Consider the following 72,089-nt stretch of genomic DNA (forward strand, 5'->3'; position numbering starts at 1 on the left):
TCCCTTAATGGACACAATGACAACAAGCCTCGGTGACTTGAGAGCATGCTAGGTAACAGACCTAGAAATGGCCCCTGAGTGCTTACTTTCTTAATAGAATGGGGTCAATGTGATGGAAAGGAAAAATAGATAGAATACACTTACTGTAGATAGTATTTGGCAGGAATGAAGTACAATCAATATTGCACATCTAGTTTAATCCTTACTGCTACATATAAAAATATCATACCAAAATTTTTTAGCAGCAAAGAAACATATTAAAATCAATATTAAGCACAAGCATGTGCTGTTCCAAAGAAAATGTCAGATGAAAATTCACTGCAGATCGATATTGGGGACAAAAAATCCCCCACAAAACATATGTGTTGTCTGGTGTTGCTTTTACTGCCTTGCTCACTGAGGACATGAGCACCAGGGAAACAGAAAACCCGCATGAAATATCTACTTGTTAGGAAAAAAACCTAGGAAATAAAATTATGCAATGAAACAGATATATCTCAGTCCCTCCTCCCATTCCTTGAATACTTCTATACATTTGGGCTTCTGGGTATTATTACTGTAGAGTAGATTGAATCATGATACTTTGTTGTATCACCAATAAGTCTTAAAATTTCCTAGTATCCTGGGTTTTCTGAAGTACAGTAAGAGAGCTGGCCTTAGAATCAGGTGGGTTTGAGTCCTCTGACGCATGCTTGTTGTATCCCCCCAAGTATATCACTTAACCTCTCTGTTGCTCAAGCAACTCTCTAAGATTAAAAATTGCAAAAGCAGGCAGTGTCATGAGATAAAGTTATTTATTCATGAAATCACAAGTCTGGTATTATGGGAAAAAAGGTCCCTGACATTTGTATATTTCTTTATCTTACCTTATCACTTTAGGCCCCCTCAAAGTGATGTGAAATGGATATGACAGGTATCACAACTCCCATTTTAGAGATGAGAAAATTGAACCTTTGAGAGACTTACCCCTGGCTGGTCACAGAGTGAAGTATGTCTTCGAGGTGGAATTTAAATCTAGACATTGCTGAACTCCAGATTCAAAGCCCTTTTCATTATATGATAGCGTGTTTTATCTTACTCATTCTCCTTTGTCAGGTTTTGAGCAGGACACTAGAGGGTGAATGGTAATATTAGGAGATGATTAAAACTGGGGTGAAAAGACGAGAAAGGGTGTGTGTGTGTGTGTGTGTGTGTGTGTGTGTGTGTGTGTGTGTGTGTATGTGTGTGTGTGTGCGCATACACGCGCTAGAGAGCTTCCTGGTATATCGCTGATCAGGGAAAATCTATTCCACTATATTTAGGTTTGGAGCCAAATGTACTTTCACTTCTTAAACAATATTTAGAAGCATCATCCATTATCGAAAATGACTTGTTCATTAGTGAAGGGAAGCTACTGTCTCCTAGATGTTATTGTTCTGTTGTGTCTGTCTCTTTGAGTCCCTGTGGCTTTATATCAAACCAGTACTGTCCAGGGGTTTTCTTGGCAAAGATACTGGATAAGTTTACCATTTCCTTTTCCAATGGCTTAAGGCAAATAGAGGTTAAGTAACTTGCCTAGGGTCACAAAGCCAGTAAATGGATTTGAGCTCAGATCTTCCTGACTCCAGATCCAGTGCTCTAGCCACTGAGCCACCTAGTTACTTCCATCCTCTATCTCCTATCTAAAGATAGTCAAATGTGACATTAACCAAAACTCTTATGTAATCAATCCAATTTAATTATTTGAGGGAATCTGCCTCAAGGCTGCATTGTAGAATGTGGACTGTGGTATTAAAATGCCTCATTCCTGGATATCCAGGGTTGGACAGATCAACACAGTTCCAAAGTTGTCTCTAAGCAGTCATGTTTTTGATCCTGTGAACATTCTCAAAGAACAGATGCTCAGTAAGACACACAGTCACCCATGTTGAATCCACAGGGCATTTTTTTTTTTAGGTTAATAGTCACCTGGGTGACAATGACCCTCCCTGTATTGGTACCAATTATTAAAGGAAGCACAAAGCTAATGTATCACCGAAAAACGATGTAGTAATGGGGTGCAGCAGATTAAAATGAGATCTGGAACATGAGGACCAGTCTTGCCTCAGCCACCAAGCAGTTGTGACCCTGAGAAGCCTATCTGAACTTCAATTTCCTCATGTACAAAATTTGGATACAAAAACCATTGTCATAAGGACCAAATGACTGGGGTGGAATATCAGGACAGTGCAGAGGAGAGATTAGTGGAAGTAATCTCAGAGAATCCTGATTTAAATCCCCTTTGTTGGCCGTGTGACTTTGGGCAACCTCCATGATCCTCAGATGTCTTACCTGTAAAATGAGAGGGTTGTACTTGGCTTCTGAAGCCCCTTTTGATTTGTGATCTTATGAAAGAATATGTAGTTTCATGTGTTGTAAAACAGACTGAGGATTGGAATCAGGACATCTGAGTTTGAATCTTGGCTTGAATGTCTTATGTTATCCTTGTTCAGTCATTTCAGTTGTGTCTGATTCTTCATGACCCCATTTGGGGTTTTCTTGGCAAAGATACTGGAGTGTTTTGCCATTTTCTTCTCCAACTCATTATACAGATGAAGAAAGTGAGGCAAACAGGGTTAAGTGACTTGCTTGAACTTACATAACTAATAGGCATTTGAGGTTGGATTTGAATTTAAGTCTCCCTGGCTCCAGACCCAGTGTGTTTTGGACAAATTACTTAACTCCTCTAGACCTCAATTTCTTCCCTTGTAAAATGAGATTTTACCATAGGATATGAGTTTGCAATTTGGAGTCTAAGTTAAATATTTTATAATGTACTATATACATGGGAAACATTTTTAATAAAAATAATGATGACATATTGATTGTCATAATCCCATTCTGGCATTACCATCATCTCTGGCAGAGAGAGGTACATATTTGGTGAAAAGGTCCTGGCCATATCAGACACTTATAAAACAGTGTTCAACAGAAGCTAACGTCTATTAAGGTCAAGACAATTTCATACCAATGCCACAGTCATCTTGTTTGCTTATTATTTCCTATCAGATTTTTACCTCCTGGGCATGAGAAGTGTCCTTGTTACTGAACTGCTAGAGTGCATCTCCCTGGTCTTTTGTCTATCAGACGTATTTGATGAACTAACGCAGAATTACCACTTCTAATCTACCAAGAGATGAATGTAATAGAATTTAAATATGCAATATTAAAAAAATTCCTTGTTAAATGCATTTTAAAATCTTGTTGAAAGAGATTCATAATTTGACAAGGATGTGTGAATCTAGGTTCTGATGTTCAGAAGTATAAATAAAGTAATTTGCAGCCCACATTGTGAAAGCTGGAGCTTCACATTCCCCATTAGAAAACTGTCCTTTGTCTTTTCCCATCACCATAATTAACTAGTTCCTATTCATTAAACAATGAAACAGACAATTAAATAGTAATAATAGTGCTTTAATTATGAATGTATTGTTATCTGCATAGAGTGTAGAAAGGGAGATCACTTTAGTTGTATTGCTAAAACATTTGGATGTCTGCTTTTAAAATATGCAATACAGTATTCACAATGTCAGAGTCACTAACAAGGAAAAAAATAAGGATTGAATCTGTACTGTGAGATGGCCACTTCTGATCAAAAGGATTCTCATGTTATTAACAGCATAAGCATTGATTAAGGCATGTGATTTCTTAAGAAGCATCTTCAGTATTTTTTTTTCTTTCAAGAGGCATCTCCAACACTCCTAAGAACCATCAGCAAGTATTTTTAGATCCAAGGATGAGTGATTGCGGTCAAATCTTGGGTAAAACTGTGTTTTTCATGCACAGTAACAGGGCGTTAAATTCCACTTAAATTATATTCTCTCTCTCTCTCCCCTTCCCCCACTTCTCTCTCTGTCTCGGTCTCTCTCATATTTTTCCTACTATGCTGAGTGTTATTCAGAAGCAATATTATCTTTTTTTCATAGGAATAGGGACTGAACCTATGATTTCATTGGTAAGCTATCAAATAAATTGCTACATAAACTCTTTAAATAACAATAACTGTGCAAATCCCCTAAATTGTTTTCAACTCTGATGTTTTAGCTTTTCTCCTGTCTTTAGGGTTTTCTTTCCCAGGAAAGGACTTGAGAGATGAGGGTTGATCTCATTCTTCCTAGGTGAAAAAGCTCACTCAAGGACATAATAAGGTTTGGTGATCATAAAGAAACTGCTTTCTTTTTCCTCTTTGGTTAATGTTTTCTGTGTTTGTGGTTAAAAATCACATTTCCCACCAGTCCCTGATTTTGATTTCCTAAGTCCCTTGAAATAATGAACCATCACATTTCACAATTGTGGGAGCAGGATCCTATATTTGGATACAACTTACCTCTTCATACTCAGGAGCTTGTCAGTGACACAGAGAGAGAGAGAGAGAGAGAGAGAGAGAGAGAGAGAGAGAGAGAGAGAGAGAGAGACAGACAGACAGAGAGAGAGAGACAGAGAGAGAGAGAGACAGAGACAGAGAGAGAGAGACAGATACAGAGACAGAGACAGAGAGAGACAGAGACAGATACAGAGACAGAGAATGATGACCTGAATGGATGGAATGGTCAAACGAAAATTTGTTAAAGATGGGGAAGACTTGAGCATGTTTGTATAAGAAGCAGAAAATGAGACAGTATACAGGGAGAGATTAAAGATGATTAAAGGACAAAATCTGGAAGGAGATCAAAGGGAAACGGGGTCAGCAGCACAAGTGGAATGTTTGACTGGAGAAGGGTCACTGCTTTCTGTAAAAGATGGAGAGTGGTTTTGTGGTGTGGAGTGGGGAAAATGAAGAAGCTTATGACACATAGCTGTAATTTTCCCAGTAAAATTGGAGGCAGGATCATCTTCTGAGAGGGAAAGATTGGGTGCTATTACGAGGGCTTGAAAAGAGAGAATTTGGAATAGTTATGGTAGGGAGTGAAAAAAAAAAGAGAATTTGTGATCTGCTAGGGTCTTAAACCTGGTATCCACAGCCCACTCATGAATAGTTTTCAGGTTGTCCATGAACTTGGGTGTGCAAAGTATGCATTTTTATTTTGACTGGTTTCCTCTGCAATTCCATACCATTGATTTTATACATTTAAAAACATCATTCTGAGAAGCGGTTCATAGACTTCACCAAACTGCCAAAGAATTCTAATACACACACAAAAAGGTTAAGAACCTTTGTCCTAAAGGAATTTGGAATTGCGTTACTCTTTGAGATATTTTAAGCCTAGGGTATCTTTCCCATTTCACACTAGTGTAATAAAACTGTTTTTTTGTTGGAAAGAGCACTACATAAGGGATTACTAAGAGGCCTCCTGATTATGACCTTTTCTTCCTTCAAGGCTGGGTTCAGGTACCATTTCCACAATGAAGCCTTCCCTGATTCCCCTGCCCTCCTTGCTTTTGCTCTCTCCAAGTCCCCTTATAATTACTTATTGGGATACATCTTTTATCTTCCTAATAGAATTTCTTCCTTTAGGGCAGAAGATGTTTTTATTTTTGTGTTTATATCCTCTTTACCTAGGACAGTGGCTGGCTCATACATAGTATGTGGGTAAAGAAACAGGCAATAATATTTATTAAGCGCCTACCATGTGTCACATACTGTGATGAGCACTTCATGAATATTATCACGTTAGATTCTCACAACAACCCTGTGACTGTGAGGTAGGTTTTATATTTATCCTCATTTTGTAATTGAGGATATTGATGTAGCTGGAAGTCATATGACTTGTCCAGGGTCAGGCAATCCATAAGTATCTGAGGTTAGATTGGAATTCGGGTCTTACTGACTCCAGATCCAGCACTTTATCTATCCCTTCTGCCCCCTACTTACTTCTAATAAATGTTGTTTAACATGTAGTGAATAGTCGAATTTCCCCTCATTGTAGAATATAGTACTTTCTTCCCGTATGCAAATTTTTCTACAGGCTACCCTCATTCATTCTTCATAGTTCCTCTACCTACTTATAAATTCTTACATGTATGAACCTTTGTCCTTTAGATCTCCAAATATTAAGGCTAATGTTAAATAATAACAAGTATATGATAATAATAGCAAGTTTTAATAAGAGTAAAAATGTTAATACAGTAGTAGTAGTAGTAGTAGTAGTAGTAGTAGTAGTAGTAGTAGTAGTGGTAGTGGTAGTAGTGGTAGTAATAGTAGTAATTTGCTTTTCACAAAGGGATATATATATATATATATAATGTCATTTGATCCTTCCAATACTCCAATAGTTAGGGCAAGTATTATTTTCTCCATTTTACAGATCAGCAAACTAGCTTAGAGAGGTTAATTGATATTCTCAGTGTCATCTTATTGATAAGTACCAGCTGAAATTTTCACACAGGTCTTCTAAATCCAATTCCACTATACGTATCTATCAGCTGGAGAAGATACTGAATGTTCGATAAAAGACAAAGTAATGCAAAAAAATCACTGTGAGGCATAAGAACGTAATTTTAAAACATTAACTTACAGAAAAATACAAATATGCAATTGAATGTGTAATCATGGTTCAAGATTTCTCCCCATATTTTTTTGCATTTGTTGTGCATTAAATAGTTTCTCTAGCTCCTTTAGAGTTAGCTATATAATTTTCTATTCTTTTACTTTATAAAAACTGGTCTTTTAATAGATTTTCTTTGTGATCTAATTTCAATTTCTCTCTACCTCTCTCCTTCAAGGAGTCCCTTCACTAAAGACTTACCATGGTGCCTCCGTGTAACATGGAAGAAAGTCCTCAAAGGTTATCTCAACTTTATTGCAAGTTCCAGTGGGTGCTATGATGTTGGAAAATGTACTTTAAACATAGATCCAGTGATGGACCATGTGTCTGTCATGGAGATCAGCTCAGTGAAATTTAGCGGGGTTCAGTTTGACCACAGCTGATATACTTTTTAGTCACAAGAACTCTTAGGAAAAACATACATACATATGTGTATTCATACACCCATATATAAATGTGCATGTGGTATGTGTATATGTACATGCACATATAGCATGATATTGAAGCATATGTGTATTTATATATACATATATGTGCGTATGCATATTGTTAGTCATAGACAAGTTGCATTCTGCATTGAAATTGCACATTCTTGAATTCTCTAAATAAAATACAAATGTTCCTGTCTTGAGAGCATGCCCTTGGTTTTGTTACCAAACTAATGAGATACATGCGGGAGGCCAGGACACATGTCCTCTCTTTTCTCAGCAAAGTTGGAGGCAAATTCATCTGCCAAGATGTTTTGCTTTTTTGCTTTGGTTTTGTGAAAGGATGCCCCCATGCAGAAAGGGCTCTAATTGCGTTCTCATTTAGAGCAAAAGGTCATCTAGATATCTAAAGGTGCCACACAGTCCCTGAAAACTCAGCTGCTATTCACTTGTGCAAGCTGTGTCCTGTTGCCTTCTTCTACTGAAGAATATTTTCCTCAGTTTAATAATCAAAATCTTACCAAGGTCATTATGGTGTAACTTCCCCCCTTTTAGAGTACATTTCATTAATATGCAGTCTATTCCCTCCTCTGGCTCATTAGTGATGATGTTAAATAAGAATGAATTAGTATGCTCACCTTATATCTAACCACATTTCTGGGCAATTATCATTTTCAAGCATTTCTACCTATCATCATTCAGCTTTGTCAATGTCCACATAGTGACAATGTCCATACAGTGGCAATGACTTGAATCACCTGTGATTAGTGTTTTTATTAAGTTTAGATCAAATTTCAAGTCTAAGTGATTCAAGGCCTCTGTTTTTATTTATTTATTATTTGTGACATGATTTTTGAATTTTTGAGGGCTTGCTCTTTGTTTATTCTGTGAGCCTTTATTCCTTTTTCACATAATCCAGTGGTTTGATGATCTCATTGATACCACCTTCATTGGTGGATATTGCAGCCTATGAGTGCTTGGCTATTCTGTTTGGTTCTTGTCTATGTTCTTCCGTAAAGTACCCATGGGACACATAGACATTCCATTAGTCATGTCTAGTTTTTAAAGAGAGACCAACACGTCCCCATTTTTGCTTATCTACTTCCTTGAGGGCATCCTTTGTACTGATTCTCTTTTGCATTTCCTTGTCTGTAGTGAATTGCCATCCATTCATCATGATCGTCTCCCTTACCCTTTTGGTTAGACTTGATTTCAGCTCTATCACAATACAAGAAGAATATTAAAATTAAAAACACAGTTCTCTGTTTCTATGAGCCTTTAATTCTAAATAAACTTAGTTTACCACTTTCATTCTTTCTGCTTGTCCAAGAGTTTTTCTTCTGGACAAGAAAAATGTCCTGAGGTATATCTAACTTCGTTACCTCTATTGTCTTACTTCATTAAGCACATTTTTCCATTTTCCTCTACAGCTTTGTGAACAAGTCCAATCCCAGACTCAGGACTGTTTTCTGGGTCTCTGTCTACTGCGACAGTAATCTGGTCCTTCCATCAAGATAACCATGCTTATTATCCAGCTTAATTATCAGTAAAAAAGAATGAGAATTGCCACTGATGCTTACATAGCACTTAGGTTTTACATATGTCATTTTATTCCCACAACCCTGTGAGGTAAATACTATGAAGATTATAGTCTCATTTTACAGCTAAAGAGACTGAGCTCAGAAAGGTTAATCAATCCATCAATAAACATTTATTACATGTTTAACATGTACCAGGCACTGTGCTAATGTTTAATGACTTGCCCAAGGTCACACAGCTAGTAAGCACCATTGGCAGGATAAGAACTTAGATCATTGTTGTCTAGAACTCTATCTACTCTTCTACATTTCTTTTCAATAAATGAATGAATACCTGATATGTATATATATTTGATACATATACATATATACATATATATATTCACACATTCATATATAAATAACTCATTCTTTTTCATTTTTCATTTATTTTTAAATTTATCTTACTGGTTTAAAAACTATAATGTAGATAATAATATTATTTTTATCAGTCAGTTAGCATTTTTATGTGCCTACTATATGTTGGGCACTGTGATAAGATTCAAAGATGTAAAAAGAGACAGAAGACAGTCTTTGCCCTCAAGGAGCTCACAATCTAATGTATATTAACATATTATTTTTGATTCCTGTTAATCTCCTTATACAACCATATTGACTATTTGGTGTATATGCCAATTCCTTGCACCTAAGATTTTGTTTTACCTTCTTTCATACCAAGCATCAAAAATCTCTCTTTTTTTTTAAAGTATATCATTCCCCCCTTTCTTCTGCTTATTTTCTTCATGATTTTAAAATCATTTTACATTTCTTAGAGTGCTATTGGATTTAACTTGACTAAGTCTTTGGACCAACATTTTTGAAGAAGGATGCAAAACAGAAAATAAATTTAAGAAAAAAAATCCATAATTTTCCCAGAAACCCATAGGAATAGGGTGGGGAAAAGGAAGAAACTGATATCTACTCATAGCAGGATATCTAAGGAAAAGCCTTGGATTAGATAATTTACATTTTCTCTATTTTCTCAGTCTTTAGATTTTGTTTTAATACTTCTCATTGTTTCCCTAGGATCATTAATTTCTTGTGGGTTCATTCTGATTTTTAAGGAGTTTGTGGCTAGGGTAAAGTTTTGCACCTCCTCTATTCCTTTCCTTTTATCCCTATCTCTCTCCTCTGTCTTTCTCATTTCTTTTATATAAAATATTTTCAAACTCTTGCAGCATTTCTTTGAAGAATTCTAACTGTTCTTGAGGAAAGCGGTTTCTTTTATTTTAGGTTTTAATTGGGTTACTGAAATTATTCTCCTCTCCTGGATTTATGCCTTAGTCATGCCTTACATCATAAAGGCTTTTTTCTTGTTATTGTAGCTGTTACTCATTTTGGCTGATGAGGCCTCAGGAATTGAGTTCAAGATCTGGGGATCAGATCCAACTGAGGACCTTCCCTTTCCTAGGGAAGATAAAGGGGAGGTGTGTTTCTTTAGGCTGAAAAAGAGTAATCAGATGGCTTGGGTTCTATACTCTCCTAATATCCATAAGATCTTGAGCAAGTCACTGAACCTTCTGAGGTCTGTTTCTTCATCTCCAAAATAAAAGGGTATGAAACAGTGAAAGGGGGAGGGGGAAAGAGGATCAATCCAGATGATGCATCTTCTCTGATTCTGTGTCAAAGTTTCCTGATTCATCTCTAATATCTCATAGCCTTCCTTGATCCCTCCAATTTCTCAGAACACAACGCCCAAATAGACCTCTTCTTTACATATTCACAAGTTCTTTTCCCTATGTAGTTATAAGATATTTGAGAACAGAGTCTGTATTATCTTTTGCTTTGAATCCCCAGTTACCAGAACAGTGCCTTACATCACCACCACCACCATCATCATCACTAACATTTACATAGTGCTTATTATGTTCACAAATATTATCTCATCTGATCTCACAACCACCCTGGGAAGTAGGTGCTATTATTATCCCCATATTATAGATGAGGAAGCTGAGGAAAGCTGAAGTTAAATAACTTACACAGATTTATACTACCAGGGAATTCTGAGTTGGAATTTGAACTCAGGGTTTCCTTACTCCAGGTTCAGCTCTCCGTGCACTATAGCACCCAGTGCATTACAGCGCCCCTTTTATGTAGTAGCAGTCAATCCATGTTAACTAAATCCAGCTGGAATTCATGACTACTGGAAAACTCAGAAAGAATTCCCAAGGGCAGCAGCAGCTCTAAGAATAATGATAAGTGTGCAAAGTTTGTATATGGTGCCCTTTCTCACTTGCTAGGGTCCTAGTGCTCCTGGAACATCTCTCCTGTGACCCATTTTTAGCTGTGAAATAGGAGTTTGATCTCTTAGCCAGCTGCCTGCTGAGGTTGGAAATCAATCTACTAAACAAGCCTAGCTCACTTAGCTTAAAAGTCAAGGTCATTACCTTTTTTTCTTTCCCCCTGGGACATTTGTATTTGAATGGAGAATTTTTCAAGACCGCAGAAAAACTTTCAAGACCCAAAGGAATGCAGCTCTAATGGTAAAATTTCTTTGTGAGAGGCTGATGGCAGAGGCTTTTGGATAGTGTTGGGTTGTGGGTCCTCCCTTGTGCCTCTTAAATCACAGTGCATATAGGTGGCTGCCCAAGGGAGTCTCAGAAAATGAAACTCTAGAAATAAACAGCAGATACTAGGTGCCTAAACTAGTGACTGTCAGCAAAATCTCCTTCTCTGATATTTTCTCTCCTTGCCAATAGCTGACTAACAACATTTATTGTATTAGCCTCCAAGCCTACTCCTTGCCTAATTATCAGCTTCCTTGCTAGGTTCTCCTTCTCACTCTCACTTTCTCAGCAGCATGCAAACATTACAGTGTGAGATGAGACGGGATAGTGTGTGTATATGAGCCTGTGTAGGGTTGATAAGGGGTATGTAAAGGTCACAGGAGCCCTAAGGGCTGCTGCTAGTTAAAAATGCTTGAGAGTCAATGTTTTATATAAAGAGCCATTTGCAATGTCACTTCTTACTACACATTGAGTCTTAGGCTGTGACTTCTAGGTCAGGGACACAAATCTTCAGGGAACCATGTGGGGAAGAGAAAGTATATTTTTCTCTATTGCCTATATGCAGCATCAAGTTCAGGGGAGCTGTCTAAGTAACACCTACTTCAAATGGAACAGCCTTATGGAGGAGAGAAGTTGGAGCTTGGAGTAGGGCCAGGGCTGGGGTCACCTATGTATTCAACAAACACAATGACAGCAAATATTTTCACAGAATAAAAAGGATTCCCTTCCCCAGTAAAAGAACACTTGAAAGAGTTAATATGAAGCTATCTCTAAGTACTTATCTTACTATAGGGGACTTAGGCATGAGGGGAATAGATCCCATCATTTAATGGAATGTAAGATGACATGTTGTGCTAAATTATCAAAGTGGAATTCTTACATGCATAATTTATCTCTGTAATTAAAAAGACTAATTTTAAAAATAATACAGATGCAACACATAATGGTGTGATTTCTTGTCACAAAAACAAATTATTATCTTGATAATGCAACACTGTAATTTACATTGCTCCAAAGTATAGTACTTTCAAGGATTGCATGATAAATGTTGTCTAATTATTTTCACTCCTGATTCTTTCCCTATTCATTTGCATTGCTTGTTAGGGCAAAAGGAGCAGTTGTCTCCGGTGGTTAGCGATTCTTCTCCAAGGACCCTGTGAGCCTGAAGTAGGATTGTGGAAGCTACATAGCACTGAGCTCTGAGACAGAAAACCTGGCTTCATTGCCAGGTTCTGATACTTTTACTAGCTGTGTGATCCTGGGCAAGTAACTTTACTTTTCAGAGACTCAGTTCCTGGTTTGAAAGTGGGGATGGCAGTGTCTGATTGGGTTGTTGAGAGGACAGTATTTGTAATCTCTGAAGTGCTATAAAACGAGATCTATCGTTATTACTGATTTTGGTCCTATTCACTATATGATGTAAATCTACTCCTGTGCTTTATTTTATTTTTATTTTTTGGCATTGGTAGGGGTCCTATTGAATGCTTCCTGCAGGGCTTTGTTTTTTGTGTTTCATGTCAGATTCCTAAAGTATGCGGCAGGCATGAACTGAAGGTCTAATGTTATGGGGATACTTTCACCATAAATGACCATTATATTTCTGAGTAGCCCCTTCAATTCCCCATGCTTCTCTTGTGGTTTCAACGCCATAATTCTCTGCCAGGAAGGTAGTGTAAATAGCTATCCCACAGCTGATGCCACTTAGCAGACTGCAAATTGATGCGGATAGCTCCTTTGCTTTAGAGACCGTACATTTCACCTTCACAGTACACACAGCCTTCATTGGCCTGGGGCTTAGGAACCTGAGAGAAATCTTTAACTAGAGTAAGACACTTTGCAATGCAACATATTCTAGCTCAACTAGTGGCCTGCAATTCCAAATATCCCAGAAGCACACACCTTGTCACTCTCAGAGGGCAGCTGTTCTCAGGGATTCTGCGTTCTCCCAACTTTGCATGCTAAAACTAAAAACCAAGAGTCATCTTCCACTGGAGCAAAAGCGACAAAGGTCAAAAGAGTCAACTTATGCTGCCAAGCTTTGAGCGGGTGTTTCCCATTATTATGCTAATCATATGCATGGTATTTCTGCACTTACACATCCATTTTCACGGACAAAAAATACATCTGTATTTAAGCAATGCTAATATTGTAACAAAACAATGACAAATGACTGAAAATTCAAAGTTAAGACTGACACTGCGCCCTTAGCTTGTGACATTTAGAAGAAAGTCACAAAGATGGGGCCAAAAGTGTGGTTTTGCAATTCTCTTATTCTTTTGTAAATTTATTGGCTTTCATTTGCAGTGTTATGACCTTCTAAACTCCTTGCCTTTATTTATTTATTTTGCTATGCATTTTCTCATTTTTCTGGTGAAAGTTTGCAAAAAAAATATTTTAAGATGGATGTCTTTGCCAATTTCCCTATGAAACTCTCTTGGGAATGAGAGTATACTTGTTTTTGGTAGCAATATGGCTTTGTGAGTTTCCAAGCCAGTCATCTTTCCACTTGTTCCATCTTCTTTGGGGAATCAAAAGCAGTCTAGAAATATCCTACTAATAATCACATTTTAACTACATGAATCTGGTAAGCTAAGCCTGTGGCTGCCTGAAAATCCAGAGATATTAGGACTTTCAGAATGGAAAACATGTCAAGAGCATGGGACATCTGAGTTAAAGTCCCAGTTCTAACTTTTATTAGCTCTGACTTGAAATCAGGAGGAACTGAGCTCAAATTCAGCCTCAGATGCTTATTAGCTCTTTACCAACTCTGGACAAGTCTACCTGTTCCCTCAGTTGTAAAATGGGGATAATAATAACATCCAACTTGACAGGGTTGTTGTGAGGATCAAATGATATAATATTTGTAAGACATTTGTAAAACATTTTATAAACCATAAAGCACTATATAAATCTCATCTTCTTTTTTCTCTTCCTTTCTTCTTTCTTTGTCCTTTTCTTTCTGTTCCATTTCTTTCCATTCCATTTCTTTCCTTTCCTTTCCTTTCCTTCCCTTCCCTTCCCTTTCCTTTCCTTTCCTTCCCTTCCCTTCCCTTCCCTTCCTTTCCCTTCCCTTCCCTCCCTCCCTCTCTCTCTTTCTTTCTTTCATTCTTTCTTTTTTCTTTTCTTCCTTCCCTTCCTCCCTCTCTCCCTCCCTTCCTCTCTCTTTCTTTCTTTCCTCTTCATCACTTCACCTCCCAGAACTTTATCTGTAAAAGGGAGATGGTAAACATCCACCTCCTGCCTCACAAAGTTGTTAGGTGGATCAATCAAGTCAAGACTAGTCACCCAACATTAAGTACAATTATTTGACTGGCATTGTACTAAATGTTGGAAATTCAAAAAAAGACAAAAACAAAACAAAACAAAACAAAATAGTCCCTGCTGTCAAGAAGCTCATAGTCTAATGGAAGAGACAACATGAAAACATTTTTGTACAAACAAGATATTTAAAGGATAAATGGGAGATCAGCAAGAGGGAAAGCACTAAGATTAAGGAGGACTGGGAAAAGCTTATTGAAGAAACTTTAACTGAAATTTGAAGGAAGCCAAAGGGTAGAGCTAAAAAGGGAGCCCCCTCTATAAAAGCCCCAATAAGAGAGTAGCAGTGGTAAAAGGCAGTGACATGGTACAGAGGACAGAGCACTGAATCTCAAGTTGGTAAACATCTTTACTTAAATCCCATCTCAGCCACTTGCTAACTGTGGATATCAGACAAATCACTTAACATCTCTGAGGCTCAGTTTCCTACTCTATATAATGGGAATGATAATAACACCTACCTCAGAGAACTCTGTTAAGGATCAAATAAGATCATTTATGTAAAGCGCTTTGGAAATCTGAAAGTGCTATATATATATATATGGACAATTATTACTACTGTTGCCCTTAGGTGGATCCTGACACTTTCTGATGGTGTATATGGAGCCCAAATTTACATCATGATTTTTTTTTTACTCATTACTTCTATTTCTGCCCTCTGAGAAACCGAGCAAGACTGGTTTATATGTATATAGCACTTTGAAGTTTGCAAAATATTTTACATGCATTATTTCATTTAATACTTGCAATGAAAATTATCCAAGAGGATATGGTCATTCCCATTGTTCTTTCTTATGAGAATCTTCAAACAGTCGAAGGCAGTTATAGCCTCCCCACTAAGTCTTCACTTCTCCAATTTAAACATCTTCAGTTCCTTCAACTGATCATACATAATCTTGAGGTCCCCAAAGATTTTTATTATCCTCATGTGTATGCTTACCACTGGGCTATGCCTAGGAAGGTCATTACTTTCAGTGGCCTAGATGTTATGCCTGTCTTCAAGAAACCCAAGAATCTTTTGGCTGCTATTTCATACTGTTGACTCATATTGAGATTACAGTGTCGCTATGCCTCCTCCCTCTTGTGCTTATGAAATTGATTATTTGAACTCAAGTGAAGGATTTACATTTATTTCTATTGAATTCTAAGCTTATTAAATTTGGCTTTTTCATTTAAGCTTAACTGAGATCTTATGGCCTGAGTAACTCCCGTTAGGGCTTTACGTAAGGTATTATTAATACTAACCTTCTGAAAACAGAAAAAAACTTCTGAAGATAGAAAGTTACTAAGATATCCTTCAGCATTCTTTTTTCTACATAAAAAACATACCAACTACTTTAACTTTTTCTGGTAGTTTCTATTTTTCAACCCATAAACAACTTTGTCTTTTTTTCTCCAGTTTCTCTTTGCAAATAATATGGAATCTGGAACTTGAACCTTACTATCATCATTGTTCTCAATATGTCATCTCAGATTTGTGATAACATTTATTATAATACTAACTCTGGCATTTTATCACATCCTGCCTTTCTCATATTGTTATTTGATTCATTTGTATCTTTTCAGTTGAATTCAACAGATATATGTGAAATACCAAGCACTAGTCTAGGTGCAGAGCATACAAACTCAGTAATGAGATAGTGCCTGACCTGAAGGAGCTTTTATTCTAATATTATGCACATAGAAAAGAAAATACAAAAAAACTTCCGGGAAGGTAGGGCACAAACTACTGGGGTTATCTGGGTAGGCTTCTTTGTAGAAGGTGACAAGCTGAGGTTCGGAGAAAACTAGACTAAAAGCACATTGAGGGTAGCAAAGACCATAATTTATGTTCCTTCTGTATCACCCCCCCCACCCCAGTACACAACACAATTCTGAACAAACTTTTTTTCCTTCCTCTCTCCCTCCCTCCCTCCCTTCCTTCCTTCTTTCCTTCTTTCCTTCCTTCCTCCCCTCCTTCTTCCTTCCATTTTTGGAGGCAATTGGGGTTAAGTGACTTGCCCAGAGTCATACAACTAATAAGTGTCTGAGGCCAGATTTGAACTCACATTGTCCTGATTCTAGGGCTGCTGCTCTGTTTGTAAATACTAAATGGCTTAAATGAACTTTTCCAAGTATCTAACCACATAAACCAGCGAGTTATTAAAGTTCAACCTCAATAATTCAATAACAGTAATTAGCCCTTATATGGCACTTTGAGATTTGACAGGTATTTTATACCCATTATCTCTTTTGATCTGCACATGTACCCTAAAAGATAAATACTATAGATATATTTTCATGCCCACTTTAGAGATGAGGAGAATGAGACTGAAAGAGACTGTGATTTGCCCAATGCCATATAACTAATAAATATTTGTGGGATGATTCAAATTCAGGTATTCCTAATTCCAGGTTTAACACTCAGTCACTGCTGTACAGGCTGAAATCCTGTCTGCCCCAACCAAAGTTGTTTTTGAAGAATCTCTTGAGACTCCTTTCTGTACCAAATCCCTTTTCTCACACATCACAATCCTTTCCTAGCACCTGGCATTTCCAATTTTAAAGTGATTCCTTTAGGTGAAGCCATTTTCTCCCCAGAAAGTCATAGCTAAAATGGATAGCAGGCCAATTTATCTAAAACTAATTTGTCTAGCTTAATTCACTCAATAATCAATTCACCCAACACTATTAAGTATTTTTGTATAATTTTGAAGGTGGTTCTTCCTTCTTCCATTTCTTTTAACCTGATTTCCAGCAATTTAAGGATTTTTAACCAACTCACTGAAGAATACCTTCTTCTAAATCCCATACTTATAAGAAAAATGTTCTTTCCAATATAATAAAATGAAAATGAAATAGCAAAAAGTACAGCACTTCACAAAAGATGGTAGGATTTTAGTTTCCTTTTTCCTCTCTCTTTTCAGGGTTTTCTTTTTACCCACCTTTTAAAATTTGCTGATTTTTTTTATTGGAAAGAAGTCTGGAGTAATTCAAATAATAGTAGAGTTGAGGTAATATATCTGGGCTTTGTAAATAGTGAAATATTTTCTAAATGTTATTATTATTGATAAGTAATTATACTATTCTTTTATAGTGAGGGATAATAGCAAGAATAAGCCAATTGGTATGCACCAAAAGTCCATTTCTATGAATGATAGTTCCTTTTGTACAGACAGTACAGTAAAAGAAATACAGTGGGTACATTGGAAGCATATTGAACACTAGCCTATGTCTGAAACCCTCAAATAATACAAGATTGCAAAATACTAATCCGTAGACTTAGAGCTGGGAGGGTAACCTAGTATTATTCTTCACAGGTAACTTATTATTTTATATACAAAGAAACTCACTCAGAGAAGCAGTGACTTACGCAAGCTCATAAAAATCAATCAACAAGCATTTGTTAAGCCTTACTTACATGCTAGGCACTGTGCTAAGTGTTGGAGATACTAAGAAAAGACAAAAACAATTTTACCCTCAAGGAGCTTACATTCTAATGGGGAAAACAAGATGGGCAAATAAAGATACTGAATGAATGGAAGGTAGCCTTAAAGGGGAAAGATGTGGTCATATAGTGGTGCTGGAATTTGAACCCACAACCTTTGATTCCAAAATCAGTACTGACAATGAATATTAGTACTCAATCCTATGTGCAGGTATATACATGTAGTCATAAACATTTCCCTCGGTACTTAGTGACTTAATCAACCTTTCCCCCCCATTTTCTGCTTGATCTAGATATTTCTTTTGAGTGAAGTAGGGATGGCTACCCCATAAATGCCTTCTTACATATGCCACATGTGTTCTTCTACCTTCCTAGTCTTTCTGAGACTCTTTTTTCTCGTTGTGATACCCAGAAGCTTGGCAAAGATATCAATTGTTGGTATTTTCATTTCTACTTCATCTTTCCATATTAGATGCTGTTTGTTTTTGCACAAGAAGCACACCATCATAACAGTTCTTTGTGAACGTTTGATTTTGGGGAGGGGATTTGAGAGTGCCAAATGGTAGGAAGAGGCAAAGAAGGTGATGGTCTCAATGTCAAATCCATCTGCTCTTTAAGACAGACGGAGCACGGTCCTTTTGCTGAGGCGTTGATCCCCAGAGAATAATGAAAGAAACAACCAAAATTTTAAAGAATTAAATAACACAAGAAAAGATTAAGAACCCCTGTTTATAAAAACAAGAAACAACCAATCCTATAATTGGAGTAAATATCAGAGAAAGAAACAGAGGAAGCTTCTTTCTAAGCAAGAGTCATCATGAAATGTTTGAAAGATCACTGGAGTCAGTAGATTTAGATCTAAATTCCGGGACATGCTATTTACTACATAACTGTGGGGAAGATATTTATTTAACTTCTCTCAGATTTGTTTGCCCACCTATACAATGGGCACAATAAATCTCATATGACCTACCCCACAGGATGTTATGAGGGAAACATTTTATGAAATTAAAGCTTAATTTAGTGTGAGCTGTCGTGGGCAAATTCCTTAATCTCTGTGTAACTGACACTGGCAACAGTGGACAATTTGCTAGTTCAGTACAAGGACTTTCTCTACACGGTATTCCCCATATTAGTGAATTCACAGGATGGGACTAAAAATAAATTAATGTAAGTATGAGTTGTTAATTCAATCTGATAAGCATTCATTAAGTATGTGTGTGCCAGATACTGTGCTAGGTACTGGGAATACCTGGACCAAAAAGAAACAAAACAAAAACCTAGTCACTAGAACTTATATTCCATTTGGAAAAAGTTACATGTACATAGAAAATTAGATAAAAATGTAAATGAAAGAATTAGTAATTTCCATAGAGGAATGGTGGGGGTGGCTACTGAGGAGATTAAGATAAGTGATATAATTTCTATAATTTTGCTTCAGTTTATCCTATCCTATAACTTCCTTACAGAAGTGAAATACATGTTGTCAGTGAGTTTAGGTTAGAAACTCATTCTTGAAAGTTGAGTTGTTTCTTATTTTAAAGATAATCATAATAGAGGGGGGAAAGATCAGAGGACCACAGGTTTAGAACTAGAATAGACCTTAGAGGCTACCTAGTGCAAGTCCCTAATTTTACAAATGAGGAAACAAGCTAAATGATTTTCTTAAGGACATGTAATAAATAGTAGAGTTGGGATTTCCCTGAACAGCCCAGTCTCCTCTCTCAGTGTGTGAATATAAGTCCTTATTCTTTTGTTGGGTAAAATTATGCAAAACATTGGTGTGAGCTTGTTCTCCCCACATCCTTGAATTAAGTGCAGCTGCTCAAACATTAGAGGAATAATCTTTTAAAATTAACAAACATTTATTTTCTTTCAACTCTCCCTGCCCCCCTGCCATAAATAAAAATAGTACCTTTGTAACAAATACACATGGTTAAGCAAAACAAATTCCTATATTGGCCATATCTAAAAACACGTCTCATTCTGCACCCTGAGTCCAACTCCTGCGTCAGGAAGCAAGTGTCATTTTTCATCACTGGTCCTCTGGAATCTGGTTGCTTATTGTCTTGATCAGAGATAGAAATGTAGCAATGCTTACAAAATACTGTAATTTTCAAGCAAACCTGAGTGATACACCTCGAGCTTGTGGTCATCTTTGGGTCAAGAAATGAAGAATCTTTTTCTGTCTCTTGCTTTCCCTATAATCTTCCGGTATCCGAATGTCATGGTGGTGACCAAGTACAGCAGACCTAGCGCCTTATTTTAAATAACATCTTCTCTGCTGTTGTTTCAGAATGTACATAATAGAAATCTGGGCTGCAACAGCTTGAACAGGGCAAGATACCATGAAAAATATAACACATCCAGGAGCGTGACTAGTGCTGATCTCCGTGTCACCCAATAGTTATCATGAGGATATTCTGATTTCATGTGAGTAACACATATGAGATTGTTTCACCCTGGTGGCTCCCCAAGACATCTTCTTCCACTAGTGCTCAGTCTGCATTGAAAATAATATTGTCTTTCTGCCTCCAATATACTGTTTTGATTTTTTTCTACCACTAATCTGTTCTACTATACAAAATGAACTTCCAGGAGATTTGTGCTTTCTATTCTTGGTATGGATCAATTATAAAATCATAATGGTATACAGCAGAGCATTGGACCCCTAAGGATAGTGAGCTATGTGGCACAGTTGACAAAACACTGGGCCTGGAGTCAAGCAGACCTGAGTTCAGATCAACTTCAGACACTTACTAGCTATGTGACTTTAAATGAGTCAATTAACCTCTGTCTTCGTCAGTTTCCTCAACTGTAAAATGGGGATAATAATAGTACCTACCTCCCAGGGTTATTGTGTTTCAAACAAGAAAATATTTATAAAGTGCTTTTTACATTACTTGGCACATGATAGGTGCTATTTTTATTTTTATAATCTATTCATTTTATCATCATCATCGTTATTATTAAATAATGATACTCTGGGTCTAGTCAGTGTAGGCACCATGGTATTTTGGCAAATAACTCATATTCAGAAAATTGAGTGCTAATATTAGAGAAAGGGAAGAGATTTTTAAAGTTTCTATTATTACGTAGTAAATAATAGAAGGCATGGGTGCTTCATTTTAGGAGAATTGGCTCATAGGCAGTTTTTTTGGGGGGGATTTTTTGTGAATTGGTTTTAGTTGAGTTGTTCTCAACTAAAGAGTCATTAAATTGCACTTGTTACCAAGTATGGAGGGACCCATGGGACCCATGATAGCTACCTTCAAGCATCTGAAGAGCTTTCATGTAGAAAAGAGATTTCTCTTTGTCCCCAGAGAATAGGCCAGAAGCAATGAAGGCCAGAAGCTGCAGAGAACCAAATGTAGACTCCTTGTAAAGAAATATTTCCTGATGATTACAGCTGTATGAAAGCAAAGTGGGCTGCTTGTGCCAGGAATGAGCTTCCTTTCACTATCCACGTTCAGACATCAGCTAAATGACTGCTTTGGAAGTATGTTGTAGAGGGGATTTTTATTCAGGTTATTAGTTGGACCAATTGACCTCAGAAGTCTCTTCTGGCTCTAAGACCCTAGGAGTCTTCTTCTATTAACAGGATGGATTTGTTTATTAAATTAGCTAGCTAGCTATGATCAGAGAATAAAGGATCAAGGGCCTGAGGAAATGGTTAGTTTTAATGAAGATAGGGTGAGAAAAAATCTCATCACCTGTCCCATTGTATCCAGACAGCTCCGAGTACTTCTTAATTGGGGATGGGATATAGTGAAACAAGGGCTGGAGGGATTGACTTATATGTAGATAGCACTTTGAAGTTTGCAAAATGCTTTACATGCATCATCTCATTTAATACTTGCAATAAGTCCATAAGATAGGCACTTCAGTTATTATTATCTCCATTAACAGATGAAGTCAAGTGACTCACTTGTAATGACAGAGCTAGGAAGTTAGAGGTAGGATTGAACCTGGGTCTTCATGGCTTCAAGTTCAGCACTGCCTCCACTATGACAAGTGAGAGTAAACTTTGCACCCTTAATCATTTTACCTTGGATGGATTCTGATTAAAGCTTTAAAAATCCCTTTCCTTTCTCTAATACTAGCAGTCAATCTTGTATTTTTTTTCTCAAAGCTTACTCCCAAAGCTTGATAAAAATAATGCAGCATACCAAGGCCAAAAATGGACTCTTTAAGATACTATTCATTCATCCAGAGTCACTGACAGTTATTTCATAAGTAACCATGCTCTCCAGTGCCCTCCAATCAATTGTACATCCAGCTAGCAGGCCTGATCAGCCTTCTTATAATTTCTCCTGTTTGGGTTTCAGTCTCTTCATTTGCAAAACCAAGGGGTTGAACTACATGATTTCTGATTTGTCTTCTTGATCCAATATGCTATAAGTCTAAGAGTACTGCTTTTCTTCAACTTATAAAACTTATGACTTTGTCATGGGATTAAGTTTGCCATCATCCAGTGCAATCCAGCAGACATTTATTTTCAGTTGTTTTTGTCTTGTCTGACTCTTCATGACCCCATTTGGGGTTTTCTTGGCAAAGATACTGGCGTGGTTTGCCATTTCCTTCTCTTGCTCAGTTTATAGATAGGGAAACTGAGGCAAACAGGATTCAGTGGCTTGTCCAGGGTTGAACAGTTAAGTAAATGTTTGAGACCTAACTGAATTCGCAGAAATGAGTCTTTGTGACTCCAGGCCTGGAGCTATATCTACTGCGCTACCTTTTTTTCTATGTGGCATGTAGTATGGTAGGTGCTAAGGCTATAAAGACAAAAATGAAACAGTCATCAAGCCTCACTGAAATTAGTTAGCTTGGTACAATGGAAAACTGGTTTTTGATTCAGAGGACTTAGGTTTAAATCTCACCTCTGACATTTACCAGGTATGTTACTATGGGCAACTTCAGTATTTGTCTCATAGAAGGCCATTAATAAATATTTCTTGACTGACTGACTAACAGTCTGAGAGACAGTTCTCTTATCCATAAAATGAGGGGGTTGGACTAAGTCATGGATTCTTAACATGGAATTCTGTGAGCTTATTAAAAAATTGGTAGTTATATTTCAATATAATTGGTTTATTCTTACAATTCTATATTTTTTATTTCATGCAGTGAAAAACATTATTCTAAGGAGTCCATAGACTTCATCAGACTTCCAAAGGGATCTATGACACAAGAAAAAATCCTTGCTCCAGATGGTTTCTAAGGTCCTTTCCAGTCCTAAATCTGTGATCCTGTGACTTTTCTCTCCCATGATTCTTTTGTAGACAGAGAATTGGATTACATTCAATAAATCCCAAAACTGAAATTACTTAGGAAATATATATATATATACATAATATATATAGACAACAACTTTTTAAAAAATGACCAAAAGCCATTCCCCAATAAGTAAGTGGCCAAACACTATGAAAAAATAATCTTCCCACCAAAGGAATTGCAAACTCTTAACAATCATGTGAATGAATGTTCTAAATCACTAGTAATAAGAGAAATGAAAATTCAAACAACCCTGAAGTTTTACCTCCCAAGTCAGCAAACTGACACAGATGTCAAAAGATGAAAGCAGTCAATGTTGGAGGGTTTGTGGAAAGATGCATTATTGGCAGGCCTGTGAATTATTATGTACTGGAAAGCAATTCTGAATTATACAAATAAAATGAACCAGAAAGTGTACTTCTAAGCATGTACCCTGAGGAGTTCATTGTCCAAAAGAAAGGCTTCATATGTGCAAAAATATTTATAGCACCCCTTTTATGCGGCAAAGAACTGGAAACAAAGTAGATTCCCATCAACTGGGAAATGGCTAGACAAACTCTGGTACACGAGTATAATGGCCTATTACTGTGCCATGAAAAGTGACAGATGTGATAAATACAGAGAAGAATGGACTTATTTGAACTGATACACACTGAAGTAAGCAGAGCCAGGAAAAATAATATACACATTAACAACAACAATGTAAGTATAAAGAAGAATTGCCACAAAACAATTGAAAATGAATGTTAAAGAACAAACGTCCCCAGAGAAGAGTTCTAAGAATGCACTTCCCTCTAAACCTTTGTAGAGATGGCAAGTTCATAAGGTATTATGGCCCCCATTCCACTTTTTCCCTTTGTCCCAAATCAGGCATTTCTCATCTGTTCCATCTTTTCCCCTTCATCTTCACATTAGTTTAAATGATACTAAATTCGGGGATACTGCAATATTTTAATTATACTTTCATTATTAAGGCAGCAGGTGGCTTTTAATGAGATCATCTTAGAAGAGAAATGTTTCCTTTAGATTGGATCAAAATCTCAACTTACAGCATTAATAGAAAAACTGTAATTCCTTCCCATACTTTCTTTTTTTATTAATTCTTGAGAACTATGATCTTGGGAAGAAAAAGGGAATCTGTATATTTGTGGGGTGCAATTAGTGATGGGGTATGTTAATCTATGTATAGTTTAATTATATAATAATTAAAGATTAAAGACAGACATGATTTTCTACCCATGGCATCTGTTCAGTAGGTATCTCTGGATCAAGGATATCTGAGTGGCTTTTGATGTGTGTGTGTGTGTGTGTGTGTGTGTGTGTGTGTGTGTGTGTGAAAGAGAGAGAGAGAGAGAGAGAGAGAGAGAGAGAGAGAGAGAGGATATCGTACTGTTATTAAACTACAAATGACAAAGTCCAAATGAACAAAATACGAATACAACCAAGACCATAGAGAGTATTCTGTGACCTAGAGGTGCCATTTTGGGGGCTGCAAAGATGAAGGCAGGAATCAGATGCAGAAGTACAGTCACCACCTGTTATAGAATTCCTAGACTCAGTTGGTGCTACCCAGAAAGACCTCATTACTCATCGGCTATACGACTCCGAGATTTCTTTGACTTTTCCACCCTGACCTACAAAGCTTATTATTGAGAAAACCTCATCAGCTTTCAAGATCCCTATGGCCTTGACACGTCACCTCATCATTACCCTTTGCCTCTCTGACTGGATGATAGGCTATGACCTCCAAAAAAATCTATTTAAGAAAGGAACTCAGCTCAGACAACTCCTTATTTCTCACCTGGCTGTACTACTTTGAGAATTCTTTGACTTCTCCCCCATGTCTACTCTCCTCCATTTTATAGCTCCCCTTGGGGTGTTGTCTTCTCCTATTAGATTATAAACTCCTTGAGAGCGGAGACTGTCTTTTATTTTATTTTTTTTGTATTTATATCACAGTGCTTGGCACATAGTAGGTACTTTATAAATGCTTATTGACTCTTATTGACTATGTAGGCAATTGTGCTTGAGTTGAGCTTTAAACCAAACTAGGGCTTTTTGCATCAACTAAGCATGAAGTGGGATAAAGAAGAGGAGGGCAGCGGGGGGGAGGGGGGGGTTGAGATCCAAATGTTCTATAAGTCCACAGAGAGCTACCTTATATATGAATCATGAATTTAGAACTAGAAAGGACCTTATTGGTCATCCATTCCAATCCTTTTATTTGACAGATGAGAAAACTGAGGCCCAAAGACTTGCTGAAAATTACACAGGTACTTAAGTGGTAGAGCCAAGATTCTAACTCAAATCCAGTATTCTTTCCAGTATACCATGGTGCCCCAACATTTCTAGCCTGATTTTCTTTCTTCTTCATCCCTCACCTTCTTCCTCCTCCCCGTAACTCCCCATTCATTTCCCCCATGCTGTTTCCTTTGTATTCCTCTCATTTCCATTTCCTCCTTCATTTCTCTCTTCCTTTTCTGCACACCCCAAAGTGTCACCATCCTTCGTACTTCAGCCCCTAGAGCTGATACAGTCAGATGATAAGTACACTTTCCTCTGAAACTCTGAGGGTCTTCCTCTCTCATATTTATTATTTTATGAAGGCAAACTAGGTCATCTGTCACCTCAATTCTTACCTAGCCTTTAATAACTGAATGGGCATTATCTCAGACAAATTGAGACATGGGAAAGACCTTACCTTAAAAAGTCCAATGTCTCCCACTACATCTGGGACCGTTGCTAATCATCTTGACCTATGTCTTGCCACTGGACTCTGATGAATCTGGAGAAAAGAGTGGGGCTGATGGTTTTGCATAGCTCTGCCTCACTTAAATCTAATTCACTTGCAAGTTAAGATATCACCCTCCTGATGTCATTGATCCTTTATGAGAATGAAGGACAAAGAAGAAAAATAAGGAGAAGGAGAAAAAGGAAGAAGAAAAAATAAAAAAAGAAAGAAAGAAAAAAGAAGAAAGAAAAGAAACTAGACTAGGGATTCTAATAGAGTGAAGTGAGGTGGCAATGAATTCTCTAGATACAAGGGACAGCCCCATGGAGAGGGAATGTAGTGTATGTAAAATAGCTAGAAGACTAATTTGGTTGCAATGTGGAGTGCATGAAATGGAGAAATATGGTAAGACTAGAAAACTGGATTAGAGTCAAACTGTTAAGGGCTTTATATATCAAATAGAGAAGCCTATGTTTGATTCTAGAGGTAATAGAGAGCCACTGGAATTCAATGAGCAGATAATTGATGTTATCAGACTTATTTTAGGAATATCACTTTGGCATCTGCATAGAAGAAGAATTGGTGAGGGGAGAAACTTGAGGCAGGGAGATGGATCAAGAGGACAGAGGGCCTTAGCAACAAGTAGAGTAGTTCTGTGAGAAGACAAAAGGGGATGAATGTGAGAGATGCCAAGACTAAATTGACAAGACCTGGCAACTGAATAGATATGTGGGGTAAGGGAGACTGAGAGTCTAGGAAGACAATGACGTTGTAAACCTGGGAGACCACAAAAACGATCCTGTCGTTGTCAGCATTAAGGAAGTTCAGAAGTGCAGAGCATCTGGGGAGAAAGATAAAACATTATGATTTGGAAATATTGAGTTTAAAATACCTATTGGACATCAAGTTTGAAATATAGGACAGACAGTTATTCATATTAGAATTCAGGAAAGAGTCTAGGGCTGGATGTGATGATCCAGGGGCCATCTGCATAAAGGTGAAAATGAAACCCTTGCTACCATCACTGTATCTCATTGTGAATAAAGGATTGGAGAGGAGAATAAGACTGGGAGTTAGAGCTGAAGGCATCCTGGTGGCAGTGAGCATTTTGGGAGTGGGAGTGGAGTGACAGGCAAAGAGAGTTGTTGGTAATCCCTAAAAATTTAAAAGATTGGTTAATACTTTCTTCCTCCTATAAGATAATAGGGAAATGGAACACTAGGTTTCAGTTTTTCAGTTCAGTTTTTCAAGTTTTTTTTCTCCTTTAAGACAGTAAGAAAATGGGGCAGTAGGGCTCAATTCCAGCATAGTGATTTGTAAGCCTTAGATTATCACCATGTTCAAAGAAAACTACATCCTTACATATCTAATCCCAAATTCAGAATGTCTGGCTAAAATAATTTTTGCTTTAAAATGACCAAAAAGTAATATATTCTCTTTATTTTTTTTGGATGAAGGAGGAGGAAAACAAAAGAGATTTTCATTTTAGCCTTATACATTTAAAACAATTTTTTTTCATTTAACAAGTGTTTACTTTCTTTCTGTTCTTTCTTCCCTCACTATTGAAAAAGAAGAGAAAAGGAAAAGATAATTTTGGGACTGATGACAAAGAATAGCATGTGCTTTGTACAATTTTTAAAATCCAACTAAATTAGCTGATGTAATGTGCACAATAAATCCTAAAGCACAAATAATACACTATATATGAATTACATACATACACACATATACATGGGTGCATGTGAGTATATATACATATACATAGATATATATGCATGTATCCCTGAAATTAAACACCAGTATTCACCACAAAAGAAAATTCAAGCAAGAAACGTTTTAAATCCACTAAACAAGAGGCCACCATGATTACCTAAAGAGATTTGAGCATCACCTAATCCAACCCAGGTTGGTGCTACTTTTCATTTCAGATGGCATCTAGGAAACTTCAGTAAAGCTCACAATCAATGGTTTGGGAAAATTTGATTGCTGTTAAATCAACAGCACCCACTACCTCAAGGGAAATACTTGTTTGCATTTTAAACTACTGTTTTTCTTGAAGTTAATCATCAAGACCCCTAACATTTATCTTGGAAAAAAAACAGATGGGTCCTCATCACAAATACCAACAATAATCCTACTTTTTAGGGGTTGTGGGGAGGTAGTGATGGGGGTCTAGACCCCTGATTTCATCATTTTGGGGAACTGCTAACACTGAGATTCCCTCCAGTTCATTGTGCCTTCCTCCCCAGATTGCCTTCCATCCACTCTTCTTGTGTCTTCTATGTCCAGAGTTGTTTGCTTAGTGTCTTCAGCAGGAGCCAAGTCATCTCCTTGAAAGCACGTTTTATCTATTTGCCTTTCTTTGTACCTCAAGTTGCTTAGTACAGTGCATGATCCATAACATGGGTTTAATAAATGTGCATTGACTGACTGATTCATCTGCAACTTATAGTCATGGAAAGTTGCCTGAAGCATTGTGAGATTAAATGTCCTCTCTGTGCTTATATGCTTCATATGTGTCAGGAGCAGAACTTGAACCCAAGTCTCCCTGGATCCAAGGATAGTTCTCTTACCACTGGGCTACACAGTCAATTTTCCATTAGAAATAACCTTGTATTTTTGCTGTTTGGGCCTCTGGCATATCGGGTCTTAGCTTAAGACATTTCTTTTTTCATATCAGTATAACTTCCCTCCACCCCACACACTTTTTTTCTTTTTTTAGTCTAGGTCTCCCTATCTCAACCTGGCTGGAAGTGCAGTAGCTGGTGATCAGCCTGATCCCACTGCTAATCCACATGGAAATTTGGATGGGCTCTGTTTCCCACCTGGGCCAGTTACCACTCTTTAGGCAGCCTGGTATTCCCCCTGCTTCCAGAGGCTTACCATATTGGTTCTGGTTTTAGTGAGGATACCCCATCAGCTTTAGCCCCACTGCACCTCAGAACTCCTGAGCTCAAGTAATCCACCAGCACTAGTCTCCTTGGTAGCCAGGATTATAGATCTACATCACCACACTCAGCTTAAATATTTTCAAGAATAAGGAAAAATGATTACAATTTACAAGTGAAATAGCATTGTTTATAAGATTATAAACTATCTATATTTTTAGTGCTATATATTTTTTCTCTTACCCTACATGGTTTCTTCCTTGCACAGAGTGGGTACTCAATAAACGTTGTTTGATTTGACATTTTCAAAACATCACAGGTGAATGCCTGTTGGTTCTACCTACCATTCTTTGATTAGTCCCACAGAAGGTAAAGAAATTCTGAAGTCACATATTGCACATTTCTAGTTTTCAAGTAAGTTTAAAACAAAGTTTGAAATGAAAGGAGACTTAACCAAAGGCAGTCCCCAAACAAATGTTTGCCTTGTGTACACCCTGCCAGTTTAAAAAAAATAGAAAAGACTTAGAGAAGACCTTGGAAGCAGATCTAGTCCTAGTCTAATACTCCCATTTTGCAGATGAAGAAACTAAGACCCATAGAGAGAGGCAACTTGCCAAAGGTCACATTGCAATTGAGTAGCAGAACAAGAATTCAAACACAGCCCCTCTGTCTCAAAAACCAGTATTCTTTTCATTACATTATGGCTCCTGCTCTTTTAGCTTCTATGGTGACTGTGTCCACACATAACTCTGAGTAGAATTTCCCAAATTAATTTGGCCATGGAACACATTTGGGCTTTAACTAGATTGACAGAACCCATAAATGTTGGCCTGTGAAATTGGGGTTGGGGTGGTAACAAATGTAATAAGGATGGTTGGGGAAAATTTAGAGCCAAATAGAGGAAATTAAATCCATTTTCAAATAAAATGCTATGCATAATAAGTATTTTTATATGCACAGCATTTCATGTTTAATATTTTAGAGAGAAATTAGAACTAGCATAACATTTTCCTGCTGGAATCTTATCCATATCACATGGAGTCTTAGGGTCCCATGAAGTACAGTATAGTTAGTGCTGTATATCATATTTGTACTGGTTGCTTCCAAAACCAGAGTAAAAGGAACCTTTAATACTAGTGAAAATGTTGGTAAATGAACAGCTCTGATGAGTTTATGAAAACATTCCAAAGACTTTATCTATTCTTATATTTACTAACTGAAGATCCATTTTCATCTTTGAGGTTTACTGGAAAGATTATACAGCATCATCGCTGTTTTAAAATTATTTTATTTGCCATTGTACAAAAGCAACAAAACTTCTCTTCTTTCCCTTTGGCAAAAACAAGCTTTCACTGTTTTTTTGTTTTATTTTTTGGCATTATTATCGTTTTTGTTCTATATGTTTTTGACTTCTCCATTTTTCCTCTCTTACCTATCCCAACCCTGGTGATGAAGGAGTTGGTTTTGTTGGATGGGGACCTAGTAGACCTGAGCTTTAGAACCAACATCAGCAATCAAAGCTATTGTGAACCAGGACACCATGAAACTGGAGGCAGTTAGAGTCAACTTTGCCCAAAGTGGATTGACTTAAAACCAAGCTGTAGGTCATTTGAACAAGGTATATATAGGGACCTCTCTATGATTACAGTTGGGGGAATATGAGACTTCTATGGACTTCTGCATTAACTTGTTTTACTTCTTTGCAGTTTGTTATTACCTTTTGTTGGGCATTTTTATTGCCTTTGTAAGCTGTTAGAAGTCATTGACTAGTATTTTATTGAAGTAGTTGTTTTCTCTGAACCTTCAGAATCCAAGTAGTCCACTGAAGCAGAAGAGGGAGTCACTCTTTTGAAGAGCCAGGGTGGAGGTGAATAGTTGTCCTTCAGGGTTACAAGGGGACTGCTGGGACCCAGTGCCCAGGAAGGAGGTCTTGGCTCAAGGTAGGAGATAAGAAATTGTTTGGGAGGTGAAGGCTGAAGCTACATGCCACTGCACTCTAGTGTAAGAGCCAAATATATCAGCCAAATATCAGATATCAGTCAAAATGTCTAAGGGCTGGTGCAATAGACTTGTGTGAAAATGCGGGGATAAACGTAGAGCCAAATCATCAAAAAATGTTGCCCAGGATATTAGAAATAAAAGGTGAATTCAAATATAGTCACAAAAGATCAAGATATCAAATCAGCAAATTATGTCCATGTGGAAATCAGCAAGATTATAGTTAGTGAATAACATTAATCTTGTTCCTTATTACCATCCTTGGGCCTGTCTACAGAACATCTCATGTCATAGAAATTCTCTTAACAGTATTATGGACTTGAAGAATTCAGATTCACTCTCTTACATTTTCACCTTTAAGTATTCTGTGTTTGTCCTTTGCTTTTGAAGAATATCATGACATCAGAGAAATGATGACATGACTTGCACTTGACTTTGAGTAAGGGAGAGCTGTGCAACGTCAAAAACCTCACTTTCTCCTCCTGAGCCATCTTGGTCCAGTGACCAGATATTCATCAATACATCGGGATGACTGGAGATGGTCCAGGATGCAATGGGAGACCTTGGCCTTTTTAGGTTGACCTTTCCAGGTGTTCATTTAGAGGGAAGTAACACCCATATAGGGATGTAAATCGTTTGATCATATTAAATAACAAGTTTTCTTTTTTTTCCCTCTTACTGTTTATCTTTTTATGCCTCTCTTGAGTCTTTTATTTGAAAATGAAATTTTCTAATGAGCTTTGGCCTTTTCCTAAGGAAGGTCTGGAAATCCCTTATTTCATTGAATGTTCATCTCCTTGCCCAAGAGATTATGCACAATTTTACTTGGTAATTGATCCTTGCTTGTAGTCCAACCTCCTTTGCCTCATGAAATATCTTATTCTAACCCCTCCGATCTTATGCAGAATCTGCAAGGTCCTGTGTGATCCTGACTAGAGTCCCTTGATATTAATAGTTTCTTCCTGGCTGCTGGCAGTATTTTCTCCTTGACCTGATAATTCTGGAATTTGACAACCATGTTGCTTGGTGTTTTCAATTTGGAATCTCTTTAGGGAAGTGATAGCAGAGTCTTTCGATGACTATTTTGTCTTCTGAATCTAGGACCTCAGGGCAGTGTTCCTTGATGATATCTGGGAAGATACTATTCAGGCTCCTGTTTTCATCATGGCTTACTGGTAGACCAATAATTCTTAGATTTTCTTTCCTGGATCTACTTTGTAGGTCAGTTCTTTTGATAATGAGACACTTTGCTTTTTTTTCCATTTTTTCATTCTTTAGATTTTGACTGATTCTTGATGTCTTATAGAGTCATTACCTTCCACATTATATAATTGACCAATCCCCTGGATAGGGTACAAACACACACACACACACACACACACACACACACACACTCACACACACTCACACACACACCCCTCATGCATATCCTACTTTTGTCACCTAAGTCACCTAAATAGGGAGGATAGCTTATTTGTCATGGTTAAGGAAACATGTGATGCAATAAGGTTTCTTATAGACGATTTGTAAAATATGACTAACAATTCAAAGAAGATTTCATTTAAAATATTAGCTATGAACTCTAAAATTATTACTAATTATAATTATAATGTAATATAATTAGTATTATAACATAGTACTTATAATAATGAAGTAATACTAAAGCTTTACAAATACATCATTTTATAATGAAGTCATTTTGATAATGATATTAATTTTTAAGTTGTAACTTTTCTTTTAAATATGTATTTGTATTAACAAAAATGGTTATACTATATTTATATATTGCTTTACAGCTTATACTTGGATTTCTTCCTAGTAACTATGTGGTATTTAGAGTATTAGTATATCACTTTTACTAATGAGGGAAACTATGGGGCAGCCTGGTTAATTTACTTTTCCAGGGACCCACAGTTAGTAAGAAAGAGTTGTTTCATTTTAAAAATCTGATTTTAGTATATCCAGGATCCAATACATCTTTTAGGTAAGCCCATCACCAATTGTATAATGTAAATATATGGGAAAAATAGGATTAAGTTAACATAAATTTGTTTTATTACTAACTCACCTGTGATACATTTAAGTAAAGAATGTAATAATGTTTATCCAGAGTAAGGTTGATGTAATCTAATTTGTGTTAATAAAGAGAGGGAGAAGTAGGTTTTTATGTATCTCCTTACACATACAACAAAGGAATGATGTTACCTATTTAGGTGGTTCTGGGAACTTTTTCTCCCCCTCAATAGATGAGGCTAGTAACAGCCTAGGCTGATTTGAATAATCCCATCCAATCATCACAAAGATTCTTTGGGACTTGAAAGGTAATTATGGGAGAAATGCAGGTACTTTTAGGCTCCTAAAATCCTTATATTCAGCACTAAACTCTCTATTGAGTTCTATTTTCAAATCACCAAAAATCTCAAAACTCCAAAAGCATCTTATGTATCTTGTCCTGTAGATAGCTAAAATTCACCATGTTCAAAACAGATTCTTTATCTTCCTCTTTCCCCCAAAACAAAAATGTCTCTTTTACTAAACTTCTCCTACCATCCTCCCATCAGTTATACTCACAACCTCAGTGTTCTCCTAAACTCCTCACTAATTTCTGATATTTGATCTGTTGCTAAATCTTGTTATTTCTGCCTACAGAACAACTAGGAAATGCTTCCTACTCTCCACTCACACAGTTAGCAACCTTGTACAGACCCTCATCACCTTGGGGTGTATAGGGTACTCAGGGAGGACTGCACCTTTGGCATCCACCTGTCACCCAACTCTCACTTGTGGCTCCAAGAAGCTATAGCATGGACAGCCACACTCTAGTAAAACTACCTTGGCAGATGATCTTGCCCAGATTAAGGGTAATTGATGGGACTCAAATGCATCAGTGACTTAGAAGAATGTCTACCTCAATACTGTGAGGACTTCCCCTGGCAGAATGGGTTGATGAGAACAATTTGTCCTAATGGCCATGAAGGTGGCTAGAACAGGCTCTGTGGAGTGCTTATAGCTTGGTCAGACATCAAAGACACCAAGATCATTCATTGCATTCTAGGCCATCTCCAGTCACCCTGACTTGTCTTGTCATTGGGCTTTGATCACTCTGGAAAAGAGAGTGAGGCTGATGACTTTGTACAACTCTGCCTCACATAAATCCAATTTACTTGAGAGTCAAGACATAACCTTTGATGTCACTCATCCTCTTCGACAATGATGGACAAATAACAACCTGCCTCTTGGACGACTGAAATACTCCTGTGGTTGGTTTCCCTACCTCAGTCTCTCCCTTTGCCAGTTCACCCTCCCTGCAGTTGCAAAAGTGATTGTCCTAAAATATATTTGTCCATGTCACCCATCTACTAAATAAACCACAGTGGCTCCCTATTACATTCAGTATCAAATAGATAATCCACTGTTTCGTCAAGAGCTACAGGTGACTGAGGAAGAGCCACCATGCTTAATTCTACCTGCTGGAAACTTCCAGTATGGCAGTGGCAGCCATGACAAGAGCAATGTCATAAGTCACCTATTAGAAACCACTGTTATGTAGACTTGCAAGGAAGAGATACCTGCTGGACTATGAAATGAGCCGAGACACTATACAGGCTGAACAAGGTTTGCTCATTTGATGATTTCTCCGTTCTTCAGGAGTTTTGTTGCAAGGTCTACTCCTCCCTCCGCACATTTCAACAAAATAGTCTTTGCTAATTTTGCCAACTATGTGCTGAAAAAGCAAATCAGCTCAGGAAAATAGAGGGTTATAGTGATTGTTCTAAATTTTCTGGAAGGGAGGTCCCAGAACTTTCTCAAAATAAACCTGTATTCTTTCATTGTGATAGAAAATATTGAAAAATAAAAGACAAAGGCAAGAATATATATATGTATATATGTGTATGTATATACATATATATATATTTAAAAGTCTTTAAATTGTTCCATTTAAAGAAATTCTGAGTTCATCTCTCTCCCTCTCTTTGTTTTTAGTTAAAACAATGAGGATTGTTATAATAGTTAAGAATGAATCAAACCTTTAAAAATTGTGGTGCTCCCCCCACTCCTGCCCCATTTCTTTCCCAAATTACATTGTCTGTCATGGCAGCAAATTCTAGCTATACTGTTAGTCGCAATTATTTATGTCTGTTTATTTCTATCAACTAAATCGTCTTGACCATTCAATAAACATTTATTAAATGTCTATTATGTACCAGATACTTCATTACACATATTCTAGATAATAATACAAAAGTGAACTAGACCTTCTTTGTCCATCAGGATCTTACATTCTGTGTGGTGGGATTTCAAAATAGCATGTTTAAATATAGAATATGTATAAAATTAATGAGCAGCCAGGTGGCACAGTGGAATGCCAGGACTGAAGTCAAGAAGACTCATCTTCATGAGTTCAAATTTGACTTCAGATACTTATTAGCTATGTGACCCTGGGCAAGTCATTTAACCCTGTTTGTCTCAGTTTCCTCATCTGTTAAATGAGCTGGAGAAGGAAATGGCAAATCACTCCAGTTATCTTTGCCAAGAAAACCCCAAATGGGGTCATGAAGAGTCAGACACGACAGAAATATCTGAACAACAATAAAATAAATACAGATTGAATGTGGAGGGACACTAATAACTTGTGCAATGAGAAACGCCAGTTGAAGGAGCTGACATTTGAGCTTAGTTATTGTGTCATTGACCTTAATGTCAGCATCCAAGCCATATAATTTTATATTCCGTTATAGCTCAGGGTAATACATATTTCAATACATTTGTTAAATGAGTGGTATGCATTTGTCCCACGTTGAATCCTTCCAATTTTCTGTACAACAGTATGTATAGTGCTTTATGGATTGCAAAGCATTGTACATGTTATCTCATTTTATTCTGACAATAACCTAACTGATGGAAGGAGACATATTACTGTGCTCTGTCATCTTCTCCTTTTGTTCTCTACTCATCTCTTTCTCCCTTGACAATCTCTCCCCAAATCCACAACTCCCACAATATTCTTTGATTATGAGAAACACACTGTGCCTATTAGAGCCACAGTTATGGGGAAGCAAATTGGGCAGTCACCTAGGAGAGCACACACACAATAGACACGTCTGACTTAAAAAAACAAAGCAAATGAATACTTATTTCATTAGTGCCAGAAAATAGTAACAATCTACATAACACTTTAAGGTTAAATACTTTATAAATATTAGCCCATTTTGTCCTCACAACAATCCTGGGAAGTAGATTATCATTCCCATTTTAGAGATGTGGAAACCAATATTGATGAGGTTAAATGATATGTCCAGAGTTGCATAGCTAATAAGTGTCTGAGGCTGCATTTGAATGCAGATCTTTACTAATTCCAGGTCTAGTGCTCCATCCACAGATCATTCTCTTTGGAATGTGGGCATTTTCTTTTGGAATAAGCTGAGTTTTATCTATTACATTGTGAGGTGACAGCACAGTGTATTGAAAAGAGAAGTGGACTTGGAATCAGTAAAGACTTGGATTAAAATCCGACTTCTGCCTTTGTGATCATGGTCAAGTCAATTAGCTCCTCTGAGTCTCACTTTTCTCCTCTGTAAAACTGGTGCAATTTTGCCTGTATTATACACTTCAGAAGATTGTTGTGAAGATCAAATCAGGTGGTGCATATAAAGCATTCCAGAAACCTTAAAGCCTTAAAGTGATTTCACTCCTCACTCCCACACACATAGAGTATGTGTATATAAATATCAATCTATATATCTGCATATATGTTATACATAAAAATGTGTGTGCATACGTATTATACATTCATGCACACATGCATACATATATACATACATACATACAGCATTATTTCAGTGAAGGTTCAAAATCTCTAAGAAACATTTAACACACAGGACATGAGAATGGGTAGCTTTCACATTTTCCTAAGGGCACACAGTAGCTTGCCTCTAAGGTGGAATAGCTTCCCACTAGCCTGTTGATGCTTTGAATCCACATCACTGGAGTGGATGAATATGAACAATAAAACAAAGTCATGTTGACTTTATTCACTCTTCGGTGTCCACTATTAATACTCCAGAGATGTTTTTACCATATTGAATCCTCACCCTGAACCAACTGGTAGCAGAAAGTAGAACATGATCATAAAAACTGAATGCATCTACACCAGAAGTGAATCTGTGATTCGTTTACATTTTCTACCAAAAGAAGTATCCATTTTGGTATTTTAGCAAATTGAAACATGATACAATGACAAGGAAATGCAAAGGGCAACAGTGTTTTGATAAGGAATAAGTCCACTTTGGGATATCATTACATTGCCTTTTAGGAATTAAAGAGAAGGTATACTCATTCTGCAAAGCTCCTCAGGCAGCATCTGTGTTATGATTTGGAGATACTTCATGCAAAAATGTCAATAAAGTTTTAAAACCCTATAAATGCTTGCTTTCAGGATAGATACTAATGTTCTCTTCGGAGCCATTGTGGTCTGTCAGGTCAATAAGGTACATTTTCAAAGCAATTCAAATGTGTTTTTCTTCAATAGACCTTAAAGATCACGAAAGGGCCATTATGGCATATTGGGTCAATAATCTATGTTTTTAACAAATATTCCTAAATTCATTGTTTCATATCTGGGTCAATTCATTTAATTATTATTACTTAGGATAGTTTAATACTATGATCCATCTGAACTGTTGTTAGCCCTTATTCATCTTTCAGTTCTCACAACCCATTCTTTAAGCTACCAAGATAAAATTAGAATATAATGAAGAGGTGCCATCATTTGGAGATACCAAAGGGCATGCTTCTGCTCCTGAGAAAAGCTGAAGATTTAAGCAATAAATTTGGGGCAGTTTTGTGAAACAACTTAAATGGGTAAAAGTCAACCTTTTTCTCAAATAAGCTGGGTTATTACATATTATTTACAATAACTTTTTACGCCATCTGAATGGGGTATGTTCAATCTGAATTTAGGATGAAACTTAGGAATAGTCAAAAGGATCAAGGGAATGGTTCCATTTATAATTGCATTTGATAGATTAATGTATTTGTGAATATAGTCCTTTAGTATGTTGGGATGCGACTGGTTGAATCTCAAATTGCTTATATTTTTACAGGAACTGTGCCAGGGCTTTAAGGACTAAATTGTTAAATTGGTTCTGGAGAGGAACGTTGGCTGTTTAAAATACGATTACATTTATTTTTTAAACATCTTGTTTATATGTATGTATGCATGACTTAAAGTGTTGGTATTCTGTAATTTAACTGTATGATTTTATGCCTAGTGAACTTTAGGATGCTCATGAAAATGAGATGCCTGTTTTTCTTGTTTCCTTTCTGTACCAAATTTCAACAGATATTTTATTCTCCTTTTCTCTCAATCATGCGTTAGCAAAAAGTCATTTTCGGAGTAATTATTTCATCTTTATTTCATTTGGGGTATGATGAAATTGTAATTTTCTTTCTTATCTTTCTCGTTTGAATGTACATGTTTTCACTCTTTTTTGTGTGCCCATTTCTTCTTCTGCAGGTCATGAACCAGGACTGTAGATAGTAGTGGAACAAAGAATGATGGTAAAAAGTCATGAATGGGGGAGCCAAAACAAACATTGGAAAAAGGAGAATGAGCCTAGGTATAGGAGTGAGTTAAAGGGAAGAGAGGGATGCTTTGAAGCTATCAGTCCAGGCACAATTTTGATTCTGTCATTCTGAGCTGGAAAGTCAGAAACTAAGTGAGAAGAAACCAGCTAGGCAGTCAGGGCAGTCTATTCCCATAGCTTGAATCTTGGGGGGCCATCTCCAGTTGTCCTGATCTGTAACCAGCCCCTGAATACAGATGGCTCTGGAGGAGAAAATGAGGTTGGTGACTTTGCATAGCCCTCCCTCACTTAAATCCAATTCCATTGTAATTCATGTCATCATCTTCCTGATGTCACGGTCCTCTTCAAGAACCAAGGACAAACCACACAACCTATAGCCAGGATCCCACTAAGTATTTTTTTTTTCTGGAAAACTCTCTGACTCACTTTCTCATGGCCCTTGGTAAATTTCAGTGAATGATCCTACAATTCTTGAGCCAGGAGCAAGATTCCAAACAGGTAGAGCTTGAACTAGAGACTTAGGGCAGCAGAGAAAATTAGAAATTAAACCTGATACAATTTCTTTTTTTAAATAGGAGGCTATTTTATACACTTTCTATGTGATCAAAAGCCAGTCTTAGATCATGGTTCTATTAGGTGGGAACACACAAGTTATGTAGATAGGGTTAATTCAGCAAATATTTATTGAATGCCTCTTATGTACAGTATCTTGTATTATGGTAGTATATAAGGATGTATATGGCATATCTGCTATTCAGGAGTTCGTAGCATAGTTAAAAAGAAGGGAAATGGATTAATGGGATGAAAACAGAACTATGGGCTCTGTGATAAAAGACAAAACTTGATAGTACTTCCACTAATAGGAAGGAATGTTAACCTATCATGCCTCTGTCTATTGTGCTAAACAGAGTGTATGTAACTTTGTCCAGGGAAGAGTCATACTTCTCAGGGTCCTAAGAAAAGTCTCTTTTACCATAACCTTTCCAGGAAATCAAGCAGCTAATATTATTGACATGAATGTCAAATATGCATCCAAGATCTACCAGGTTAAGTACCTAAAAAATCACCTATGACAAAAGAGGTACCGTGTACCTAGTTTATATGTTAACCTGATAGGATTTAAGCAGCAAGATTTGTAATACAAGTGCTAATTTAAAAGAACCTGTATTTTCTGCTGGAGCATGGGTGAGGGGATCTGGTATTAGTAGCACAATTTGAGAAATAGTTGTTTAGTCGCATGGCATTCTATGGTTAACTACATTTTGTCAGTTATAGTAAAAGGGATGTCCTTTCCACTAATGGCAGTATACTTTCCCATTATAGTTCTTTTAAAGTCTTGTTCAATGACTCCACAAAGTGCTTTTTAGATTCTGTTATTCAAAGAAAGGCAGCATGGTAGAGGGAGAAGAACATTTGCTCTAAATTCAGAGAACCTAGGTTCAAACCTCTCCTCTGATACCTACTTCCCATGTGACCTTGAGCATGATATTTAACTTCATTGTACTTCAACTTCCTCATCCATAAAATGAGAGAGTAGAGGAGAAGACCTTTGAAGTCTTCCTCAGTTTCAAGTATATGAACCCATAATCCTTGGTACTATGGGCTGTTGACAAGGGCAGTAGAATGTATTGATATTCAAAATTCCAATAGATTTTAGTGTATCTGAAGGGAGAATTATGGTATACAAACATGGCTAGTTGCTAGAATCAGACCTAATCATCTTGTTGGTGCTTCAGAGAGCACCAGGGCCATTTCTTGAGGATCTAAGACTAGTTGGGATGCTTGGATTGGGAGAAGATACTGAGTAAATTTCAGGAGATACTGAATTTTACTATCTTAGTCACAGTTTCTAAAGATATTAGAATGACTATATCCCTATAAAGGCAAGTCTGTGCTTTTAAGAATCTCAGTGGTTGATGAGTAAGTGGTAGGAGCCTGCTCTCTCATTAAACCCCTTCCCCATCCTCATCATCTTCTTTGACCACAACATGGTGTCCAACAAACATTCCAGATTCCTTAGTCCCTTCTTCGTCTTGTGGGAACATGGTTCAGGAAGTTCCCTGGCCACATCCAAAGAACTCGGAACACATGAGATTTCATAGATGACCAGAGGCAGAAAACATCAGGAGTCTCAACATTTAAACTTTCATTCTCCCTATGTTCAATATGCTACTGTATGTTCACATGTTTTGAGTATCTGACATCTATGAAGGTGTTTGAATTATGACTGTAGAGAGGAGAGGGCAGATACAATGTATGTGCTCTAGAGACTGAGATTGTTGACATTTTGAGGAATGGTCCATGTGATGTTCTTGTTAAATTCTAAGCTGGTCAGCAAAGAAGTGATCATCATACCTGCTTGAAGCTGGATACTATGGTGGGAGTAAAGGGAGTGGGGCAACTAGGTGTTTTAAAACTGAACACTTCTCTGTGGGACAGAAGCCTTTAGTGGGCTATATCCCCCTCATGTATCAGGTACGAACTGTGGATGCCTCAAGTAGAAGGTGACCTGGTGGATGGATAATTAGCACAGTAACATGCTCTCATCCTATTTGCTTAAGGAAGGGAAAACACCAGTTGATTTGGACTGCTCATATTATAGCTTATACTATAGTTCCTGATGAGTCATGTATGGATTATAAATAGTGTCACAACATGCTTTGAATTAATGTATTTTTGTTCATGGGATAGCCCCCTTGGTAAAATATAGGCACTTTTGATATGTACTGTTTAATTTTTGTCTTTATTTGCTCAGGGCTAGAATAATGCCTAATGCATTTGTTTGTTTGTTTCAGTCACTTCCTTCCCCATTTAAAATTTTCTTGGCAAAGATAGTAACTAGAATGGCTTTACATTTCCTTCTCCACCTCATTTTACATATGAAGAAACTAAAGTATACGAGTGAAGTGACTTGCCCAGGGTCATACAGCTAGTAAGTGCCTGAGGCCAGATTTGAACTCAGGCCTTCCTGACTCCAGACTTGGTGCTCTCTCTACTGTTCCACTTAGCTGCTCATGGTAGGGGCATAATAAATATTTACTGTAATGAATGAATAGGTGATTATTCTGTATTTTGTGTAGTTTTCTGAGAGCAGAGGAAAGAGCCTGACAAAATATACTACTTAAACAAAAAATAAAGATCCTGAAGATTATTCGTGAAAATGTAGATTTTTAACAGAAGTATTACAATCCCAAGAGAACTTGACTAAGCATTCAAAATGTCTAAAGTGAATGTGAAGTATAGCCATCTATTAACCCCCTGCCCAAAGTTAAAATTACTATGTTTTCTATATCTGTTCAAATACATAGTAGAGTGGTTTTTGTTCTTTACCATGACTTGGCTGAGGTACAGAAAGTCTCTGAAGAGTCAAAACCTATCCCTAGCATTATTTTTGCTCACCAAAAATATCAAGGTGTCTGTGTCAAGGATGTGTTCAGTTAGATACATTTGAGATGTCTCTGGAGTAATGGCCCCTGATGATCAAGTTCAGGTTCCTAAGAGATTGTAAATCTCCTACAAGTAGGAGACTGGAAGAGGAGAAATGACATCCATTCCCTTCTTCCTGTATATGCAAGCTATGAACCACTTTACTCACATGTTTAAGAGAATATGCTGTGAGAGTAAGCCCAGGCATTCTTCCAGTATCACAATGATTCAGTCAATAAATCCATAAGCATCCATTAAGGGCTTACTATGTGACAGTGCTAAAGGCTGAGAACACAAGGAAAGGAGAAAAAAAAATGACCGTTTCTTCTCTCAAGGAGTTCTCAGTTTTAACCTCCCTCTCACATATTTTGTGTGTGGCTATTTTCAGAACAGTGTAGAAAGTCACAGAATCACTGAACACTCATCACCTGGATATAAGGGATCAATTCTTTCCTAATGCCACATAAAAATTTGGTAGGAGAAAGAGATGTGGGATTGGGAGAATGAGTGTTCAACAATCAATCAGTCAAGAAATGTGTAAGTGCTTTCTCTGTTAGGCACTATGTTGGACAAAAAGTAAAATGATCCCAACCCTGAAGAAGTTTTCACCTTAGTTTCCAGTGACAACATGTACATATACAGGAATATTCAAAGTAAATGCAAAGTGATTTAACAGAAGAATTAAGAAAGCTTCATATAGAAGGTGCCACTTGAGCTGACTGTTAAAGTGAACTATGGATTCAATCAATCAATATTTATGAAGTACCTGTTATGTGCCAGGCACTGTGCTAAGCATTGGGGTTACAAAAAAAAGACAAAAGATGGTCACAGACCTCAAGGAGCTGTAGTCTAATGGGGGCAACAACATGGAAACAAATGTATACAAAGCAAGTTATATGTAGGAAAAATAGAAAATAATTCAGACAGAAGGCATACACACACACACATATAAATACATATATATATGTATATATATAGGGAAGATAATGAGTTCAGTTTTGGATATATTGAGTCTAAGATATCTATTGGAAATCTAGTTTAAGACAGATGAAAGGCACTTGGACATGTGATTGGAGGTCAACAGAAATGGTGACTAAATCTATGAGAGCTGATGAGATGATCACATGAAAGGAAAAGAGAAGAGGACTCAAGGGCAGCACCCTGAGGGTCAATTAGAGGATGTGATTTGAAAGGGGATCCAGCAAAAGAAACAGAGAAGGAGCGTCACATAGGTAGGAGAAGATCCAGGAGACAGTGTTGTCCTGAAATCCTAGAGAGTATAAAGGAGGAGAAAATGATCAAGAGTATTAAAGGCTACAAAGAGGACAAGGAGAATGAACATTGAGAAAAGGCCATTGGATTTGGCAACTAAAAGATGATTAGTAATTTTAGAGAGAGTAGTTTCAGTAGAATGATAAGGGCACAAGATAGATTATAAGAGATTAAGAGGAGAGTGAGGGAGGATAAAATAGTGGTACTTACTGTAGATGTACTTTTTGAGGACCTGACCTACAAAGGGACAAAGAGATAATTGGCAGGGAAGGAAGGATCAAATGAAGGTTTGTTTTCAGGATGGGAGAGATGTCATATTTGTATGTGGTAGGAAGTGAGCAAGCAGAAAGGGAAAGATTAGAAATAAGTTAAAAAGTGGGAGTGATGGAAGGGAGAATCTGCTGGAGGAGATGAGATGGAATGAGATCACTTGGTAAGGAGTAAGGCCATTTCATCATGTGAGAAAAGAATTAAGAAAGAGTAAGTATCAGAAGGTTCAGAATCTGTGTGATATTTGAAGAGGAGAAAAGAGGGAGCCCATAGGAAATAGCCTCATTTTTTCCAAATAAAAGGTAATGAGGCCTTGAACTAGCATGGTGGCCATGTCAATAGAGAGGAGGAGATAATGGTGACAGATGATGTAGAGGCAGGAATGACCTTCTTAGATATCTGAAATGATTAAGAATGAGGAGTTGGAGATACCCCCAAGTTACAAACCTGAATGAGTAGAAGAGTGGTAGTACTTTCTAGAGAAAGAGGGAAGTCAAGGGAAGAGGTAGGCTTATAAGGCACAAGATAATAAGTTCTGTTTTATTCATTGGGAGTTTGAGGTGACTCTTGGACATCCAGCTGGAAATGTGCAGTAAGCAGCTGGTATGAAACTGAGACTGTGGCTAGATATGTAGATCCAAAAGTCATTAGCATAGAGATCATTTCTGAAACCATGAGGGTTAATGAGGTCAGTGAGAGGGACTATAGTGAGAGAAGAAAAGAGAGCCTACGACAGAGTCTTGATTTGAGCACAAGTAATGTGTGTCAAATGGATGACAAATAAGCAAAGGAGAACTAGGAGTGGTCAGGTGAGTAGGAGGAGAACCAGGAGAGATTAGTGCCATGAAAGTCTTTTGAGAAGATGGTCAATCATGTCAAATGCTGCAGAGAAGTCAAGAAAGATGAGGACTTGTAAAAGACTATCACATTTGTCAATTAAGAGACTACCATTAACTTTAGGAAAAGAAGTTTCAGTTAAATGATGAAACTGGAAACAAGATCATAAAATATTGAGAATTATGTTAGAAGGGAGGGAGTGGAGACAGTGAGAGTAGACAATTTTTTCAAGGAATTTGGCTGAGGGAGGAAGAGATCGTTTAGGATGATAACTGGAGGCATGATGACTAGTTCTATTGGGGGTTTTTTAAAGGATGGAGGCATGTTTGTAGGCAGAATGAAAAGAGCCTACAGAATGGAAGGAATTGGGGGAGGAGAAGATTGAAGTTTAGAGAGAGTGGAGATGACAATAAAGGCAACATGCTGAAGAAGATGGAAAGGAATGTTATTGAACATTCATCTAGAGAGGTTGCTTTTGGCAAGGAGAAGATCCACCTTCATATCCCAAACTAGAGAAAGGGAGAAGATAATAGAAAAGGAGGTGATGTCACCATGTTTGGAGGTGAAGAGAAGGAACAATGAATAGCTTCTATTTTTTTCAGTGAAGTATGAGGTAAGGTCATCAACTATGTGGATGGAGGGGAGGGAGTGATGTGGGAAGTTTAAGGAAAACAAAGATTGTAACAAATGCTGTAGGAAGGGAGAGAGAGAATAAATTAGAAAGGAGGAAAAGGATTGTTTTGCCTTAGTGAAGTTCCAGTTCAGATTAATTAACAAAATTTGTAGTGAACCTCATTAAAATAGTTGCACCACTTTCTCCAGTTCAATTTAATATTATGTAAGTAGGAGCAAAGGAGATTAGGGTGGCAGCATTCTAAATCTGGGGTTTGGCAAGGCATGAGTATCAGGAGGACAAGAATAAATGGGATTCCAGAGTAGATTCTAGATAAAGGTTCAAGATTGGGAATGAAGGAAAGTGAAGCTAAAGCATAAGTGATGGCCTGGGAAAGAAATGAAGGATGGAGGGTTTAGATGTTACTGTGATTACCAAAAGTGGGTTTAAAAAAAATCTGCAATGATAAGAATGTTCTTGGGGGCAGAGCCAAGATGGTGGAGTAGAAGCAGGGACCTGCTTGAGCTCTCCCTCCAAACCCCTCAAAATACCTTAAAAAATGACTACAAAATTCTAGAGCAGCAGAAGGCACAAAATGACAAAGTGAAACAGACTTCCACCAAGACCATCCGGAAGACCTACAGGAGAGGTCTACTGCATCAGGCTCAGAGCAGAGGATAACCCAAACTGCACTGGCACAGACAGGAGTGGAACAGGCCTCAGGGCACTGAATCACTGGCAGCTGCTGTGGATTCCAGACTCTTCAGCACACAAACGTCAAAGATAGCTTCAAAGGTCAGTGAGAAAGCTCTCTCACCTGGGTGAGAGGGGAACTTGGTCCAGTCCCAGCCCCAGCTCCAGGGCAGTGGCAGTCACTGCTCTAACCACTGAGAACTTCTGCAGATCACAGCTTACAGACAGTGGGAGATTCAAGTGGCTGATCTGGGTCTCAGTCCTGAGTGATGCTTGTGGGGTGAGGAGGAGCGCTGGTATGGTGAAGCTGATGGTGGAGAGGGAATCCTACTTGCAGTTCCAGGGCAGAAAAGAATGCTTGTGCTTGCTCACAGACCAGAACACTGGCCAGGAGAGGAGTAAACACTTCTCCCTTGATTATATACCACTTTGGAGGAACTGAAAACATCCAGGTTCCTAGAGATATCTCTGAAAATAACTGCACAAAACCTCTCAAACAAGGTTAACAAAGAACTCAAAAGTAAAATAATTGGCTGGGAAAATTTCCAAAAAAGGGGGAAAATAACACTATAGAAGGTTACTTTCTTGATGAAAAGGTATTTTCTTCCTTACTTTTGGATGAGGAAGATCAAAGCATACAACTGGAGGAAGATAGCAAGGTCAGTGCTTCTGCATCTAAGGCCTCCAAAAAAAATATGAAATTGTCTCAGGACATGGAAGAGCTCAAAAAGGATTTTGAAAATCAAGTAAAGGAAATAGAGGGAAAACTGGGAAGAGAAATGAGAGCAATGCAAGAAAATAATGAAAAATGAGTCAACAGCTTGCTAAAGGAGACCCAAAAAATACTGAAGAGAATAACACCTTAAAAACATAGACTAACCCAACTGGCAAAAGAGGTCCAAAAAGTCAATGAGGAGAAAAGTGCCCTAAAAAGCAGAATTGGCCAAATGTAAAAGGAGGTACAAAAGCTCACTGAAGAAAATAATATCTTAAAAATTAGAATGGAGCAAATGAAAGCTAATGACTTCATGAGAAATTGTATCAGTAATCACCTCAACATACACAGAGGGAGCCTGCTATCACAGGTTCTTAGATCTGCATTCATAAAAGAAAAGGCAACTTTTGAGAGGTTAGCAATCAGCTTAATTGAGTACATGTATCATTCCTTTAACCAAGTACATATATCATTCAGTTGGTTCAGGGAGTCAGCACCCTGAATTTCAAAGAACATACAGAGAAATCAAAAGATCAACAGACATTGCTTCCTCTGCCTAAATTCAATAGACAGTCCAACCATAGTTACCAGTGAGGGAAGCATGACATCTGGGTCCTCAAAACCAGGGGGGTTCCTTAGTAACTTCCCAGAATCCTCATCTGGTCGAACAAATACTTCCAGTCAGTAAACCTCAAAGTAATCAACAGACATGGCTTCCTCTGCCTGACCATAATTCAACAGACTGGTATAGCTGTCTGACCATAATTACCAGAGAGGGAAACATGACATCTGGCTCTCAAACCAAGGGGTTCCTTAGGGGCTTCTCAGAATCCTCATCTGGCTAAACAAGCACGCTTACAAAAACTAAGCCCCAAAGTAAAACTTTACTCACAGAGTATTTATACATTTTTTTTAGAGCTAGAGGGCACCTCAACCTTTGAGAGTCAGTGCCTCATTAACAAAAGCTGTTGGTGTTCCTACAAATTTTGCCCAGTCAAACTCCTCTTAATGGTCACTCCCTTTAATGGGTGAGGAAGATCTTTAATCACATTAACAATACAAATACATATACTGTTTCTAGTTAAAGAAACTCTTGTTTCTGTGTTTTACTCCTAGTAAAGACTCTTTATTGATAAAGGCAAGATCATTCAGGCACTTGATTATACTAAAACAAAAACAGCAAAAAATCCTAATTTTTTTTATTTAAAATTTTTTTTAATTTTTAGTTTTAAATATTCATTTCCACAAGATTTTGAGTTCCAAATTTTCTCCCCATCTCTCCCCTCCCCCCACCCCAAGACAGTGTGCATTCTGATTACCCCTTCCCCCAATCTGCCCTCCCTTCTATCACATCCCTCTCTTCCATTATCCCCAACGCCTCTATTTTCTTGTAGAGCAAGATCAATTCCTGTACCCCATTACCTGTGTTTCTTATTTTTCAGTTGCATGTAAAAACAATTTTTAACATTTGTTTTTAAAACTTTGAGTTCCAACTTCTCTCCCTTCCTCCCTCCCCACCCATCCCCACTGAGAAGATGAGCAATTCAATATGGGTTATATATGTGTAGTTATGCAAAAGACTTCCATGAAAGTCATGTTGTGAAAGACTAACTATATTCCCCTCCATCCTATACTGCTCCCTGTTTATTCTATTCTCTCTTTTGACCTTGTCCCTCTAATTCTAATTACTTCTAATTATGCCCTCCTCCCATTTTCTCTCCCTTGGATCATCCCCCACACTCCATTTCTCCCCTTCTCCCCTACTTTCCTGTAGTGTAAGATAGATTTTCATACCAAATTGAGTGTGCATGTTATTGCCTCCTTAAGCCCAATGTGATGAGAGTAAGTTTCACTTTTTCCCTCTTACCTCTCTCCTTTTCCCCTCCATTGAAAAAGATTTTTCTTGTCTCTTTAAGAGATCCTAATTTGACTTGCCATTACACTGCACCCTACCAGGATCCTTGGCCTTGCAAATCTAAATGGCCATGGATCCTGGAACAAATAGGCATTATACTTTGCAATACCAAATCCAGGTGATTTAAGCAGGTTACATGGGCAACTTGTATGTGAATAGGCATTAACATTTCTTTAGTAAATACAACATAGTTCACATTTGCAGAATACAAAGCATAGCAACTTTTTACCAGGGTGCCTATATGGCTTTAAACAAGCACAAAGGTATATGGATAACATAACATTATTCCATGAGGAGAGAGCAACCAGCTCCTCCTTCCTCAATTCCAAACAGAAATGTTCAAGCAAAGTCCTCTTAGGGGTGTGCCCTCTGCAACCTGCCATTTCAAGCACTCTCAGGTGTAGGATCTAATGAGTTAAGTTGGTAGTAACAATGCTGAAGCTGATTTTCCAGGTTATACAGCTAATAAGTGGCAGAGCTAGGACCCAAACCCAGGACTTTCTATCCCAATCCAGCAATTCTGTAAGGAGAACATAGCTCTCCATTACAGAGAAGATGTAATTACAGACAAGAGATTTATGTTGACCTCTATGTACTGTTCTATCTCCAGGATTTTTTGATTCTACTTTAACTTCTCTAGAAAGCAAGCCTCATTCAGTAATAAGTCTAAGGGATTGAAGTGTTCACATTTTTTGTTCTACCTTCAGTTTTGTTATTAATTGATTCTCTCTCTGCGTCAACTTCCTCAAATGTGAAAATCAGAATAATATCAATCTGTCTCATTTCTTTTAGCCCTTTATGCAAACAAGATACTGAGAGAGGAAAACAGGTTGGAGGACCTGTGAAGTGATCTTCTCCTCAAAGCCACAATTTGATTCCACAAAGGTTTATGAATGCTTCCTCTGTAGCAGCTAGACACTGTTGATATAGAGACAGAACTCCTAAGAGTCCTTATCCTCAAGGATCTTCCATTCTGCTGACTAGAAATCACATGTAAATGGATAAATAAATGCAAAATATGTACCTAGTAAATACACAGTCATTTGGAGAATGGAGCTATTAGTAAAACTAAACTAAACTAAATGTATCAAGAAAGATCTCATGTAGAAGCTATTTCTAGAACAGTGCTTTGAATAGAGCTGAGGATGCCAAGAAGCAGTAATGAGGAGAGAGAGAATTTTAGGCAAGATGGTTAGTTTGTGCAGGAGATAGGATGTCATATGCAAGGAATAGGGGGAAGGGCAAACAAGGATAAGTTATAAGCATTTATTAAGTCCCTACTTTGTGTCAAGCCGCTACTGTGCTAAGTGTTTCAAGGATATCACTTTGACTGTGATGTAGCATTATTGGGGGAAGTCATGGGAAATGTCTGGAAATATAAATTGAAACCAGAGATTTAAATGCTACCAAAGAAGTTGGTATTTTATCTATAGGCAATATGGAGTCACAAAAGCCTTTTTTGTATGGGGGAATGACATCCAAGTTTCTCCACCTTTATGAGAGGTCAGTGTTCATTTGGATCTTCAATATTAAAGTGACATAGGAAATGGGGAGAGAGTCCAAAGGAGAATAATAAATGAAATGCAACCATGAGGAAAGGTTATTAGAATTTACAAGCTCAAGAGTACATAAACTAAGGACCCAAGTTTTGTCTACATAGTAGGTAAAAAAAATAGTGATAGAGTGTGCTAGCATTTCTGACACACTCTTCTTCATGAAACCTATACTTAATAACAGAAAAAAAAATTCCTCAACAATATCCCCACCTCATTACTATCCAATCTTCACATGAAGACCTCTAATGATGGGGTACTCACTACAAAGGCATCCACTTCTGATTTTGTATGGTGCCAATTTTTGGAAGGGTTTTTAAAAATTAAATAAATTTTTTTCTGATGAATAATCATTTATTTTCTCTTCCCTCACCCATTTTAACTTAGTTAGAAAAAAAGAGAAAATCAAAACCCTTGCCACAAATATATCTAGTCAAGCAAAACAAATTCCCTCATTGATTGTACCCCAAAATGCATCTCCTTCTACATCTTGAGTTCATCACCTCTTTGTCAGTGAGTGGGTAGCATGTTCTGTTATTACTTCAGGAACATTTTGAAGCCTAAGGTTGCTTCTTTACAATTTCCATCCATTGGTAGCAGTTCAAATCTGTGGGGCCAAGGAGAGCAAATTTTTCACATGAAAGCCTCGACAATAGCTTTTATGACCCTCTTAGATATTCTTTTCTCTGAATTGAATATAGTCAATTCTTTTAACAAGGAACAACTAGATAAAATAAAATTTCCTGGAGTGGATAAAGTGCTGGGCCTGGAGATAGGAAAACCTGAGTTAAAATGCAGCCTCAGATACTTACTAGTTGGGTGACCTTGTTCAAGTCACTTAACCTCTTTTTGCCTTAATCTACTGGAGAAGGAAATGGCAAACCACTCCAGAAATTTTCCCAACAAAACACCATGGCCTGTACTGTCATGGTGTCATGAAGAGTCAGACATGACTGAATGGCTGGAAAACAGCAACCTAGTATCTCAAAAATTTTGTTGCCCTAAAAGATAATTCCTTGGCATATCTTGCTATCCTGGCTTTCCTTTCTCCCCTTTGTCAATTTTGGACCAAGGAAATTGCAGATAGTGGTCAGAGGTTGCCTTAGCTACAGTTGAAAGAGGATGGGTGATATCTAGTATGCAACTGAGAAGATGTATCTCTCTTCTGTTTAGAAGGTCAAGGGTAGGAGATGGGGCATATTATGAAGGCTGACATGGTTAGATGGTATCATCTAGACAATAGGAAGAGGATTATTGAAACTTCTGGGTAACAGTGTGTTCTGGGAAATTCACTGTTATGTCAAGTTTCAAAAAGGAATGATCCACTGTAGCCTTTGTCACTCAACTTTGTATGTTAATTTACATAGAAGCAGGGTAGGTGGAGTTTATCTCTAATATTTTCAACCAAATTCCCTCCTCTTTCCTATCAGTGCTCTGCTGCACTCTTATTTGCTACATTTTACCATTAATATATATATTTATGCTTTATCCTCCTCATCACATGCTCATAGAAGAAATTATTCAGGTAGGGGGGAATTGTGTTTTTGAATGAGATATTCTTTCAGAGCATAGTTCCCATGTCATTTAAACATTATTACTTTCACATTTGTTGCCACAAAGTCTCTCATTCACTAGTCTTATCTTCTTTTTATATCAACACTTAGCAATTGCCAACTTTGGAATAAGTGCTTAAGAATATTCAACCCCATACACAATTTTCATTCCTACCCACCAACCTCTCCCCAACACCCCACCTGGTTTTTAGATATGTTTTCTGAAAGATTCAAATGAATTCAGAAATATTCTACTCTTCCTAAGTCTCGAAATATTGTAAATTTTTTTTCTTTACACATATTGCATGGCATAATGGAGAAATCCTGGTTCAAGTTCTGTACTTGGTATTGGACCCTGGGCATATTAAGTAGTCTCTATGAGCCTTAGTCTCCTGATGTATAAAATGAGAATGATCAGATTTCCATTTATCTAATTGTTTCTTTGCAAGAATCCTAGGGTCTGATGTCTAGAGATAGAATGAACCTTAGCCACCATCCTGTCCAGCTTCCTCCTTTACAGGGAAATTAAATGACTTGGCTGAAGCAATATAGGTAGTAAACATGAGAGATTGGATTTGAACCCAGATTCTCTAACTTACAAGAATCATTATAAACCTTGTAGTTTTATGTATGTGTGTGTACATGTGTGTATGTATATTTTTTATATATGTATGTATACATATGTTATCATTAAGAAAGAAAATACATGCATTTTTGTATTGTAATTTATGTAATTGTAATTTAGTATTACATATAATCAAATCACAGATGTGTTACATAAGTTTTTTATGATGTTCAACAGCAACATGGTTATAATTATTTGTGTCAATGGCAAATGCTGTGCACAATATCAGAACACATCCCCAGAGATAACTCTCTTCTTTCATTAAAATAAAAAGCTTAAGATAAATTTACAACAAATAAATACACTTTTTATTTTGTTGGCAAATCATTTTCCACTTTGTTATGATGTTTATATTGGCTTATTGCATAGGAATGCGACAGTTTAGATATGATTGAAATGTACATCACCTCATGGGGTCATAGATCTAGATTTTAGAAGGAATCATAAAAAGTCATTTCTAGATGAGGAAATGGAATCTCAGAGTGGTTAAGTGACTTTCCCAAGCTGGTAGCAGAGCTGCAATTCACAACTAGGTCCTCTGATTCCATTTCAACAGTATTTCTGTGGTCCCATTCTGCCTTTTCAAATATTCAGACTTAGATCTGGAAGGGACCTTACAGGTTATCTAGTTCAGTTCCCTCATTTCATAGATAAGGAAACAGATCTGGAAAGATGAAGTGATTTACTCAAGTTCACAGGGATAGGCTCTGGTTGAAATGCAAAGGCTAAATAAAAATATTGTACCTACCCTCAAGGAACTTATCTAGTATGAAGATGAAACCAATACAATAAGTGGTGGTAACCACTAATAATAGCTAACATTTATGTGTAATTTTAAGGGTCTGGAATGCCAAGCAAAGTAAGATCTTTTGCTGTTTTTGTTTTAGCATAATCAAGTGCCTCTGATTGAATAATGTGATTAAAGAAAATCTTCCCCACCCACTAATGGGCCTGGGAGGATTTGTAGGAAGACCAGCACCTTTTGTTAGTAAGGCATGGGTTCTCAAGGGTTGTGATGCCCTCTGGCTCTTAAAAATGTATAAATACTCTAAGGGTGAGGTTTTGTTTTGGGGCTTCCTGACTGAAAGTGGTTTTTTTGGCCAGACCAGACTCTGGAAAGCCACTAAGCAGTCCCTCAACTTTGAAAACCCAGATGTTGGTGCTTCTTCTCTGGCAACTATGTATGTGTGTAATGGTCAGACAGTTGGATCTGTCTGTTGATCTATGATGTATGTATTGCTTATATCAGACTGTTGGAAGCCATGTCTGTTGATTTTGATTTCTCTATATTTTCTCTGAAGTTCAGGGTGCTGACTTTTTCCCCTGAACTAAATGAATGATACATGTGCTTGATTAACATGATTGTTGACCCCTCAAAAGTTGCCTTTCCTTTTAGAAAAACAGATCTAAGAACCTGTGATAGTAGACCCTCCTGTGTATGTTGCGGTCCTTGCTGATATAGGTTCTCAATTCTCTCTCTCTGTCTCTCTATCTCTGTCTCTATCTCTCTGTCTCTGTCTCTACATATACACACACAAATACATCCTATATATAATGTACATTCTACATATAGTATATGTACACACAAATATACATACACACACACAAAATCTCTTTTCATCCTAACAACAACCCTGTGAGCTATTAGTAGACCCCCTTTTTTACATATGAGGAAACTGAAGCTGAGACAGGTTAAGTTACTTGACCAAGGGAACACAATAAGTGTTTGGAGCAAGATTCGAAGTCAAGATTTCCTGACTCCAAGTCTAAGACTCTAGCTGTCTATAATATTCAGTATTGCATGAAAATGTTACAAAAACAACATACTATGTGAGGTCTTGGAGAATGTTTTTGTTGACTAAAAATTCAGACAATGTTTCCTGGAAGAGGATGCATTTGTGTTGGAATGGATAGGTCAACAGAGGAATGGGAGAGGAAAGGCAGAGGAAGTAGCCTTGATCAGAGTCATAGCAGCATTAAAGCCCAGTGAATATTCAGTGGTATGAGGGAGAGCATGTGATGGAGACTAAGAAAGGGCCATGGAGTGTAGTCCAGTTTGCCTTGACCACAGAGTGTGGGGTAGAGACTAAGCCACTTAAGAGTCTTTACAAATCATGAGGCTAAATCTTCTGACAATGTGCAATTTTGATGTACCTGGATTAACACAGTCATAGAAGACCAGAAAAAAAATATCTTCTTAGGTCCTTAAAAATAATTTGGGTCACATGGGATCTTTTCTTCAGCATAATCTCAGCTTTTACATGTGAATTGGATAGTCTGATGAAGGATTTTAGAATGGCACAAACTCTAAGAAACATAGTAAAGTTGTCTCTACCTGGAATATGTTCCTCCCATGTCTACTCTACTGTTTCTAACCAACCACAATGTCCACTTCAAATACCACCTTCTGAAAGAAACTGTCCCTCATCTACCCAGCCCAAGGTGACCATGCATAAGCACAATATAATGCTAGAAACCAGAAAATCTATATTCTGTTCCCTTTCTTCTGCCATGTACTAGCTGTATGAACTTGGACAAATTGCTTCCTCTCTCTGGCCCCCAGTTTCCTAATTTTTAAAAGAAGGTAGCTAGACTAAAGCATCTCACATCCATCCCAACTCTAACATTACATGATTTTATATAATCTCTTACTATTTTCTTAGGACTCTAAATGTCCCTTTTGGCTTACTGCATTGCATTAATTAGATGACTTCATGTTTTACTTTTTTAAAAAAAATATTTATTTATCCTTGTTTTCAACATTCATTTCCACAAAATTTTGAGTTCCAAATTTTCTCTCCCTCTCCCCCACCCTGAGATGGAATGCATTCTGATTACCTCTTCCTCCAGTGTGCCTTCCCTTTTATCATTCCCTCTTTTCTCCCCTTCCCCTTTACTTTCTTGAAGGGCAAGATAGATTTCTATATCCCATTGCCTATATAACTTATTTCCCAGTTGCACGTAAAAATAATATTTTAACAATTCTTTTTAAAACTTGGAGTTCCAAATTCTCTCTCTTCTTCCCTCCCCCTCACCTTCATTGAGAAGTCAAGCATTTCAATATAGTTTATACATGTATAGTTATGCAAAATACCTTCATAATAGTCATGTTGTGAAAGACTAACTATATTTTCCTCCATCCTGTCCTACCCCTCAATTATTCTATTTTCTCCTTTGATCCTGTCCTTTTTCAAAACTGTTTGCTTCTGATTATGCCATCCCCCAGTCTGCCCTCCCTTCTATCAACCCCCCCATCTCCTTTCCCTCTTATCCCCTTGCGTGTAGGTAAGATACCCAATTGAGTATGTATATTATTCCTTCCTTAGGCCAAATCTGATGAGAGTAAGTTTCACTCATTCCTTCTCACCTTCCCCTCTTCCTCTCCATTGTAAAACCTTTTTCTTGCCTCTTTTATGTGAAATAATTTATTCCATTCTATCTCTCCCTTTCTTCTTCTCCCATTATATTCTTCTCTCACACCTAAATTTTAATTTTAGATGTCATCCCTTCATATTTAACTTATCCTGTGCCCTCTACCTATCTGTCTGTATATCTATCTATCTATCTATCTATCTATCTATCTATCTATCTATCTATCTATATCTATCCATTTCCTCCAACTACTCTAACACTAAGAAAGTTCTCATGAGTTACAAACATTATCTTTCCATGTATGAATGTAAACAGTTCAACTTTAATAAGTCCCTTATGATTTCTTTTTCTTTTTTACCTTTGCATGCTTCTCTTGATTTCTGTATTTGAAAGCCAAATTTGCTATTCAGGTTTATTCTTTTCATCAAGAATGCTTGAAAATCTTCTATTTCATTGAATATTCATTTTTTCCCCTGAAGGATTATACTCAGTTTTTCTGATTAGGTGATTCTTGGTTTTAATCCTAGGTCTTCCGACCTCCAGAATATCATATTCCAAGCCCTTCAATCCCTTAATATAGAAGCTGCTAGATCTTGTGTTATCCTGATTGTATTTTCACAATACTCTAATTGTTTCTTTCTGACTGCTTGCAATATTTTCTCCTTGACCTGGGAACTCTGGAATTTGGCTACAGTATGCCTAGGAGTTTTTCTTTTGGGGTCTCTTTCCAGAGGAGTTTGGTGAACTCTTTCCATTTCTGTTTTACTCTCTGGTTCTAAAATATCAGGGCAGTTTTCCTTGATAATTTCATGAAAGATGATGTCTAGGCTCTTTTTTTGATCATGGCTTTCAGGTAGCCCAATAATTTTTTAATTATCTCTCCTGGATCTGTTTTCCAGGTCAGTAGTTTTTTCAATGAGATATTTCACATTGCCTTCTATTTTTTCATTCTTTTGGTTCTGTTTTATAATTTCTTGATTTCTCATGAAGTCATTAGCTTCCATTTGCTCCATTCTAATTTTGAAGGAATTATTTTCTTCAGTGAGCTTCTGGACCTCTTTTTCCATTTGGAAAATTCTGATTTTTAAGGCATTCTTCTCCTCATTGGCTTTTTGGACTTCTTTCATCATTTAGGTTAGTTTATTTTTTAAGGTGTTATTTTCTTCAGTATTTTTTGATGTGTCCTTTAGCAAGCTGTTAATTAAATTTTCATGATTTCTTGCATTACTTTTCATTTCTCTTCCCAATTTTTCCTCTACTTCTCTTAGTTGACTTTCAAAATACTTTTTGAGCTCCTCCATGGCCTGTGACCAATTCATATTCCTCTTGGAGGCTTTGGATGTAGGAGCTTTGACTCTGCTGTACTCCTCTGGTTGTATGCCCTTATCTTCCTTGTTACCTAAGTAAGATTCTATGGTCTGAGCTCTTTTATGATGTTTACTCGACTTCCCAGTCAAACACTTTACTATGCAGGTTGTCTTGAACTAGAGATGTGTTTCACTCTGTCATTTTATGGGTTCTGTAGCTCTAGAATTAGTTTAGTATTTGTTTATATTTGTTTAAGTTTTGTCATTTTTCACAAATATTTGGAGGACTTTGGGGGAGAGCTCAGAGAAATCTCTGCTTTTACTCTGCCTTCTTGGCTCTGCCCATGTTTTACTTTTCTTATTAGATTGTAAGCTCCTAGAGGGCAAGGATGTCTTGTTTACTTTTGTATTCTTCATTGTATCTCCCATAACACCTTGCATATGGTAAATTTTTAACATGTCTGTTGGGTGAATGAATGCATGCATGCATGAATAAATGTCAGTATATGCTCAATACTGGTGCTGGATACTTGAAGGAAAGAGAAAGAGAAAAGTTTCTCTCACATAAGGAAAAGTCAACTAGGGAACATGTGTTCACTGGGACAAAGAAGAGAACTGAGCTCTAGTTGTATAGTCAACAAAAACCATATTTTTCTCATATCCAAACCATGTCTTGAGTTCAAATTAGACACCTTTGGAAATAGAATTATTTCCTTATAGTCACTAAGTTTACTATTCAACTTCCAAGTCATTGTATTCTGATCCAGAAAGTTAGCGTGTCTGAGGCACAGACAGATAGAAACACAGATGCACACCTATCCATAAAAAACAAAACAAACAAACAAGTAAAAAAGTAGCCTTCGCTGACTATTCAGATTTGTAGCTTAGGTTGTTATGTCATTCACACATGTGATCTAAAGTCTGTTAAAGCTTTTTTTGTGTATGTGCACATTACATTGGGCTCTCATCAGCATCTTCTTACTATTTTGTATTTTGTACATAAGATACATCGTTTCTTTGTTTGGTCCCATAACTGGAATTTTTATAGTTTGTGCCCCTATTTGTTTTTTTTAGTCACCTAGAAAAAGGAAGAGTTTTTTTAAGGTCTTCATTTTATCACATCTGCTTGAATTTATGTCTACCCCTCCTTCCTCCTAGAAGTTCTTGATATAAGAAAGTCATGGGCTTTCATTTAAAGTATGTGAAAATAAACCAGATATAATATTCCTATCATAAGAAACATCTTTCTTTATTTCCACAAGTTCCATCATCTTTGAATGTGAAGGACAATGAGATATATAGCTATGCAGAGACATGAGTACACAGAAACATCTCTGCAGCTAAAATTCTCACTAATATTTTGTCCATCTTTCATTTTGACTACTTCAATTTTCCCCTTGTTGAGCTCACTGGTTCTCATCTTTCTCCTCTTGTCCATTCAGAATGTTCTTGCCAAGACTACGTATCTTTATTACTGCTAAGACAAAAAGGGTGTGAATTTCCATATATTTGCCATTTTCAAGGGGATGTTTTTTCATCAGTACAGTGAAAAATGGATTGCTTATTTTTAAATGCATAAGTATAGTTTCATTTTGGCAGAAACTGGCTTTTATATAAACAAAATGAAGAATGCTTCCCTTCACCTCTACTGTCATCTATATTTTTTCTTTCTTTCTTTGTTTTTTTTTTTTTTTTTTGGTCATACAGGAAATAATCAAAACACATTTACTTAGTGTTAGCAATTAAGTAGTTGAACACACAGAGGAATCTCAACATTCTTCATAAGTATTCTAGAATTTACTATGTCACTAATTTCTATTTTACTTGTTGTAAGGGTGGACTGAAAGGAGATATAAAATGCTGATTTATAATCATGCTGTCGAGGCTGTTTTTTGAGGTGAAGCTTGATTACTTATTCTTTTATGCTTAAAAGTCAGAGGGGAATAGCAGCTACCATCTACTCATCAACTTTTTCAAGAGTGTGAAGCAAATCTCTCTGGAAAATGAATATTAACAATTAAACAATACCCAATTAAAGGCCACAGGCTGAAGCTAATCCCTCATTTTGAACAACCACAAGCTACATTTAATAGTAAAAACAGAAGCTAACAAAGCTCATTAATAGCAGGCCAAGGGTACTGCCTTTCAGCTCCTACCAAAGGAAAAAAAACAGAAAAGTTTTCATCTTTCCTTAAAAAAATTCAGAACTTGAATTTAATGTTGCCCTTGGAAAGAAGTGTATTATGACTTGACAATTTGTGTCATCTTGCAATGACAGTGTAATCAACTGATTAAAATGCACAACATCCCCCTTGTCTTTCCAATGAAGTTTGCTTTGAAAGTGTTCCTTCTTTCTTCTGAATTCCTCTGCATAAGAATTTGCCGGCTTCCAAATCCACGCAGCAGAAATGCCTTACATCTAATGGATTTGGAGTAGATGAGAAGCCCTGCAGCCAAATATGGCCCTCATCTAATAAGCATAGTACAGGCATGACCAGTTTCCTAGAGTATCCAATGAACCTGACTCCCTTTTATGTTGACCCCCTTTTCCTCCCTCTCACTCTGATTTGGCCGTCTTTGAAGTTAGAAGAGATTGAGGAAGTGATGGGACTAAAAATAAGTCTCCCTAAACTTTTACCAGTGTTCCCTTTGGAGCTGATCTAGAAGTTATCTTCAATTTTTTTTATTATGAAATAATATGTTTTCATAGCATTATTCTTCATGGTTCTGTGGAGCCATATGCAATAATAAAAGCATAGCCCAAAATACTTACGAATCTTTCTCACAGACACAAAACTGTAACCTAACCCTCCAAATTCCAGTTTACACATGTAAATAAAATGCACCAAACGCTACTGGGAAGGATGAGGCAATAATTCAGGCATTGAATAATAAAATGAAAAAAGGTCCCCAATATATTAAGGTCTCAATTATACAAAACATGCAAGTAGACACAGGCAAAAATAATCTACAAACTGTTCCCTTTATGTATAATTCAGGACACAGCTGCTTTTTATCTGCCTAAATCAGGATTCAATCAGAAGTGCTAAAGCTTCATTATTAACCAAATTTTCCTCCAATGAAGTGCTGATGTTACGTTTTGTACTCCCCATTTGTAAATTCATGGCACAAAGAATTTCCCAAGCATTTAAGTTTTTTTCTGAAAGTTCCTGGTAACACATGTCAATGCCATGCCAGCCTGATTTTTTGAAGATACTGGACCACTGGTTCCTTATGACTGCTTCAATTCAGGAGTGGCACAGCTTTTGATAAGATAAGGGAATATTACCCCTACTCCAGTCCAGAGGAAGAAGAAGAGTTTGGTTCTATCAATCAACGCCTTTGAAGCTCTATTACTATTGAATTCGAAGGAAGTTTCATTGCCATCTAAAAAAGAATTGCCTAATGATAGATATATCTGGATGGTCAATCTATATAGATATTCAATTTAGAGCTGGGAGAAACCTTGGAAGTATACAAGTCCAATCCACTCATTTTACAGACACGGATACTCAGGTACAGAGAGGTTAGGTGACTTGTCCAGGGTCACAAAGTTAGTAAGTGTCTGAAAGAGGATTCCAAAACAGATCTTTCTGACTTCAAATCTAGCTCCCTGTAATCTACCACATTCATGTATCATTCTCATCATCATCATTATCAATGAAAATTATTAACTTTTGAAAACACTTTTTAGCATTTTCATCTTATTCATATATATATATCTTTATATATTTATATATAGCATCTAATTTGAGCCTCACAACAACTTTATGAGGTAGATCCCACAGCTTTTTTTAAGCATTTAGCCAAAACACATAGAATACTTGTTTATGCACTTTATTATTTTCTAGGGTCTCCTTACAACCTCTGCAGAAGATGAGAAATGACACCTAAAAATTCAAGCAAATTTGGCAAACATTAATTAAATTGTGTTCCTCCTTCACTGCCAAAGAAGACCATGCCATGAGAGAAATGATGACATGACTTGCACTTGACTTTGTTTTGAGTGAGGGAGGGCTGTGCAGGTCACCAGCCTCACTTCTCCTCCAGAGCCATCTGAATCCAGTGACCAGATATTCCTCAGGATGACTGGAGATGGCCCAGGATGCACTGGACGACCTTGGCCCCTGTAGGCCAAGGTCTTTGCAGGTACTTACTTAGGGTAAGGCAATGCTCATTCATTGAATAGGACTATTTAAGAGTTAGCTAGGGCATGGCCCCTTTAATGAGGCAAAGAAAATAAAGACATTAGGTGAAGAGAAATAGCAACAGTTACTATTGATAATCACTCTAAAGCCAGGAGGGTCCAGAAAGGCCCTTGGGCCAGGGCCCCATAGGCATCCCAGCTTCAGAGTACTGTTACTATGGGAAGAACAGCCTGGTACTAGGAGGTACACAAAAATTTCATACGCAGTTTATATAAAAAAATATGATTCCTGCCTGAATAAAATTTTCAATCTAGTATACCTTTCTAAACCTTCTTGTTTTCTTAATCATTTAAACAAATAACTTCTGCTTTTAACTTCGGTCATTTCTTGCTCTATCCTGTCATTACATCCTCCCATATAGCAAAGAAAACAAGTAAAACCAACCAACAATACAATCATGTTTCATAGTACATGCAACATTATATACCTGTAGTCTCTAGCACATTATTTTAAAGATCAATATATTAATTAACCATCAGTTCACCTCATTTTAAATTTTTTTAAGAAATATATTATTTATTTATTTAAACATTCTTTTTGTTTAAGCTTTGAGTTCCAAATTCTCTCCCTCCCTCCCAACCCATCCCATCTACTAAGAAGACAGGCAAAATTATACCAATTAATTATACATGTGAAATCATGCAAAACATATTTGCATGCTAACCATATCACAAAAAGCACCAAAATAAAGAGAGAATATTATACTTCAATTGGTACTCAGAATTCAGCAGTTCTCTCTCTGGAGATGGATAGCATTTTTTCATCCTGAGTCTTTTGGAATTGTCTTCAGTTCAGAGTATTGTATTGTTCAGAATAGCTAAGTCTTTCACAGTTGATCATAATTACATTATTGATGTTACTGTGCAAAATGATCTCTCAGTTCTTCTTCACTTCATATCAGTTTATATTTTTTCATTATTTGCTTTGCTTTTCTGAAACCACCCCCCCGATCATTTCTTATAACACAATTGTACTCCATCACAATCATATGCCACAATTTATTCAGCTGTTCCCCAATTGATGAGTATCCCCTTAATTTCACATTCTTTGCCACCACAAAAAGAGATACTATAAATATTTTGTATATATAGGTCCTTTTCCTTATTGTTTGATCTCTTTGGGTAGAGACATAGAAGTGGTATTGCTAGGTCAAAGGGTATGCCCTTTGGGCATAGCTCTGAATTGTTCTCCAGGATGGTTAGAACAGTTAACTACTCCACCAACAATTTGTTAATGTATCCATTTTTCCTTATTCCGTCAAGCATTTGTCATTTTTGATAAGTATGAGGTGATACCACATAGTTGTTTTAATTTGCATTTCTGTAATCCTTGATGATTTGGAGCAATTTTATATGACTATCACTTTGATTTCTTCTGAAAACTGTCTGTTCATATCCTTCACCCATTCATATGCCAGGGAATGGCTCTTATTTTTATAAATTTTACTCTGGTCTCTGTGAAATGAGGCCTTTGTCAGAGAAACTTGCTGTAAAAAATTTTTGATATTACTTCATTGTCTATGGTAACTTTTTAGGAAAATATAGTTTTCCTGATTCTCTCTTTTATTAGGTTTATTTTTGCTTTTGCTTTGTCTGAGATCATGATTGCTACTCCTGCCTTTTTTACTTCATCTTAAAAAAAAAACCAAACTTTCTTTTTTTTGTTTTGATGGTCCACATAGGATAACCTTTATTTTTACAGAATGATCTATTCAGTTCATCATACTAAAACTAGTAAAACACAAAATGCTAGAACAGTTATTTCAGCATAAAAGTCAGCCAAAAGTGGTTTCAAAATCACATGGGTGTTTGCTTCAGTTATTTTTTTTTTGATTTATAAGTGCTTTGAATACATGTTCTCAGCTTTCTTTGTTACTTCTTTTTTTAAAATTTATTTATTTTCAGTGTTCTACAATCACTACCATAGAACCTAGATTTTTTCTTTCCCTTGCCCCCCGTGTCTTTCTGTTTCAAGTATGTCTCTTGTAAAATAAATGTTATTGATTAAAAAAAAACTATTACTGGATTTTGGTTTCTAATCTATTCTGCTATCTGCTTCTGTTTTATGGGTGAACTCATCCCATTTATATTCACAGTTTTGATTATTATTTCTACTTCCTTCACTTTGCATAAGTTTGTATAAATCATTCAATGCTTCACATCCCTCATATTCATTTTCTCTTACGGTATAAGAATAGTCTATTACATTTATATTCAATTCAATTTTTGTTGAACCATCCTCAAATAATAAGAAATATGTACTGTCATGCAGTACAACAAAAAAGTTTTGCAAAAATATATTTGTGTATATGAGACTTTCATTTTGTCATAGACTTCCTTGGATGTATATCTAACATTGGAGTCAGTGGATTCAAAGGTGTATTTTAGTCACTGTCTTTAAATAATTCCAGTTTTAAAAAAAATGTTTATTCTAATCCATAGCTCCACCAACAATGCATTAGTATTCCTACATTTTCAGAAAACTTCCAATATTATACATTGTCATCTTTACTTATTTGCTGAGCACAAGGTGAAACTTCAGCATTGTTTTTATTTGTATTTTTGTTATTATTTGTGATTTAGAAGATTTTTTCATATGATTGTTAGCAGTTTGTAATTCTTTATTTGAGGACTAGCGTTTTTTATATCTTTTGACCATTTTTTTCTAGTGGAGGAATAGCTTTTTATCTTGAATATTTATATTAGTTTTTTATGTTTGCCAGGTATCAGCCATTTGTTATAGACATGTAATAGAAAGATTTTTTTTCTAATGGACCACTTCCCTTTTTATCCTAGTTGCAATTACTTTATTCATATAAAAGTTTTTCAATTTCATATAATCAAAATTGTCTACTTTATTCAATATAATCACCTCTATCAATAATTTGCTTAAGGACTAATTCTACTTCCCCTTAACTACAGGTGTGAAAGATAGATGATCTGCTTCTTTTAATTTTTAATGGTATAAATTAAATATTCATATCATATCTGAAATTGTTTTAGTATATGGTTGAAGATATTGATGTAGACTCAATTTAGGCATGACTGTTTTCCAATTTTCCAGGAATACATATCAAATAAGGAGTTTTTTCCCACTTAATTTATGTATAGAAATTCAGAGAGCACTGGATTAATTGGTCAAATTATTTCTGATTTTTCTTGTCTAGACTTTTCCATTGATAAAATTTTAAAAATTATTAGCAAATGGTTTTTATGATTCCTGAATGATTTTTAGATGAATTGATGCTGTTTTTGCCAGGATATTATTTTAAATTTTCAATCAATATTCACTAATGATTTTTTTATGGTTTTCTGTCTTTACTTTATCCTTGCCTGGTTTAGATGTTAGAAATATATTTATCTTATAAAATGAGCTTGGGAAAGGAGGAGCCAAGATGACATAGTGGAGAAGCACTTAGCCAGGCTCTCTCAAATTCCCCTTCAAACAACTCTAAAATAATACTTTAAATAGAATTTTCGAGATCCAGAACCAACAAAAGATTGAGTAACGTAATTTTCCAGCCCAAGACAACCTAGGAGGTTGGCAGGAAGAGATTTCTCTTACTGAGGTGGTAGATGAGTCTGGATAATGGTGCAGATTGAATAGTGCATGCTAACGCCCTGGCCCAGTAGTAGGTCTTGGAGCCATCTGCATTGGTGGCAATGGCCACTTCCAGAACTCTCATACCACAGACAGTGGTAGTGGTGGTGATGGTGGTGGTGGTGGTGGTGGTGGTGGTGGTGATGGCGGTGGCGGTGGTGGTGGTGGTGGTGTCAAACAACTGCCTGGAAGGAAATGGCAGAGGACTCTTTTCCGTCACTAGGTTCAGGACCCTGTTGCATTGCTATTATGCAGTTATGGGTCTCAGTTCCAGGATCAAAACAAATGATAGCACTTGTAATTGCAGGGGAGCAGGGGCCCTGGTCACAGTTCCAGGGAGAAGAGGAGTACTTGTGGTAGCCCACAGGGGAATAGGGAATCAGGTCTAAGACAGAGGGGAGCAATAGCAATTGTGGATATAGGAGAATCAGGGACCTGGTTGTGGTCTTTGGTCCAGGAGGAATGCTAGCACTGGTGGCTCCAGGGGAACAAGTTTCCTTCCTAAGTAAAAACCACAGAATAGGCTAGGAGAGTAGTGACCACACCTCTCCTTAAATCATACACCATGGAAGTACTGAAAACATCCAGACCCCTAGAGCTAACTCTGAAAACAGCAGCCAAAAAAGGCCTGAAACTTGGGACAGGGCCTCCTCTGCAGTGGGGCAGAGCCCAACTTTAACGTAAAGATAAAGTCAAGAAATAGGCTGGAAAATGAACAAAAATAAAAAAATCTGACCATAGAAAGTTACTGTGGTAACAAGGAAGTTCAGGACACAAACTCAAAAGAAGACAACAAAGTGAAGATAGCTACATGCAAAACCTCAAAGAAAAATGAGAATTAGTAACAGGCCCAAAAAGAATTCCTGAAAGAACTCAAAAAGAATTTTAAAGATTAAATAAGAGAGGAAGAGGAAAGATTGGAAAAGAAACAAGAGTAATGGAAGAAAATCATGAACAAAAGTAAACAGCTTAGTATAGGAAACACAAAAAGTAGAAAAAGATGTAAAAGATGTAAAAAGTAGAAAAAGAAAAAATTCACTAAAACAACCCCTTAAAAAGTATAATTGGCAAAATGGAAAAGGTTGTATAAAAGTTTACTGAAAAAATAATTCCTCCAAAATTAGAATTGGGCAAATGGGAGCTACTCACTCAATAAGACAACAAGAAACAATAAATCAAAATAAAAAGAATGAAAAAATAGAAGAAAATGTGAAATATTAAATTGGAGCAACAACTGACTTGAGAAATAGATCAAGAACAGATAATTTAAGAATTATTGGACTACTTGAAAACCATGACTAAAAAAAGAATCTCAATATCATATTTCAAGAAATTATTAATAAAAGCTGACCTAATATCTTAGAACCACAGGGTAAAATAGAAATTGAAAGAATCCACCAATCACCTCTTGAAAGAGATCACAAAATGAAAAGTCTCAGGAATATTATAACCATATTTCAGACCTTCCAAGGTACAGCAGAAAATATGGCAAGCAATCAGAAAGAAACAATCCAAAAATCATGGAGCCAGAAGCAGGATAATACAGTACTTGGTAACTATACATTAAGGTAGCAGAAGACTTAGAATATGGTATTTCAGAAGGTAAAGAAGATAAGAATACACCAAGAATCACTTATCCAGTGAAACTGAGTATAGTCCTTTGGGGGGAAAATCGGTATTCAATGAAATAGTGAATTTTCAACCATTTCTGATGAAAACACAAGAACTGAACAAAAAAAATTGATTTTCAAATATAAGACTCAGAAAAAACATAAAAAAATGAACATGAAAGAGAAACCATAAGAGATTTAATAAGCCTTTACTGCTTACATTCCTACATGGGAAAATGGTACTTATAACTCTTAAGAACTTTATTATTATTAGATCATTTAGACAAAAATATACAAAAAACAGAGGACATAGCTGTAAGTTTACTGTGAGGGGATGATATCCAAAAAACAAAATTAAGGGGTAAGGGACACACTGGGAAAAAGAGGAAAGAAGCACTAAAAGGGAGAAGGGAGGGGTAGAGTGGGCAAAATTATTTCACATAAAAGAGGCACAGAATGTTTTTACAAGTAGAGAGAATGATGAGGGCGATGACAATGCTAGAACCTTACTCATATCAGAAATGGATGAAAGAGGAAGTAGCATTCACTCTCAGTTGGGTATAGAAATCTAGCTTCCCCTAAATGGAAAAAAGAAGCAAGAATGAGGAGGAAGATGGGTGCTCATATAAAGGAAGGCAGATTAGGGGAGGCTGTAGTCAGAAGCAAGACACTTGTGAGGAGGGACAGGGTGAAAGGTGAGATAGAGAGAATTCTAAACAGGGGAATATAGGATGAAAGGAAATACACAATTAGTAAGGACAACTGTGAATATGAATGGCATGGACTCACTCATAAAATGGAAGTAAATAGCAAAGTAGATTAAAAACCAGAATGCTACAGTATGTTGTTTACAAGACAGGAGACACATACAGAATAAAGGTAAGAGGTTGAAGAAGAGTTAATTATGTTTCAGATATAGTAAAAAAAGAAAAAGAGTTGTAGCAGTTGTGATCTCAGACAAAGCAAAAGCAAAAATAAATTTAATTACAAGAAATATGCAAGGAAGCTATACCTTGATGAAAGATACCATAGACAATGAAGTAATATTGATACTAAACATATCTGCCATTATAGCATCCAAATTCTTAAAGAAGTTAAATGAGTTATAGCGGGAAATAAACAGTAAAACAATACTAATGGAAGACCTCAACTTTTCCCTCTCAGAACTAATTAAATCTAATGAAAAAATAAGAAAGAAATTAACGAGATGAATAGAATTTTAGAAAAGTTAGATATGAAAGACCTCTGGAGAAAATTGAATGGGGATATATGCCTTTTTTTTCTTAGCGGTACATGGCACCTACACAAAAATTGACCTAGTATTAATGTATAAAATTTCCACAACCAAATATAATAAAGGAGAAATATTAAATGCATCTTTTACAGATCATAATGCAGTAAAATTCCATCCAATAAAAAGCTTTGGAAAGATAGATTAAAAATTAATTGTAAACTAAATAATGCATTCCTAAAGAATGGGTGGGAACAAATCATAGAAACAATCAATAATTTCATTAAAGAGAATGACAACAATGAGACAACATACTAAAATTTATGGGATGCAGCCAAAGCAGTGCTTAAAGGAAAATTTGTATTTCTAAATGCTTACATTAAAAAAATAGAAAAAAATCAATGATTTGGACATGCAACTAAAAATAATTAGGAAAGAACAAATTTTAAATCCCCAATTAAGCATAAAATTGAAATCCTAAAATTAAAGAATAGATTAATGAAATTCAAAGTAAGAAAAAGATTGAACCAATAAACCAAAATAGGACCTGGTTTTATTTACCGCCCCCCCAACAACAAAATAGATAAGCCTTATTTGATTAAGAAAAGAAAGAAGAAAAACCAACTACCAGTATCAAAAGGTGAAATCATCAAAAATTAAGATGAAATTAAAGAAATTATTAGGAGCTATTTTGCCCAATTACATGCCAATAAATTTTATAATCCATGCAAAATGATGAATATTTACAAAAATATAAATTGCCCAAATTAAAGGAAGAAGAAATAGAATACTTAAATAATCCCATCTTAGAAAAAGAAATTGAACAATAATAATCATCAGTAAGTTCCCTAAGAAAAAATCCACAGGGCCAGTTGGATCCACAACAATTCATTCCAATGCTATATAAATTATTTGAAAAAGTACACAAGGGAGTCCTACCAAATTTCCTTTAAGACACAATATGGTGTTGATACCTAAACCAGATAAAGTGAAAACAGATAAAGAAAACTACAGACCAATTTCCCTAATGAATATTAGGTAAAATATGTGTAAAAATTTGAAATAAAATGTAAGATGATTATAGCAATGTATCACAAAGATCAGCACCATGGACATGTGGAATTTATACTAGGATTTCAACACTGTTTCAATATTAGGAAAACTATCAGTATAATTGACCTCATCAATAACAAAACCAACAAAAAAAATATGGTTGTATCAATAGATGCAGAAAACGCTTTTGACAAAATACAACACTCATTCCTATTAAAACAATACTAGAGATCATAGGAAAAAAATGGAGTTTCCTTAAAATGATAAATAGTATCTACCTAAAATCATTGTCAAACATGATCTGTAATGGGAATAAGCTAGAAGTCTTCCCAGTGAGATCAGGAAAGGATGCCTATGATCACCACTCTTATTCAATATGGCACTTGAAATGTTATCTATAGTCATAAAAGAAAAAAGAACTGAAGGAATGAAAACAGGCAATGAGGAAATAGAACTATCAGTCTTTGCAGAGGATATGATGCATACTTGGAGAATCCTAGAGAATCAACTGAAAAATTGGTTCTAATAATGAACAACTTCAGCAAAGTTGCAGGATATAAAATAAATATACATAAATCGTGAGTATTTCTATACATTATGAACAAACTCTAGCAGCAGGAGATAGAGAAATTCCATTTAAAATAGCTATAGTCAATATAAAATACTTAGGAGTCTACCTGCCAAGACAAAACCAGCAATATCGCTTCTAGGACTATACCCCAAAGAAATCATAAAAATGGGAAAGGGTCCCACATGTACAAAAATATTTATAGCAGCTCTCTTTGTGATAGCCAAGAATAGGAAATCAAGGGGATGCCCATCAACTGGGGAATGGCTGAACAAGTTGTGGTATATGAATGTAATAGAATACTATTGTGCTATAAGAAATAATGAAAGGAAGACTTCAGAGAGGCCTGGAAAGACTTATATGAACTGATGTTGAGTGAAAGGAGCAGAATCAGGAGAACTTTGTACACAGTAACAACCACAGTGTGCGAGGAATTTTCCTAGTAGACTTAGCCCTTCATAGAATGAAAGAACCTAAAATATTCCCAATGGACTCAAGGCAAAATGCCATCCACATCCAGAGAAAGAACTATGGAATTGGAACTCAGAATGAAGCAGAATATCTTCTCTTGTGTTATGTTTTGTTTTGTTTGGGTTTTTATCAGTTTCTCTCATTCATTTTAATTTTTCCATGCAACATGACTAATGTGAAAATGTATTTATTAAGATTGTATGCGTAGAACCCATATAAGATTGCATACCATCTTGGAGAGGGAGGGGGAAAAAAATCTAAGACTTATGAAAGTGATTATAGAAAACTGAAAACAAATAAATTAATAAAAAAAACCCAGGAACTACATGAATACAATTAAAAAACATTTTTCACACAAATAAAGTCACACCTAAACAACTGGAAAAGCATTCAATGCTTATGGGTATGCTGAGCCAATATAATAAAAGACAATTCTACCTCAATTAACTTTCTTATTCAATGCCATACCCATCAAAAATTGTTTTGTAAAACTAGAGAAACAAATCCTGCATAATTCATCTGGAAGAATGAAAGGCCAAGAATATCAAGGGGATCAAGAAAAAAATGTGAAGGAAGGTGGCTTAGCAGTATCAGATTTTAAACTGTATTACAAAGTGATAACAAAATAATCTGGTACTGGCTAAGAAATAGACTGGTGAATCGGTGGACTTTATTAGGTACACAATACAAAGTAGTAAATGTCCATAGTAAATTAGTGTTTGACAGATGCAAAGATCCAGTTTATGGAGATAAGAAATAATTATTTGACAAAAATTCCTAGGAAAACTGGAAAGCACTTTTGCAGAGATGAGGTATAGATCAACATCTCATTCCATATATTGAGATAAGGTCAAAATGAGTACATGAAGTAAATATAAAGGGTGATATCATAAGTAAATTAAGGGAGCATATGATATTTTAACTCTCAGATTTTTTAATAAGGAAGGAATTTATGACCAAAGAAGAAAGAGAACATTATAAGATGCAAATTGGATAATTTTGGTTACATTAAATTAAAAAAGGGTTGCACCATCAAATCCAGTAAAGTTAAGATTAAAAGGAAAGCAGGAAATTGGGGTAAATGTATAGCGAGTTTCTCCACTAAAGACCTACTTTCTCAAATATATAAAGAACTGAGTCAAATTTATTAGAATATGAGTCATTCCCCAATTGATAAATAGTCAAAATGTGAACAGGCAGTTTTCAGGAGAAGAAATCAAAGCTATCTGTAGTCACATGAAAAAAATGATCTAAATTATTATTGATCAGAGAAATAGAAATTAAAACAACTCTGAGGTACACCTTCACATCCATCGAATTGGCTAATGTGACAGAAAAGGAAAATAACAAATGTTGGAGGGGATACTTGAAAGGAGACACACTAATGCACTGTTGGTGGAGTTATAAACTGATCTAGCAATTCTGGAGTACAATTTAGAGCTATGCCTGAAAGGCTATAAAACTGTGCATACTTTTTGACTCAGCAATCCCAGTACTATGTGTGTACCCCAAAGAGATGAAAGAAAAAAGAAAAGGACTTTTTAGTCTAAAAATATTTATAGCAGCTCTTTTTGTGGTGGCAAAGAATTGGAATTTGAACAGAAGTCCATCAATTAGGAAATGGTTGAACAAGTTGTGGTGTGTGATGGCAAGGGAATACTATTGTTCTATATGAAATGACAAGCATTATGCTTTCAGAAAAATCTGGGAAGTCTTACATGAACTGATCCAAATTGAAATGAGCAGAACCCAGAGAACATGGCACATAGCAATAATATTGCATGATGAACTATACATGATAGCTATTCTCAGCCATACAATGATGCAATACAGTTTTGAAGGACTTATGATGAAAAATGCTATCCCCCTTCAGAAAAAGTGCTGAAGGATTTGGAAGGAAAATTGAAGCATAATTTTTAAACTTTCTTTATTTTTCTTGTTTTGTTTTTGCAACATGGCTACTAAGGAAATGTTTTTATGACTGCACATGTAAAATCTATATCAAATTTCTAGCCTTCTCAAGGAGAGGGTGGCAAAAGAGGGAGGGAGAGAACATGGAACTCAAAATTTTTTAAATGTTAAAAATTTTTATTTACATGTAATTGAGAAAAATAAAATAAAAAATTAAATATTAAAAATAAAATAAGTTTGGTAGAATACTATCTTGATTTTTGAAACTGGTTTGTAGTGGTATAGGTTTTTGTTATTCTTTTAAAACGTTAAAGAATTTCCTAATAAATCTATCTGACTGGGGATTTCTTTTTTCTTTTTTTTATTTTCTGAAATTGAATTACTGAAGCTATCTTATTGGTATTTTGTTAATTTTAATATTTTAATTTAATAATTGTTAATATTTAATATTTTTGTTAATTTTAATATTTTTGATGATAATTCACTATTTCTTTTGAATGATCAGTTTTATTGGTACAACTAAGTATAGCAGGAGATATATTTATATCTCATATATTTCTTCTTTTTTGGAATTTTTCCTTATTTTTTGTCTTTCTTTATTAATTTATTTTTCCTCTCTTTAAATTAGTTTGGCTAAATATTAATCAATTGCTTTGTTATTTTCAAATGACTAGCTTTTAGTGTTTTTTAGTTCTATAATATTTAGGGTTCTGAACTTATTAATTTCTCTTATAAATTACAAGATTTCCTCTTTCATTTTTATTTCAAATTTGTTGATTTGTCAGCATTTTAATTTGCAGTTACAGATTAAATTCCTTAGTCCTTTGTTTTTGTTCACATCGTTGTTAATATATACATATGGTTTTTTTTCTTCTGAGGACTGTTTTGGGTATATTCCAAGAATTTTGGTTATGTTGCTTGTTGTCATAATCTTTCACAATTAATAATTCCTTCCATAATTTTTTTCTCTGATCCACTCATTGTTTAGGAATTCATTATTAAATATCCATTTAAATTTATCTAGTTTACTAATGCTCCATGTATTGATG

This window comes from Notamacropus eugenii, chromosome 2, assembly GCF_028372415.1.
Source record: "Notamacropus eugenii isolate mMacEug1 chromosome 2, mMacEug1.pri_v2, whole genome shotgun sequence".
Taxonomy (NCBI): Eukaryota; Metazoa; Chordata; class Mammalia; order Diprotodontia; family Macropodidae; genus Notamacropus; species Notamacropus eugenii.